Source organism: Tachysurus vachellii, chromosome 1 (genome assembly GCF_030014155.1).
Source record: "Tachysurus vachellii isolate PV-2020 chromosome 1, HZAU_Pvac_v1, whole genome shotgun sequence".
Classification (NCBI taxonomy): Eukaryota; Metazoa; Chordata; class Actinopteri; order Siluriformes; family Bagridae; genus Tachysurus; species Tachysurus vachellii.
In genome coordinates this window covers 13,876,906-13,948,994 of record NC_083460.1, presented here as the reverse complement: position 1 = coordinate 13,948,994, position 72,089 = coordinate 13,876,906, and the positions used below count along the sequence as shown (strand labels likewise).

Sequence of the window (72,089 nt, the reverse complement as noted above, 5' to 3'; positions counted from 1 at the left end):
TGTTCCTTGTTCCTGCACCACAGGAAGAACTTGATTTTGAAAAATGCTGCTGAAAAAATTTCATTTGTATGCCGCTTTTAACAAAGGACGTTATCGCTTAAAAGAAATGTAAAAACTCAATATGAAATTTATATAAGGTTTAAAATTTAAATATCCCTAATGAGAGCACCTTAGGCAACGGTGGTGAGGAAAAGCTCCCTGAGACGATATATGTGTTCATTTATATGTTCGAAGAAGGACAAATAATAGAAATGGAAGAGCAGGTAATTATCTATCGTGTTCTGTTATTTCTGTTTATTCTTTACCAGAAACGACTACATCTCGGACAGATTTAAGTCATTGATTCTACTGATTCTCACTGTATATTCATTCATTCATTCATTTTCTACCGCTTATCCGAACTACCTCGGGTCACGGAGAGCCTGTGCCTATCTCAGGCGTCATCGGGCATCAAGGCAGGATACACCCTGGACGGAGTGCCAACCCATCGCAGGGCACACACACACGCACACTCTCATTCACTCACACAATCACACACTAGAGACAATTTTGGGTGAACTATTGGGTTTATTTTGCTTCCTCAGTTATTACTTTTGTTTGCGTCTGTCTGTGAAATTTACTGATTCCCAAAATGCCATCGGAAAGAATCATATGACTAAAGTGTCCGTGTGTAAAAGTAAAGAGGTGGAAATATAGATGGAAAAATTTTAAAAATAGTGAAGAATTAGATTTATGAATAAATTAGTTAATATATATATATACAGTGAGGTGGGGGCACGGTGGCTTAGTGGTTAGCACGGCTTAGTCATTTTCTAGAGAAAAGACTTAATTAAGCCAGTTTTTATTCATTAAACCAGATGCTCTGGAGTTCAAGGAGAGATACTGTATAGAGAAAGAGAGAGAGTGAGAGAGAGTGAGAGAGAGAGAGAGAGACTGACTGACTTCATGGAGCATCCAACTGCTGCTATGTGTACGTAGTGTTCCATACAGACTGTACACTGATCTGTGTTGTTTTATGTATCTGTCCTGTATGTTTTCTGTTCTTGTCTTGGACTGTTTGCACTAGATGCACACGATGCACTTTTTATGGCTAGGACAGCTTACTTTTAGTCCTAAGAATATATATATATACAGTGAGGTGGGGGCACGGTGGCTTAGTGGTTAGCACGTTCACCTCACACCTCCAGGGTCGGGGTTCGATTCCCGCCTCCGCCTTGTGTGTTTGGAGTTTGCATGTTCTCCCCGTGCCTCGGGGGTTTCCTCCGGGTACTCCGGTTTCCTTCCCCGGTCCAAAGACATGCATGGTAGGTTGATTGGCATCTCTGGAAAATTGTCTCTAGTGTGTGATTGTGTGAGTGAATGAGAGTGTGTGTGTGTGTGTGTGTGTGCCCTGCGATGGGTTGGCACTCCGTCCAGGGTGTATCCTGCCTTGATGCCCGATGACGCCTGAGATAGGCACAGGCTCCCCGTGACCCGAGGTAGTTCGGATAAGCGGTAGAAGATGAATGAATGAATGAGTTCTACGCTCTTAACACGCTCCCCTCCCTGGCCCTCACTCACATACCACACACACACACGCACACACACACACACACAAGCACACACACACACACACACACACACACACACACACACACACACAGCCAGAGTGTTTATATAGTAAATGATATTATCACACAATGTTAGAGTAGCTCCGTCTGATTCTCAGTCTGTCTCTGTGAGTCCACACACTGTAGAAAGCTGTGGCCATTTCCATAGAGGGGAGAATTTATCATTGTCACACAGCTCCTGGACTCTTCGGCCTATTTTTGGAAGAAATGTAAGGTGTTGAAGGAAAAATACCCAGTGGCACATCCCTCCATCTCTCCATCTTTATTTTTCTCCCTGTGTTTTTTCTTACTCTTTATTTATATCTTCTAAATAAATTTCTTTTCTCTCCCCTCCACCTCCGTCTGTCCTCTCTTCTTCTGAGACGTGTCCCACATCACCCGAGTGTCCATGTCACCCACGGCCCTGCAGGGATTACTGATTGGCTGAGGCTCTGGTGCGAGACCGGTTGGTGCAGGTGAGTGGGCGGCCGGTTCTGACCCGAGGGACAGGCCGAGCTGACGAGTCTCGGAGCGTGATGCCAAGATGGTGTGGTGAAAAGAAAGATGAGAAAAGAGCTGCTCTGTGCTCTCTTCTCTCCTGCTGTAATAATCCTCCATCATACCAGAGTTTCATCTTGGAAGTGATTTCATCTTATAATCAGATATTCCTGTGATGATTTTAATCACAAAATTACGGATCTAATCTCTCTGTAATCAAACATCTATTGTACGATTTAATTACTTTTCTAATTGAATAACATCTACATTTATTAACTTTTTTCATTTGTTAAATCATCTTGAATTTCACTCAAAGCATGAGTTACATTATTAAAATTGAAGTCTCTGGAGTAATAAATAGTCCACCAAGAAGTGGACGAGCATGTTCCAGCAACATCTCTTCACCTTTCCCTGATTAAAAATGAAAGGCTGTATGAATATGAATATGTATGAATATGCAAATTAGGATCAGATGCACATCCTTCTATATTCGATATAATATCATCAATGTCCCGGTAATTTATTTAACAGCAGCCATTTCTGTCAATATATACAGTTACCATAACAACCACAATTTGTTAATCATTAAAAAGTGTCTAAAAGGAAGAGCATGTAGTAGAAGAGTGAAGAGAGTTATAATTATATTCAAATTATATTCAGCCTGCATTATGTATTGTGTATACTGTATACGAATGGTCTGCACTGTAACGCATCAGTATGTATTGTAAAGTGATAGCATGTACTCTCCCGCTGGTGTCTATTGTGACACACTGTTGTGTATTTCAACCCAATGTGTCTACTGTAACCCACTGGTGTTTATCACAACCCTTTGGTGTGTATTGTATTGTGTTGTAAAACGTCAGTTTCTATTATAAGCCAGTGGTGTGCAGTGTAATCCATTGGAGTGTATTTTAACCCAGTGGAGTGTATTGTAGCAAATTGGTGTATAGTTTAACCCACTGATATGTATTATAACCCATTAGTGTATATTGTGGCCAATTGGTGAGTATTGCAAATCATCAGTAAGTAATGTAACTTGTCGTTGTGCATTATAGCCCAGTGGTGTGTATTATAGCCCAGTGATGTGTGTTGTAAACCATCAGTAAATATTGTAACCTATTGGTGTGTGTTGTAACCCACTGGAGTGTAATTTATCCCAGTGGTAAATATTGTAACGCATTGGAGTGTATTGTAAGCCATCAGTGAGTATTGAAACCTATTATTGTATATTGTGACCCAGTTGTGTGTGTTGTAACTGAGTGGTGTGTGTTTTAACCCACTGGTGTGTATTGTGGTAAATTGGTTTGTATTTTAAACAATGAAGTAAGTATTGTAACCCATTGGTGTGTACTGTAGCCCAGTGGTGTGTATTGTAAATCATCACTTAGTATTATAACCTATTGGAGTGTATTGTAAACCATTGGAGTGTATCGTAATCTATCAGTGAGTATGTAACCTGTTGGTGTGTATTGTAACCCATTGGTGTGTATTGTAAACCGGCAGTGAGTATGTAACCTGTTGGTGTGTACTGTAACCCAGTGGTGTGTATTGTAAACCGGCAGTGAGTATGTAACCTGTTGGTGTGTACTGTAACCCAGTGGTGTGTATTGTAAACCGCGGGGAGTACTATAACCTGTTGGTGTGTATTGTAACCCATTGGTGTGTATTGTAAACCATCGATAAGTACAATAACCTGTTGGTGTCTATTGTAAACCTTTGGAGTGTATTGTAAACCAGCAGTGAGTACTAGAACCTGTTGGTGTGTATTGTAACCCAGTGGTGTGTATTTTATACCAGTGGTGAGCACTTTAACCTGTTGGTGTGTATTGAACTCAGTGGTGTGTATTTTAAACCAGCAGTGAGTACTAGAAACTGTTGGTGTGTATTGTAACTCAGTGGTGTGTATTTTATACCAGCTGTGAGTACTATAACCTGTTGGTGTGTATTGTAACTCAGTGGTGTGTATTGTAAACCAGCGGTGAGCACTATAACCTGTTGGTGTCTATTGTAACTCAGTGGTGTGTATTGTAAACCAGTGTTAAGTACTATAACCTTTTGGTGTGTATTGTAGCCCAGCGGTGTGTGTTTTAACGCAGTTGTGTGTATTGTAACCCCTTCATGTATTGTAGCCCATTGGTGTGTATTTTAAACCAGCGGTGAATACTATAACCTGTTGGTGTGTATTGTAACTCAGTGGTGTGTATTGTAAACCAGCTGTGAGTACTATAACCTGTTGGTGTGTATTGTAACTCAGTGGTGTGTATTGTAAACCAGCGGTGAGTATTATAACCTGTTGGTGTGTATTGTAACTCAGTGGTGTGTATTGTAAACCAGCGGTGAGCACTATAACCTGTTGGTGTGTATTGTAGCTCAGTGGTGTGTATTGTAAACCAGTGTTAAGTACTATAACCTTTTGGTGTGTATTGTAGCCCAGCGGTGTGTGTTTTAACGCAGTTGTGTGTATTGTAACCCCTTCATGTATTGTAGCCCATTGGTGTGTGTTGAAAAGCAGAAATGTAGCTAAGAATATCCAGTGGAGTTTTATGAGCTCTGACAGCGGATATGACTGCACCACTGTCAGTTCTGGATTAATAAAGTTTTGGTTACGATTTCCTCTTTCCTCTCCAGCCTAACTTTGAAAACGCTGTCCCACGGATACTAAATAATTCAGCTGTATGACTTTATCATGTGATGAAGTCTAGTCCTGGTTCCACATGACGATTCTGTATGTCTCTACAACACAGATGTAGAGCTTCCATATTTAGCTGCCAGCTGGTGCTTTTAGCCACATAATCTGTTTATCTGGTTAAATCTCAGTGTGGACAGATTATTATTTTTTTTTTGTAAATAGCACAGCAACGTCTGCGTGTGGAAATACACAGCCGATGAAATGTAAAATAGCGAGCATTCTCATAGAAATAAATGCACTTGCGTCATACGTCTGTTTGATTTATGTTGGATTATGAAAAGTGTGCGAGTGTGTTATGGTCCGAGGTGTCACTTTTTTTCATGGTGATGGATGATGCTGGAAAAATAAATAAAGGAAGAAGGACCTTGATTAATGCATTACCACTGAAATGTATACAGTTATACTGAAGAAAACAGGATTTAAATTCACTGAGATCCAAAATGTAATATTAATAATAACAATAACATTAATAATAATACTCATTCAATCCCTTATATTCACATTTATGGTTGTGTGTCCTAAGTATTTTGGAAACCATACAGGACCAAAGCACAGATGCTAGAGACTCATTTGAAAGATGATAAATAAACATGAAATCTTTACTATATCACTGTTTACACATCACATGTCCATCAGCCCATCACCTCTGTGTGTAGGTTGTGAATATTGACCCGATAATGCATTAGAACAAGGACACTGATAAAAAAATTGTGATATGAAGCTGCACTATTGTTTGATTAATTACCTCTGGATTTTATCATGGTGTGTCTGACATTCGCATTGGTTTACTCTGATAATGAATGAGGTGTAAAATGAAGAAATATGGACTGCTTCTTTGGCTCTTTACATCTCGGACAGAACATCAGATATTGATTCTGTAATAAACAGGAATGAGAGTTGAGTAGAATGCATGAACAAAGTCTCTTTATTTGGTCTAATCCATAAATCTCGCAGAGGATCCATGCCCAGAGTGAAAACACAGGCAGACGTCGTAAACAGAGGCAAATCCACTATCAAATTCCAAGCAAAACAGGCTAGGGTCGAATAAACAGGATTGAGGCACTGGAAACAATGATAAGGACAGCTTAATCTGACACAAACAGCACACACCAGTAGGTTGACAAAACACACAAATGGGTTACAATCCACAAGAGTAGGTTTATAATACACACTAATAGGTTACAACACAGACCACTGGGTTACAATCCAAAAGAGTGAGTTTACAACACATACCACTGGGTTTACAATGTACACTAATGGGTTACAACACACAGATGTGTTTATAATGCACAACAATGGGATACAACACAAACGGATGGGCTACATTCCAGAACAGTGGGATACAGTGCACACCAATGGGTTACAATACACTCCAATGTGTTACAATACAGAACACTAGGTTTATAATACACTCCAATGTGTTATAATACACAACGCTAGGTTTATAATACACACCAATGGGTTACAATGCACACCAATGGGTTATGATAGACAACATTAGGTTTATAATACACACCGTGGGGTTATAATACACTCCAATGTGTTATAATACACAACACTAGGTTTATAATTTACACCAATGGGTTGCAGTGCACACCATTCCAATGTGTTATAATGCACAACACTAGGTTTATACAGTAATACACCCCAATGGGTTACAGTGCACACTAATGGGTTATAATACACTCCAATGTGTATTATACACACCAATGGGTTACAGTGCACACCAATAGGCTATAGGATAAGCGGTAGAAAATGAGTGAGAAATGAGTGGGTTAGAATACATTCCAATGTGTTATAATACACAACACTAGTTTTATAATACACACCAGTGGGTTAAAACACACACTGCTGGGTTTAAATCAACATTATTGCATTATAAAATCCACACTAGTATGTTTATAATACACATCAAACCACATACTGATGGGTTTGCAATACACACAATACACACAATGGTCAACTATACACAACCGTTCTTTTGGTATACACTTCAACACACACTATTGGGTCGTAATGCACACCAATGAGCTGCAATACACAGCAGTTGGTTTATAATACACACCATTGGGTTACAGTTCACAACAGTAGGTTTAAACAATAACGGTTTACAACACACACTGATGGATTTACTATACACACAGAGGCAATACAATCCACACCAGTAAATTTTATAATACACACCAATTGGTTACAACACACACAGATGGGTTTACAGTACACACTAATTATTTACATGACACAGCAACATACAAAACACACTAATGTTGTTAAAGTACTACACACTAATGATTACAACACACACCAATGGTGTTAAATTACTACACACTAATGACTTACAACACACCAATGGATTCCAAAACACACTTTACCCTGCCCATCATGGGACCCCAAGGGACAAATGTAGGAGCACCGCTGAGCAAATATTATTTAGATAGTTATGTGGTGTGTGTGTGTTTGTGTGTGTATGTGTGTGTCTGTTTGTGTGTGTGTAATGGATGGAAAGAAACCAACAGGGCAGGAGGATGTGATAAAGCATGCTAAATGTGTACAGACAGTACGACAACAGGGTGTGGTCAGGGTGAAGCTGGGTGAGCAGTGAGTTAAAGCAGCAGGCAGAAAGACACAAGGTTGTGTAACAGATCCACTTTCCTGATATTTCTGCCAGTTAAGCAGCGTGGTTTGTGAAAAGGCTGTAGCATGAGGATCCAAGTCCTCTACAGCCTCTAACGCATCTCAGTGGCTTTTTCTGTCTTGTTTTAGACACACAGTATCTGATTTCCCTACAATAGTTTTAATTGATTCGGGTTGGATGGTATCAAGTGTCTTGCATCATGTTATCCAGGCTTTATATTGATTATCAGTAATGGGACATTTTTTTTCTGTGGCCTGGTTTTCAGTGCACTGTATAAATAAAGGTTTGCTCTTGCTAGGCCTGCATCAGGAACGATTTTTTTATACTCCAGATGAACTGAATGTCAGTAAATATAGAATATATTTTATGCAAAAGTGCACCTTTTTTCAGACCAAGTTCAAGAATCTTTTTTCAAGCCTATGTTCAAGTGCACGAGAGCACATGCAACAGTAACAGCGAGTGCAAGGTACATTGATTTAAACCTTGAGGAAAGTGTTAAGGAAGTGGGTGTGTCTCAGTGGTCAGTGCTTGTAAAAGTGAACTGCGCTCTCTCTCTCTCTCTCTCTCTCTCTCTCTCTCTCTCTCTCTCTCTCTCGCTCTCTCAAATCATTTTAATGCCCTATGTGTATGCTCAGGTTGTTCGCCCTCGCACTGCCTGTTAAATCTCTACTTCAGTACTATAAGGTTGTTTAACATTGAAATCTTTATTCACTCGAGAGAAGGTCGAGAGAAGGGCAATTTAGGAAAACATCTGAGCAACCTTTATGTGTAAATTAGTTAAAGATTCAGCAGGGAGTCGTCTGAGCTGGCTTGTCATCTTCGATGAGACCAATATGGCCACTGGGTAGGAGACGCAGGAGTGCACATTTCTGTGGCATGTCACCATGACGAAGTCCAGACCTGTCCTCTCTTTCTCTCTCGCTCTCTCTCTCACTCACTCTCTCTCCTTCACAATCACACACACAATCTTACTCTCTCGTGTCACTTTTTTTCCCACCTTGGCTTCGATCGAGCCAAACACACTCTCCTGGCAGATCAATCATTTCTAAACAGGCGAAGCTTTTGCTCAGGAGTGGATGGATTTCTTATTGTTGAAAGATGGAAGAAGACAGACAAATGCATGAGCATTAGCATGAGCAACTGCACCATTTTTTTCCAGGACACTGCAGCACAAAGCCATTAGGTTTGTTTCAGCGGCCTGACAATTTAGAAATCAATTGTTTTTTTTGTTGTTGGTTTTTCCACAGCATTATTGCTTTGTCAGTAAAATCCTGCTGCCTGCAAACATGGCTCTGCATTATTTAATAGCACACTTATGCTATAATGATACCCGCTGAGACCATATGCAGGGACAGAACTGTGAAAAATGGAAATATATAATTCAATGCGAGCTGGAGAAGTTATTGAGCTGAAATGTTCTTTCTTACCAGCAGAGGGCAGTGTGCATCATGCAATCAAGCACTGTTGTTCAAAAGAAAAGCCACTAAATCTCCCAGACGACTTTATTCAAATGAAGAAGAGAAGCTTATAATCAAAACCTTTTACATAAACACCATCCCTGTTTCATTGTAGTCTGGCAATACCAAGCTAACGCTAATAGAGATGGCGGTGCAGCAGACAGTGCATTAGATCTGGCCATGACTCAGGAGTGCACAAGTGGAAACTCAGTTGAAGGCTAACGCCCTTGAGCTTAGCACTTAACCCTATTCTTCATCCCCACAGCTGGTTAATGTCAGCTACTTTAAATAAAAGCTAGAATGCAAATATCTACAAATGCACTCGCTCAGATATCTATAACTATTAATTTAACGGTTATTTCACAGCGCTCCGCTTGGCGACAGTCCATTTCCTCGGACTAATGTTTGCGGCCCTGTTGCTTGAGTGGTTTATGAGGAAGTCAGACCTGTAATATGAGCCCTCAATCTTTCCAAGGAGAAACCCGAAGCCTAAATCAGTGTCTAAATGATTGCTGTTTCAAAAGCCAGATCATTTTCTGGTTCACAGCAAGTATAGCTGATTGGTATCAAGTTTTTTCCCCCCGTACTCGTGTTTATGTGTCACTAACCATCGCTTTGGATCCTCTATATAAACCTCCTGCAGTCAGAAGCGTGCATTTTAAAACACAATTTCTTACTACTTTTGTACACAGAACAGATCTTTCTAAAGTAAAGATAATGTGTATTTAAAATTCCTTTCACTTCATAACATGATAGAACGTTAGAGCTAGATAACGATACTTGATATGATGGTCTATTTTGTTAGATTTAGCACATGGTGAGCTATTGTATTAGCAGATATCTAGCTAATATTAGCAATGACTGATTACCTGAACTTCTTTGGTAGATTTTGGATTGCAGAACAAAACTGAAGTCTTCCGAAATTTGCATAATAATACATATTCATAAAACCTTCATTTCTTTATAAGGGTAAAGGTGTAGAGACGTTCCTCATCCATGTGACAGTTCCCTTGGCAAATAAACAAACAGTTACAATTTATTATTCAGCCCAGATTACCTTTAATAAGTTTAAAACAACTCCTTCAGGGTTACTCTGGACATTGATGGTCCGACTTGACCACGCGATAATACATTTTGTTAACGTTAAGCTCTGGCTTTTAAAATGCATGGCTAGTCAAGCATGCACGACATGGTAGCGAGGATGCACACCCTTTTATCACTGTCTCTGTGCTCCTGAATAATAAACAGTGCTGTTATCCTAAAGAAGAGCCAGCTCTATTGGAATGCTTTGGTTAGCTGACCGAGACTCCTGGAGGGGAGATGTGCCTCGTGATATCTCTCCCTCCTCCCCATCTGCTTCCTCCTTCACTTTCTGCCATAGCTGCCCCTCTCTGGCTGTGAGTAATGGCTCAGGTAGCAAACAGTGTCAACCTGTCTCTCCATCTTCCTCCCTTCTCCCTCCTCCTCCTTCTCCTTCTCTAGAGAGCGGTAAGCAAATGTGCCATTCTGCTTGCACCAAATCAGAGGAACCAGAAGGCATGGGTCGATATTGAAATGATATTCTGGTGTCTTCGCGTTGCATGAGCTACTGTGTGTGTGTGTGTGTGTGTGTGTGTGTGTGTGAGTCATAGGTAGATGATACGGATATGAACCACGTCCTCATCATATCCTGTTGTCCTTTGTGGCCAGGTGATGTGACCTTTCAGCTGAGAGCCTTCCAGAGGAGACGGCATTTATCAGACCAGATAACACTCTGCTGTCCTCCCAGCTGGAAGGTGTCTCAGGAGCTTCTTGGAGGGAGAAAAAAACGAAAAAGGGCCCCAAAACATCCCACTAAGGGTCCACAAACACAGCATGACCACGAAGATCCATGAGGTTTGAAGATTCAATCAATAAGAAGACAGGATACTTAAGATCTTCTGCTCCTTGCGGATCTGAAGTCCTGGGTGTGAAGATTCTACTCTAGGATGAATTCTGTTGAATTTTAAAAAGACTTTGAGATGAGTCTTTATCATGACTTGAATCATTTGACTAAGCTCAGATAAATGATTCATTTAGATTTCATCACAAATTTGTTTAGTTGACACAATCACAAATGATTTGATCAAATGTTCAGTAAATTATGACATTGTCCAACTGACTCAATGAACTCACTGATTCAACTGAATCACTGAAAAGATTCACTGATTTTGACACTTACCTCTGAAAAAGAGAGAAACGAATCTTGGTCTTGACAAAAGGATAGACACCGAAGACCAGGATCAGGCTCGGCACACCGGCCACATAAACACGTTTGGCATTTATGTCATGACTTTAATATTTTCTGATCAACACACTGACCAAGTGAATCTGAACCGACTCATTGCACTCACTGACTCAACTGATTCGCTGAAGGAGAGACGAATGAATTCCAGTCTTAATCAAAATATTCATTGACTTTGAGAACTGCGGATCAGTTGCTAAACATTTCTGTGATCGACAGATCGTCATATAACATAAAACTACATAAAGTCTCCCTCTGATAACGTAATCGTGAAGGTGGTTATGGATTCAGACAGAAATGGATTGATTTGGCTTCCAGATTTCAGTGAAGCCTGTCAGCTACAAGTGAAGAAAGAAATGAGTCAGAGCGTGGCAGTGACCTTCAGTGATTCATTCACCTTAGTGACTCATTCAAAAAGACTGACTCGATGCAAATGAATCGTCTTCTCTGGGAGTGGAAAGCCTTCATAGCAACAATTTGCACAGAATCTGTTAGAAAGCACATATTTCAGCCAAACGTCTTTTTAAGCTCATACAAACACTTCATAACACTTTGAACGATTTACTCTGAGCCTATAAGAAGACTCGTAACCTGTCATACATCTCACCAAGCTTACATGAAGACACCACGTCTGTACTGCACTACTACTTTGCACTTCTGGTTAGATGTTAACTGCATTTCATTGCCTTGTACCCATGTGCAACGACAATAAACTTGAATCTAATCTAATCTAATCTAATCTAATCTAATCTAATCTAATCTAATCTAATCTGATCTGATCAGGATACCACTGGAATGAACATCATCTTTCATCTTCTCATCAAGATTCTACAAACTTGCTACCAAAGATCATTCGTTCCCCCAAATTCTTGATGTTGGATCTATATGAAGACATGAACGCTAATGTATTACAAAACATCTTAGCAGACACCATGCCACTGATAATCCCCAGTCCCTGGTCTGAAGATCCTGCCATTGGATCTCAACATATTCCTACTAACACAAAACAATTCACCAATTACACCATGCTTCTTCATTGCATCTGAAGATCACAGTAACAATGATGTGAAGATCTTTTTTTGGATCTACAAACACACCATGCCACCAAAGATCCATTGGATTTATAAGAAAACATTATGGAGATCCTTCTGTGGAACTACATTCCATTGATTTGGTAAAAGACACATTCTTATGGATGCCAATACTTTCTTCAAAGCTTCTACAAACACATGATGGCCCTTTGAATGATTTCCACTGGATCTGGAAGGAGACATGTATTCAAGATAACCTCAAACCATCTTTGTAAGGTTAAACAAACACCAAAAATCCATTCAAAGGATTTCCATTGCCGCCAGACAAAGACATGAACTTGCAAAAGGATGCATTTTCGGAAGGATATACAGATTTTCAAGCACAGTTTGCTTTGAAGCTTTTGAATCCATGGCCCGGGGATTTGTAAGCTGATTACGTCAAGCCTTGTACGTCTCGTCAGAGCTTCCAGGTTTGGTAGGAATACACAAAAGACTCTAATCAAGAGGTGAGGTGCAATCACTTGTCCAAAAAGAGCATCAAAATGACAGCTTAAATCTCTACACCTTGGCTCCTGAATTCATGGAAATGGAAACCTCTTTTCATGGGCTTGTCAGCGGCGGATGATTTTTTGTCACTGAATTTTTAGGAGCTCCACCTCCGGTTTTTGGTTTTCCCGGCTCCAATTGAAATCTCTTTTCTCTGATGGATGTGGAACTGTACTGAACTCGTCTCAGAGCCTTTTTTCTGGCGTGGTTGAAGCAATCTCTACCTACGAAGTCTCATGTTTCTGATAAGCTTTCATTTTCATTTTCATCAAACCAGAGACTAGAAGGAGAAAAGCCCATTCTGTCCCTAATTTCCATGTGTGGTTGATCTGTGGATTACATTCTGGCAGACGCGGCAACTATTGGAGAGCAGATGGTGTTGCTTTGTGTGCCATTCTAAGCTTCTCCTATTAAAGAGACCAAAGCAAGGATTACCTTTGCGATGAGGAATATTATTACAATCATAGTGTTTTTTTTTTTTTTAAATGAAGCACTCTTATTCTGTCTGGCTACTGTCAAAGTGTTTCGCTTTGATGATGAAAAGAAATGAAACCTCTCTGCAAGGTCACAGTAGAAAAAAAAAGAAGCCGGAAACTTCTTGAGATGAAAAAAGTGAGAAAGAGAGAGAGAGAGAGAGAGAGAGAGAGAGAGAGAGAGAGAGAGAGAAGCCCTTAATGTGAAGCACACACAAATGAACCCACTGTGGACTTGCCATTCATCAGGCCAAATAAAGTGTGCAGGAGGAATTCTTTGAAAATTTCTGCCTTTTTTCCTTTTGTTTGTTAAGAGGAAAAGGACGATGAATATGAGGTGAAGGCCATCGATGACATTCCTTCATCTGTTAATTTTAAAAATATATTCTGGAAATATTTGCCAGGCATAATAGCCTACTACAGTAACTCCTCTGAACCGGGCAAGTTTGAAGTCGTTGAACTTTAAGTGCCTCGAAGACACTAATTAATTAGCGCTTGATGTGCCTTCAGACATTTACTGAATCATTGATCCAAACAGTTTATATTATCTCTCACACACTAGCGGTAACCACTTAACCCTGGTCATGGTTTCGGAATTGATAAATCCAGAGCCAACCCCAGGAACGTTGGTTTTGAGCTGGGATTTACAGCCTGGAAAACTGGCAACAACATAGACACTTTCACACCTGTGACCAAGCTACGTACCTCAGCCAGTCCACCTTCTGCTATGTTTTTGGGAGGTGTAAAAAAAAACAGAGAACCAGAAGGAAACCTATACAGACACATGTAAAAACTCTGAAACCTGAGCTTAGAATCAATCTGGGAATGCTATGACACTGCTGAATTATTTCTCTAATTAAGGCAACAAAATTCAACCTTGCTTCTCACATCTTCTTCGTATTCATTGGGTGTTTTTGTAAGACTGCTTTTCAGGTTTATACTCTGATGCTAGAACCTTCCAGCTTCTCTTGATGTAAACAGTATTTCCAAAAATTAACTTTTTTCCTCAGCGAGTTGATTTTCTACGCTGGTAAACATCTGTGTGTCTCCTAACAGCACTAAGCCAAATCTAGCTGGCTTCCTTCTCCAGAGCCAACATCTCGTCTGTAGCTTCATTCAGAGCAGGACTGCTCTCTTTACGCTCAGATATTAAAGGTTAAGTGCGAGTCTCTGCTAGCTAGAAAAAGGCAGAATGATTCTGTGCCTTGTAACTCGGCGTCTACTTGTTGCGCACGGTCAGATGCTCTTGACCCCACGGAGACACCCAGACTCAAGGTTAAAGAGCGAATGCTTGTGTTTTTCACACCTTTATAACCGAATAAGACTGGAGGTGCAGTACAGTAATGTGTTTAGTTGCTGCAGCTGCTCTGGGTGGATGATAGAGGTGTGTGTGTGTGTGTGTGTGTGTGTGTGTGGATGATGGATGTAGAGGAGGTAAAAGGAGCACTGCAGAGCACGTTTAGTCCCTCAGAGACCCTGAAGTGGGACAGTGAGTGGGAGGAGGCAATGCGATGGCCTGATGGATGACACACAGAGCGCTGGACAGACTGTGACAGTGATGGAGGGGGTGAAGTGAACAACGCCAGACTTACATATGAATGTATGTGTGTGTGTCTCTCTGTGTGTGTGTGTGTGTGTAAAAGATAGTCTATGAAGCTATAAAGTATATTTTAGGGTTTGGTGCATTGCTGTATGTTTGAGATATTTTTTCAGGTGTGTGTCCTTATACAATAGGTTTCTCTCACACACTAGGAAAATCTGTTGCATGGCATCAACCTTAATAAACAAACAATAAAAACAATGTGAATTATATATAACCATATTTTAATTTAAATGTAACTTTTTTTTAATTGTTTTTTATATCTCATTCATGCATGAAGGAAAGCTGGTTAATACGCCTGTGTTCCAGTGAATTTGTGGAACTATGCAGAGGGGGATTATGGGTAAGTAAACAGTAGGCCTGCACCCACAAACCACTCAGATGTGTTATTATTTATTGTTATTCTCCGGACAGGATGGTGGTGGATCTAGAGTGTATCCTGGGAATAATTTGCTACACATGTTGCTCCTGACACACTGTAATCATGACCCCTTCTGCTCTTAGGACCTGCCTGATCCACCCATATGTCTGAAGTAACAATAGACAATGTCTGATGTTTAAAGTGCTACACTAATAAAACTGAATTGAGTTGAATATTTGTTATGAGGCGTGACTCAATCCTGGGAATATTGGGATGTGAGGAGTGACTCAGTCTGGTGTATATTAGACATGAGGTGTAACCCCATCCTGGGAATATTGGCTAATTCATCACAGATCACCACCTGCTCGTTTACACCTAGGGGCAATTAAACGGAGTCAGTTCACCTAGCAGCATGTTCCTGGGAGGTATTAGGAAATCAGTGAACCAGGAGGAACTCCAATAAGAACGTAGAAAGTACCGAACCACCTTGTGATCCCAGTGACTATATTTTATTGCAAAAGCCTCAGCTTCAACATTTGTGCTAGAAAATGTGCTTATCCTTATTCAATGTTACAACGTATATATGTATACGTATACGTATACGTATATATATATATATATATATATATATATATATATATATATATATATATATATATATATATATATATGTAACATTGAATAAGGATAAGAAAGCTTGAATCATACATTTACAAATTAAACAGCTTGGAGATTGTTGGTTATAATGGATTGACCTGTGTTCAACACCTTGGCCTGGGTTTTGACCCCTGCTACAGATATTGATGACTGAGTCCTTAATATAACCCATTAATATAGCTCTGAATATGGATCCACTGCGCTCTCCTGGGGCCCCGTTTTACAGTAGTGTGTGAGAGTGTGTGGATATGTGCGAAGGGCATCAGAAAACAACTTTTTATTATGTTTTGATTGATGCAGCCATTCAGGCTAAAAGCATGCTGGGAAGCCTCGGGGAACCGGAGGCAGCAGGCCGTCGTTGCACAATGTAAATCGATGTAAGAGCACCCGTTAGAGCTCCAAATCGTTCACACACGCACAGAACGTTCCTGCTATTTTGAGCCGCATTTGTTCATGCGCTTCAGACATCGCTCCAAGAGATTTTCAATCTCATATAAATAGGAAAATCTCACAGTGGTTATTGATGAGCAAAGTAAAAAACGCAGCTTCTCCAGTCCTGTGCCCTTTGTATCTGTTGCTAGGACACCAGTAACCCGGTTATCATGCTACCTTATACATCAACCTTCACGTGTTCTGTTTGACTCCAAAGAACATTTTTAAAAGAAAACTTTGGAAAAAAAATTTAACCATCAGCCATCTCTAAATGTTACTGAGCCATTTACTTTTATGTTTTATTATTTGTTGATTATCTTGATTATTTATTTACTCAAACAACAGAATGAGGTGAAAGTAGGGTCTCCTTGACGGCAGTAATCGTCACACACATAGCCATCTGTAGCGTTAACACTTTACACAGGATGGTGTGGAATAAAATAAATTTATCCAGTTCTGTTGTCAAAACGTCTTGGAGACTGATTTAAGTTGCTTAAATCATCACTCTTTACAGCCATGATGAGCAGAAAAACATCTCAAAACATGTCAACCTTAAGGTGAAAGATCTACAACAGCAATATAAGATAACTCAGGCAAAAACAATGCTAATATGTTTTTACATTTGTTTTTGGACTTTTGTGAGGTGGGAAATTCTCTTTACTAGTTACCAAGAATCTCTAAAGGCAAAAAAATAGTTTTCAAGGGTTCATTAATATTCCCAGGAATATATGGCATGAGGCATGACACTGTCCTGGGAAGATTAGACATGAGGCACGACTCTTACTGAGCTACTTTGTCAATCCTGATGTTCTACCGCTGGCTGGTGTCTCGTCGCCCGGTGGTCACCTTGCCAGGGTATGATCTGCATGGTAAGCCAATGTCTCATGGGAATGTTGTGTATGAGACTGTCATGCCTTCTTTTGAACCAATGTTGTGTCAGCTTTATGGTCTGGTCTTTATCAGCAATCAGGTCTGTGTTGATCTCAGAGTTTGTACTGACCCATTAGTTCCTCAGGAGCTCTCGGTTGCACTATTATAAACTATTGTAGAAATGACATTATTTACTTTTACATCATTTACTGCAGAGTGTCACCTAAATGAGAATGGGTTCCCTTCTGAATCTGGTTCCTCTCAAGGTTTCTTCCTCATATCCTCTCAGCGAGTTTTTCCTTGCCGCTGTCACCTCCGGCTTGCTCATTAGGATAGGGATAGATATATAGTATCATAAATTTTAAGTTAATATTTTTAAATTAATTTTAAACTTTAATTGTATATATTCATTTATTTATTTTTTCATCCTTATTTTTTATTCTTGTTATTATTATATATTTATTTCTTTTTCTCTGTCTTCTGTTTCCATACTTCTGTAAAGCTGCTTTGAGACAATGGGAAATTGTTAAACGTGCTATACAAATAAATTGAATTGAATTGAATTAACTCTCTCCTGGGAATAATTGCAGTGAGACATGATGCCATCCTGGGAAGATTAGACATGACTATATTTCTGGAATTTTTGGCTTGAGGCATGACTTTATTCTAGGAATATTAAATGTTAAACATCTCTTGTAGAATAATACATAAAAAAAAATAAATAAATAAAAACCTCTTTGGTCTCTCTTTAGTTTCTTCACACTTGACTCAACTCTCTTGATTTGTTCTTGCTGTAGGTTCACATTTTACTTGAACAATGATATCTGTAAAACTGCTCGTGAGAAAATCTGAATTGTAAAATTCCGGGATGAACAGAGCCGATATAATCACACTGTATAACGTACGTCTGTAAAGCTGCACATCAATACACACCTGCGGTGCTTCAACAAGGAGCTCATAATCAAAGAAGCACTTTGTTCTCACACACATCATATTTTATGTATTCTCAAAAGAAACTTTTTTTAGTCTCAACCTTTCCCCGTAACTAGTTGAAGTTAATGCATAATTGCCGTTTGTACAGGTTACCTGCATGTCACACAAACATGTCTATGCTTCACATGCTCATGTCTTTGAGCTCTGCATGGGTACGTGATCTGGAATGCGACCACCACCACCACCACCTCCACCTCCGCTACCTCTGCCCGGCCTCGCATATCCATCAATCCTCCTCCTTCCCAACGAGATTAGAGCCCGACTTTGATCTCTAGCCTCCCGAGGTTTCAGGCCCACTTTGATGTGTTCTCTTCTTGTTAACGACGGAGGCGATAGTAGATGACAGCAACCCTTCCGGGTGATGGGAAACGAGAGAGCAAGAGAGCAAGAGAGCGAGCGAGCGAGAGAGAGAGAGAGAGAGAGAGAGAGAGGTAAGGAGCGAGGGAATGAGAGGACGTAGATGAGAAAAACTCTCCAGAGTGATATAAAGCAGGACATCGGGACAGATTGATAGGTGCTCCTCTTCGGTCTCGTCATGAACCCCCTCCCTTGCTTCTCTTCCTCTCCTCCAACCTGAGGCATCTCTCTGACTACTTCGGCATTTTCATGGGCTTTTTGTGGAGATGAGAGATGGACCCTCTCATTTATTTCATCTTCTATAGGAGATGTTTTAAGTGCTCCTCTGGGGCAAAGAAGAGGCAGATGCTCTTTTTATATCTCTCTCTGTATAAGTCTTTCCGAGTCTCTCTTTTCTCACTTCTTGCCTCAGTGCCGCCTGCTGTGGCTTTTTCTGGGTGAATATATCCAGGCTTTAAAGCCAAATGTTACCCCTGATCTCCCTCAGAATGAATACAGCGCGACTAGGATGCAATAAACCTATACCATTTAACACAGTTGATCACATCTACGATACCTCCAATTCCATTTTTAACCCACAAACACAGTTCTGGAGTAAGTGCTGGCACTCACTGCTGACAAAATTCTCAGATATGCTGGTACAGTCACCCAAACAGGTGTGAGCTTGAAAATGATTCATGGTGCACAGAGCGCACCAGAAGGCAAAATCGAACGCTTTTGAGTGCTGTGGCTAAGAACTAGCAGAGCGAACTGAACACACATGCGGCTGCTGGCCAATTTCTCTCTGTACAATATGTCCGAGTCCAACAGATCTGCTGTGCTGCTGGCCAAAAAAAAAAGGTGTAGGAAACTGCTCCACTCCTGGGATCTTCTCTGCTCACAGCTTTCTGTGTAAAGCTTCAAGCTGCATCATTTAGCACGAATAATAAAATCAAATATAAATCTGAATTCCACCCTCTCGTCCATTCCCAAGGATCCGTCTGCTTTCGTGACTAATTACAATCACCGTGCATGTCCGCCTCGCAAATAACGTATTTTTTTTTCTAATACTTTTTAATGGCTTTGTTTTATCAAGGGAATTTGGGAGTATTACTAAAATGCCTCATTTTGTAACTTTATGTGGCATGGACCATGCCTAATGAACTATTTTGCCAATGGTGGAGCGATGAAAATTGTCACGAATGGCAGAGGTATGATAGTCCGCATTTCATTTCATACGCCGTGACGTATCTTGTCACACATAAACCTTGGAACAATGGTGACATTCTAAAAGAGCTGGATACAATAAGAAATCCTGCAAAGCTAAATATGTGACAAGTTCCATTTCATTTAAGAAACGCCCAAACAAATGTTGAACAGTGTGAGAGATTGGGTGAGGAATTCTTATTCCAGTGGTGCAGTGCCTGAGAGTGAGTGTGACCAGGGTAAGTTATAGAAGTCGATGAAAGACTCGAGCTATAGCGAAATGCCTTAGACTGAAACAAGTGGGTTCATTACAGAGATTGATGGGGAAACTCATATCTGACAAAAGAGAAGTGTAGACACATACTTTACAAAGGCTGTGCTTAGACCCGCCTCAGACTGGACCGGTCGTTCAAGCTGCCAAAGAATCGTAATGATTTGGAAAATTATCACAATTTCTAAAGGAGTTTGAATTAAAATGTACAGAGTTAAAGTTCCAGAAGAACTTAAAGTAGGTATGTGGATTCTTACATTTCTCATTATCTGAAAAGCCCAAATAGTTTGATAGATCTGAATAGGTAACCGTTTGTAGACTGATTAGTGCTCTTAAGCCATGATCTCGTCAACCAGTTTGAGGATGTCTGATTGACAGTGAAAACATTTCTGGTTAAAGATATCTACCGAATTCCGTAAATATCTTTCACACTTTCTAAAATGTGTCTGTTTGTTCAAATTACTGGAGAATCCCAAAGTGGTTTACAACCAGCATGGCCACAGTTTAAAGACTTTGCTGTGATGAGCCGGATCACAGATCACAGTCTGCTACAGTATTTTTCAAGTACTCAGTTAAGTCTGCTGAAATACGCTGCCGAATCTGCATCCAGTCCGTGGTTGTCCTGCTGACCCCTGGGTTAGGAGGTAGTGTTTATCTTTTCTTACAAGCACCTTCTTGTTAGGACAACATGCCAAGCTAGGGTCAGATTTATCTCATGCAATGCATGCTAATGATATTTTCAGCTTCTCTAAGTAAAACCCAATTTGCTTGCACTGAACAAAAGGTTTGCATGAGGCAATTTGTATTTTAACACTAATAGGATGGGTCAGGGTAAGAGCTAAACCGTTACCAGAACGTTCACTCAAATTCTTTGAGAATCCAAAGTGCTAGTGGTGCCTTCTCTCTACCAGAGTGGCCACAGTTTAAAGGCAACTTGTATCAAAATGTACAGACAATCAGATTAGTGCAATCGGTAGGAGGTACTGCTTCTAATTTATGTTTCAAGACCCTTCTTATTAGGACAAAAGGTCAAATTGTGGTCAAATTTGTAAGGACACAAAGCAAGATTTTCTAAGCTTGATCCTACTGTGACCAAAGGGACATTTGCAGGTCCTGTTCAGAGCTTTCAACAATGCAACCCCTCCAAAGCTAAGTCTATTGTGCAAGTCTATCCGTTCAGTAGTCACATGCATGCTCTCGAAGCCTATTAGCATGTTTTAGAGACAAAGCCTTGCACGTTAAGCACTTCCATCTCCCGGCTACACATGAGATTATTAATAGGTTGCTGGCTTGGTTAAAAGAGGCACTTCAGTTGAATCAATGGAGCACTTGAAGGGGACTCTTTGCAAGTGGACCTGATGTTCAAGCCCTCATTGTTAAAGCTGAAGGGTCAGGATTCTGTAGCTCCCTGTAATACCCCAGTAATACCATCTGAAGTTATTCTGTTTAAAGCCATGCCAGAGATAAGAGACAAGGGAACAAGAATGTAGTTTTACCATGGACCCAATTCAGCAATATTTCATTGACCTACACTGGAGCAGGATGTTTTTAGAGAAGTACCAGAATTGGAAATGGAATAAAACCTAAGTTCAGCCTAATGGAATAAATGTTTTCAAGGGCATAAATCTGCTAGAAAGAGGCCATTTCTGCAAGGCATCGCTAATGGACTTCGCTTTTAGACACGAATGTAGGTTCATCCATACGGACACAAGGGATCTTCTTCACTCACCAGGGAGACGTCACATGTGTCTCCTAAGTAGTCCATAATCTGTCCTCATCTTTTCCCCCCACTCCTGTCCATTGAATAATGGATTTACGAATCAGCTCCACCAGAGCCAGAGTGACCTCAGAGGCCACGATCTCTCTGGAGGGTGTTTCTCCAAGCAGCCCATGGGGCCCGCAAATCATATTCTAAAGTACGTGTCTGGAGAAGCATAAATTATTCTGATCATTTTGCAAGGAACGAATGCAGCAGGTGAAATGAAAAACTGCAGAGGTGACGGAAAACACGCCAGACCTGATGATCTTTCATTTTCTTTTCAACCTGAGTAAACATAAAGCCATAAGGCAGGCATATTAAAAAAAAAAAGTTCTGGCAACCACTTCACATTTTCAATGATAATCGAGAGCAAGTGATGACAGCATGGATGCATTGTGGGATGAGAGGAAAATGTAGAGGATGAGGGGTTCTGAAAGGAAATCGATCAGCATCTACTCTCCCAGTGAATGGAACACATGGAATATAGCTCAGGGCAAAATAAATGCTCCTCTTGACCCTTTTATCTTGGGAAACAACCTCCATCTTCTGGTCTGTTGGAGAAAGATGTTAACACTTACTATGATGATTGTTTTTGGAAACCCTTTCATGTTGAGAGGAGAACATGTTTGCTTAATGAAGCCTAAGAAAATTCAGGAGTGGAAATAAACGCCTCTGTGAAAAGCACGAGCTGCAGATTTTTAGCTTCTTATATTTTCACATGGATGCACAAGATTGTAACCAAAGAACCCTAAACCCTGAGGAGTCACAAAAAAGCACTTCGTCGTAGATAAAATGCTTTTCTCTATAGTGAAACTCTCCAGGTTCTCCAGGTCAACTCATATTGGTCCTCCACTGTACGCTACAAATTCTGTCAAATATTTTAAGACCCAGGAAGATTATCCGAGACTCACTAGAGCTGCTTGCACGTATGATGTGTTAGTGTTTAGTATGTTTAAAAGAGAGCTCTGTTCTGGTTTAATGTTTTTAGGCAGGTGAGAACACAGCAATCGTACTCTGGGTCCGAGAATGTCTGAGTGAGTGAACTTATGTGAAAATGATTAAACTCTGAATCGATTCAACTGAATCAAATTTTGGTTTGATTTTTTTTTTTTTTCTTTCGTTTTTTGGATGTTGAGCTGCTAAACTGAGCCAAAAGACTGAGCTGTAGAACTGCAGGAATTTAATACGTTCTCAAGATTTGTACTGATAAACAAATAGTCAACAAAATGCTGTGGATGCGACACAAAATGCTTCAACTGAGTTATATCATTATAAATGATGATTTGATGGATGTTTTCGCACACGCTTGGTAAACGGTTCTTAAACTTTTTCCATCATTATATTTCTGACAAATAATCGATCTCTTTCACGAATGTTTTCAGCCCATCGATCTCGACAATTTTTTTCCTCGTTGATTTGTATAATTACAAGACGAAATAACCTAGAGGCAGATAAATCAGATTCAGACTTAAAGTATAAAAACTCCCTTCTCATTCTTCATCTCCTAAGTCCTGCTTTTGGAGTTTTCTTCCCAGTATTATGAACGAAGTGGAGTTAACATTTAGAAATAGCAAAAGTACTTTCACCCCTGTGTCAAATTGTTCACCATGCACCGAAAAAGGGGAAAAAAGCCATTCAACTGAGAGGTGTGTAAAATTAAAAGATTTATGTTCCACATCTGTAACAATGCAGGAAAAAGTGTAGCGGTCCACATTAATTAGAGTAATCCATCAAATGCGTCGTCCATGACGCTGCCTAATGATTGCTGTAGAAGTTTTTTAATGAGCACTAAGCACACTACAACTCTGTTAGATAAAACAGTGACGTATCTCCACACGCTGCTTATGAGCTTATTTTCAGCCAGAGCCAAATGTCCTTTGTGCCACAAAATAAATAGTCTCTTGCCTGGTAAATGACTCAGAACTATAATGGGAAAAAAAACAAGAAAAAATTATGCTAAGCATTCATACAGTGTACGACTCAAATATAGTTGTTTTGATAAATAATATATTCACCATGGCATTGCGCTGATAATAATAATAAAAAAAAAAACCTTTTATTTGTACTTTTTTTTGCGCTACGTTTGAAGCGGCTTATCTCGACGGAGTCGTCATCGGTCTCGAAGCATTTCCGTTCCTGCTATTAAAAGCGAAACCTTACGTTGTCAGTGGAGACATGACATGACGTTAAAGAGTTGGAAGAAATAAGAAATCGAAGCGTGAGACGAGGTAGATGATCGTTCGCCGCCGCTCCTCGTATGACACGCCTGTCCGAGATTAAGGCTAAACAGACAGCTGAGGTTAATAGAAAGAGACGTAGCATTTTTTTGCCTTGCCGTGATGACTGGAGCTGCAGATGCGATATAGCTGACTGGCATTGATTTAAACTACACACACACCACACACATACTGAACCACAAACATTCAGTTAACATTTTCATCCTGATAAAGTTTCACTCTGAAAAAATAATAACAATCTCAAGGACGAGTTTAAAACCTTCAGGTCATGCTGAGTTGAGGCAGAGACTCGGGTCAGCTAGTTAGCATTAGCGTTTGTTATTATTGATGTTATTAGCATGGAGGATTGAGCAGCGTGTAGTTTTTCTTTATCTCCAGCTCTTAGGAGTTGTGTTTTATGTTGGAAAATTTGGTTTCAGCTCATAACCTATTGATAAAACAAGTCGTGAGGATCCTCTTTAGGAAGTCTAAAGATTAACATGCATGTCGTTCAGGTTGCAGTTCTCCGTTAATACCTTAATTATTAGCGCTGGAGTTTATGGGATCATGGAGGTAAATCTGGTGCAAAGAGACAGAGGGATATATATATATATATATATATATATATATATATATATATATATATATATATATATATATATATGGAGAGAGAGAGAGAGAGAGAGAGAGAGAGAGAGAGAGAAATTGTAAATGTTCTAGCCCTGCAGGTCTTGAATCAGAGAACTCAGCACAGCAGCTTCTCTATTTATTTATTACCAAGGGCTAGCATACATAACCCTCAATCAGCTTAACATGACAGGGATTAGCCACACAGACCATGTTTTAGGTATTGCTTTGTGGCCTCTGCTCTCTCTCGTGGATAATCTCATCCCTGGATTTGAGCTAGCCCACCCAAATTTTGATGGGATGTCGTCTCACCGTCCATGTTTTCAGTGAAATCTTTGCCAAGACTCGATTGTGAATCCGAAGCAGCTAGCGTTATAGGAGTCATGCAGATGTCTCAGAGAGAGACAGACAGAGAGAGAGAGTTCAGAGGCTCCTTGTGCCACAATAAACCACAGTTCACCAGGGCATGGGGCAGGACGCATTAAAATTAAGCCCTTAATGCATTTGTGCAGGGAGCCAGGCGAGGATCAGATGAGATGAGAGTTGGCGTACATATTCGCCGCGTGCTCGGGGCGCCAGGGTGATTGAGTTAGAACGGACGTCATGTGAAATGTCACCATCTGCCTCGATGCCTGATCCCAAACCAATTTAAAAAGCGAATCCCCTCCCTTTTTCCCCCACGTCTCAATTCCAGCAGCAATTATAGATCAGGCTAATTAGCCGACGGTCTGTGACGGGCAACAGCCAAGGTGATGCTTTCAATTTCACTTGCAACCATGGAAATCAGGCCTGGAGGATTACGTGCCGGTCGTATCGAGACGTGATAGCAGATTGACACAGACTGTCTTTGATACATTATGTCTTAATGGTTAATCCGTGTTATAGACTAAATTACAGCTGGATCCAACATGACAGTTGGGTTTAACCGGCTCTGGAGGACGGAGATTACTCAGTCAATATTTGATATTTTTCTTAGCTGCTATTGGATGATTTTCCCAGCAATCTTTTGAAGAACTCTTTTCCCTGAAGCTGAGTTGCGTTGTACAATATATGGCTAAGTTTATGTATCCCGATGTGCTTGTTGAATGTCTCATTCTAGATTTACTCTCCTGTCTAGGCTGTAATAATAAAGCTTCATTCATCTTTTCTCTTCTTTTCTTTTCTTTGAAGCTTTCCACTAGACGTTGGAGCGATTCTGAGGAGATTTGGGTTCAATCCTACGTTCTACAAGAGCATTAGTAAGATCAGACTCTGCTGTTGGGATGTTCAGGAGACTTCAATTCCAGTTCATTCCAAAGGTGTTCAGTGGGGTTGAGACAGGGCACTGTGCAGGGTACCTCAGTTCTTCTACTCCAACCTTCACCTCCACACCATGTCTTCATGGAGCTCAGAGGCTTTTTGAACTTTGTGTCATACTTGAGCCTTTTAGTTTCAGTGAAGGAAAACTGTAAATCTACAACACACAGACTTTCTATATCATCGTACGAACATTTGTCTAAGATTTGTCTAACACATGAGCATGAAGGTCGGGGTGCACAAACTTTTTCTCATAAAGTGTCCTCAAACACTTTAGAGCTTGAAGCTGTTTTGCATTTTAATACTGTATCAAATTATGCAGCGTTTTCTAGCACGCATGCAAATTGCGGTAGTGGTACGCAGGCTGAAAAAAAAAACTAGCTCAGTTTGTTGTATTTGTTGATCTGGTGAGGAAACAACTAGAACTGGAAAAAAATGAATAAAAAGTATTTGTTATTTATTAATAAATCAAAGGTTGTAACTGTTGGGAAATTGCTGTTTTGATTCTCTTACGCCACAGAAATTTGGTAACAATTACAAAAAGTTCAATTTATTCCAGAACGACACGCCGTACCTTTTATCCGTTTATACAGTATTTACCGCCGCTAAGCGAAATCCTTACGTTCGCTTTCAAAACCTCAGTCCTGAAACCTAATGCTGAGTTTTAACCTGCAAAAACGATTTTACTCGAGTAAAAAATGATGGCCTCACTTTGTTGCAGCTGCTAAATCATCAGATTCCCCGAGAGCAGCGTTAGCACCTCGACCGCGTGGGTTTGCGTACCGAAGTCCTTCCTCGCTTTGTAAGTCAGTTTTTTTAGTATAAAAGACGTGAATTCTGTATAAAGAATAAACGATTATCTTCTGTAAAAGAAAACATTTATTGTAATAAGAGGAATCTGTACATCATGGAGTTTCCACACCTCCAAAAACACTGCAAACAGCAACATCAGCTGGACGGCTTTCAAGAATATCTAGTCGTTGTTATGTAATATAAATATTTGGTACAAAATATCACAAAGCGAATGAATACATGAACATCATCTACTCTCCTGAAGAAAAAAAAAACACTGCAACGACGCACTGTTTCGTTAAACCACTTTTTTTTTTCTTTTTTTTTGGTACAACATGAGTTAGCATCACCTTTATTTTACAGTATATCACTGACAAAGCACGGGAATATTGCAGGTGAACTCTGCACGCCTAAACCACAAATATTTACCCGCTCCTCGCAAGCCGACTACAATCGTATGTATATTCTGTTTAAAAAAAAAACTCTTTTCATCCCCTTCATAACGGAGGCGACGAATCCAATTCCAGACTCATTTTTTTGTGGCTGGCGCAGAGGGCAAAAATATAACGGCGGTGATTTATTTTAACATCCCAGTCATAACTCAACATCGGACCGCCGCAATTATCATTCAGAGAGGGGATGAAGAAAAAAAACGGCACAGAAGAGGAGAGGAACAGTACACGGACGTGGATATTAGCACCCATAGCATACGCTGGAGTCATACTAGTGTTAAGCAAAAAAAATGGACAGCGTTTGATAATCCTGTCGGTTTTCTTCTTAAAACAATCAAACTGGACGCATGGAAACGAAAGCGTAAGTTTTTGTTTAGCACGAGGTGATTTTGTGAATAGGCTTCTCATGTAAGATGGGGGGGGGGTGTAGTCGAGACGTGTGCCAGAATGCGAGTCACATTTCCTGCCTATGAGCGAGTAGATAATTGGAAGCTTCTGGCATTTTCTCCAGTAGATGATGAAAACGGGTGCCAATCACCAAAACACCTTCTACCCCGACCCAAATTTCTGAAGCACCATGTCTGCTCGGAAAAGCACTGACAGACGTGTTTACATCAAAAGTAATACTGAAAAAGTAAAAAAAAAAAAAAAAGGTCAGAAAAAAAGCATACAGAAGATGATTGACCCCCAGCTAATCAGAGCTAGCGTAGACGTCACCGGAGTGGAGCGTGAGCCGACCGTTTTTACCGCTTTAGTTTCTTCATGTTTAAAGACACGTTACTAAAAAGTTTGGTTCTTCGTAAATAACGGACGGTTATTAGCGCTGAAGCGTTTCTCAGGAATGAGTCGGTAAACTATCCGTATTCTGCGCCCTTTTGCTAATGTCACTTTTCACATGGGATTATCCGAAAAGTATGCCTCGCCGTGACGAGCTTCATTCCAGAGAGCTGCAGTCAACCAGTTCAAACATCTCCATGTTTAAAGCGTCTGCTTTGGACAAAATCGGCATCCGTGAGACGTCTGCTGGATGGAGTCGGGGCGAGGGAGAAGGACACTTTGTAAGAATTCCACTTTGTAAGAAATGCAACGCTGCGTAAGAACGGCGTAAGAATACCGAGGCGCGTTAGGAGTCCCATTCACTGTCGTCGGCCCCGTACATATCGGCGAGCTTTCTGAAGCGTGGCCCCCATTCGTTAAGGTAGCTGTAGTCGTGCGGCGATTCGGACGTTCCCGAGCCGAGTGAGCTGAGAGATTCGGCGACAGAGCCGTCACCCTCGTAGGCGTAGGTGGCCAGAGAGTCATAGGGTGGTGCCGCAGGGCTGCTGTCGTGCTCCTGAACACGCTGCTTGATGAAGTTCCTCACGTCCGAGTTGTCCCGGGATGTCGTGGGCGTCCGCCGGAGCGGAGCTGGAGGGTACGGCGGATCGGACGGCACGACGTCGCGTCTCAGTTTGCTGCTTTCCTCCATGACCTCCGGGTGACGCAGTGCTCCGATGTCGAAGGCCTGCGTGTCCTCCTCGCCGCCGCCCTCGTCGTTGTAACTCACCACGTTGTCCCTGACGTCCTCTTTGGAGATGATCAGGGGCTCCTTCTTTTTCTGGCGCTTCAGTGCAGCAAAGAGCACAACGATCACTGCGGAGAGAAAGATAAAACACACACACACACACACAGAGATTGAGTGGGATGGATAATCGACAAGTGACAAAGAAGTGGTGTACATTATCCTAGCAACAGAGTTAGTCAATTTATGGTCCTCGAGCGATGTGGACTTTCAATTTTTTTTCTTTTTTTTTAAAGGATACAGTAACACAAACTGTTCCATTAACTCTGGACTCCGGATGAGTAGGATGAGAAACAGCCTTGGATGCATCGAAGGCCGAAAGATACAAGAGTGAAGTAAAAAAAAAAAAACACCTTGGTTTGAGTTGCGATTAGATTAAATCTCTGCTTGGGAGCGAGCAGGCGTGAACAGAGCGCTTTAACAATAAAACACTTGGTGTGTGGATGATGGGGTGTCACCTATACAACATGAGCAGCTGCTCGTGGCACACAGAGAAGATATGTGTGATGCCAAAACGTACGCTGTAACGTCTTTGATACATGTATCAAATGTATTAACTGTGTCTGAACTTTCTCTTACCGCTGAAGCAAATCTGACGTCCAAAATTATTTTATTTCTCTTAAGACGAAAAAAAAAAAATAATAATGTGACTTTAATTCTGAGTGGATTTGAAATCTATTCTTTGTCACCGACTGATTGAAAGTCTAAATGTGTGGTGGTTATCGGTCCGGAGCGTTTGAGCATGTCGGGGCTTTGGCGTGCTCGACTTTACTTTGCATTCTGACAAGACGTGTGCATTTCAGGCCGCCGGAGTAGTAATTAATGTAATGTAGGAGCAGACAGGCTGGGGCTGGAGCTGACAGGCGGAGGGGTGCGAGCATGACGAAGAGAGCGCCGTCTCCCTGACAGTGAGGCTGAATGATGAGTGCCTCGTAGCGGCGCGGACAGGAGGATAGACGGATGGAGCGAGTGATGATCAGACTGCTAAAACCGCAGAAACAGAATGCCTCTGCTGGACTCTGCCCCTGAGGAGGAAGCAGTAATTCGAGCAGAGACTTCGGGAAAGAATTTGGTGATGTCGGATTAGCTCGGAGTTAACACATCACGTCCACACAATCCCTCGGAAGCCTCAGTCACCTTGGTCGCCTTGGTTACATAAACAGTGTATATTAAATAATATCACGGCCGTCGTGTTTGTACCTCGCGGATTTAAGTTTACGGCGAATGATTAATGCGCCAGATGCGTTCTATTTTTACACCCAGAGATCAAAATGACCTCCTGGGAAACGTGTTATCTGACACTTGATTAGCTATGCAAATGATCACCTAATTAATTAGTCAATGCTTAGCGCATGCACGCTAGCGTCGTGTGTTAGGATGACTCACTTCTGTAGTTATTTTAATAAAAATTATTTCTTGCTTTAATTTGCTTCCTTTATTACATTTAGTTCAAACCTGTCCCTCGGATCCTCGGAGTGGGTTTTGATGTTGGATATTAGTTTATTTTGACACAAAGTAGCTTTCAGGAGGACAAAAGAAACTGAAGTAAAGACGCAGTGTGATTGGTGGAGACACTCCCACTTTTTTCCTAAGCTTTAAGCCATGCCCACGCCGAGCTTTTTGCGTTCGCGTATACGGACTCGAACAAAATTCCGTGGATAAAGACGAGCGGGTGTGTATGGACTGTTGCTGCTGTGGGCGTGGCCTAGAAGTAGTGTCTGAGGGTGGGATCATTCTCGAAAAGGCCACACCCACAAGGATATAAATATCACCATTTATCTTACAGGAGAAACGCGACCTCTGTGTTGATTTAAAGTGAATTTAAGGAGAAACATCAGAGCAAACAATGCTACTAAAACAGAGCCACGATTATTTTCTTTATTTTTCCACCATTTTTTAAAAAATGTTGTTGCTATACTTACGGAGCAGGATGAGCACGCAGAGCAGAATAGCCACCAGAGCTCCGGTGCTAAGTCCGGCCGTGCCGCTCAGAGCCTCGGCGTTGCACATCTCCATGTTTCCGTCTCGGTCACAGGTACACACTCGCACCGTCAGAGTTCCTGTGCTGCTCATCATGGGAAATTCGCCGTCCGAAATCACCACAGCGACCAGGTGAGAGCTTCTCTGTGCCTGGCGGAAACCTGTCCGTCGTGTGTAGATGCCTGCTGTGTTGTCTGCACAAATCAAGAACAAGCACAAGTGCTGAGCTACGGAGGATATGGAGGAGCTTATGAGTGCTGCATCTCCAAAAAAGCCCAGGATCCTGCAGGCATAAAGGGAAAAGGAAAGGAAATAACTCACCTCCGTTGTCTTGTACTGAGAAGTTGGCCTTCACCGAGCTCTCTGGTGCCAGCGAGAAGAAGAATCTGTGGCCTCCTGGTGGCTCGTCCCGATCCACCGCTGTTATCGTCTGGATTTTCTGAGACGCAATAAAGAGCGCTAATTGTACAATGGTTTCTACAATGTGAACCACACACACACACACACACTTTCTCACACACGCTGACTTCAGATAAATGGAAAACAACGGCTGAATTGTCCTTAATGGCTATTGTGTAATTTGTACTAATTAGCGCTGCGTATACAAATCAATTACGTTAGTGTTTCAATGAGCCGTGGCGTTTGTTTTCCACAAATCATTTTTAATCAGATTTGTGGATGCAGTAAAATACTTTACATTGGTAATGTCTTTTTGCTTCCTGTGTCCTTCCTTCTTCTCTGCGCACACACACGAGCGCACACACATACACGCACGTGCACTGGAGAGCTCTCATTGGAAGTGAGGATAGCTATCGGCTCAGCCGTTGAGCTCAGAGTTGTCTTGTGCGGTTAGCAAGGGCAATTCGAGGTTAAATGCCCTCGTTCAAGGACACATCTAAAATTTAATCAGCAATCCTCCGGTGCTTAGTGTGTTTCTGCCTGTCGGGCATAGCAACCGGACGGACTCTTCACCTTCCCGCCCTTCAGTGGTTCCCAATCAGCTTTTCATTATACACCAGTCAGACGTATGACTCATTCTTCACCAGCGAATTCCCGAGTCGTTTTCCAAAAGACTCCCGAGCGCTAGACGTGTCGAGTCGCTATCTCTAACAAAACGGATAAGCCGGTGGGTGCTTCGGAGTCGGGCGTCGCCCGGCGGTGGGCGGATCAGTGACCTGTGATGACAGACAGTAGGGAGGCGTGTGGAAAGGTAGTTATTATAAAGCGACAGTGATAAGTGACAGCGTCTGTCATCCGGTGCAACACTTAATCTCATCAAGCGTGACAGAAAAAGGTCTCTGCGTTTAATCCGCCAGGGCGCAGCACTAGGCGCAGATCCTTATCTCCGTTCGAGGGGGTTGTGCCGTGTTTGACAAACCGCACTCATCTCATACTTCCTTATCTCTAAATTGACATGGCCGTCAGTGAGAAATGTTAACGTCTGTTTTTAAAAAAAAAAAATAAATAAAAAAAGAGATTTTACCTGACCGGATTTAGCGTTTTCACACACAAAGGTCTCGTAGAAGGAGGCGAGCGCCGGCGGGTTATCGTTCACATCCAGCACACGGATGTACACGGGCACTCGACTCGTCTGCTGGGGGTTATCTGAGACACACACACACACATAGGTCCATTTAAAAGCAGCATGACAGAGAGAAAGTGAATATTTACTGAAGTTAACTGCAGACACTTTCATTCATTAGGATTAATTATATTTACTGCCTTTCAAATAGCATTTGTTTCTGTCAGGCAGATGTACGTAATTCTCTTTCATTTATTTTTACTTTCTGATTGCCGTCTTTTCGACATTAACGCGGCACTAATGAATAATTTGACATAATGAGCTTTAGTTGACTCTTCCATGTAATGAGTCTGGAATGAAACTCGTGTCTTGTGCTGGTTTCAATAAATTATGAGTCGGTGAAGGGATAGAAGAGGAGAAATTACTGCTAGGGTAAAACTCTAAAAACAAGCTACAGCTTTACCTCTGACACTGGAGACTCCTTCCGTAAGGACAATTCCACCATATCAACAAGGTAACATGTTTTTAATCCGTGTAAGTGCAGATCCCTGTGGATGAGCTGTTACTATAGAAACAATAACCTACTAAATGAGTGTTTTAACACGATCCTGTGTTTTAAAGCTTCACTACTGATGTTATTTCATGTAAAGCTTAACAGTTAGCGTTAGGAAGATTACAGTAGTGACAGACAACACGATCTCTGACACTTTTTCTCAGAATTGTTCTGGACGACAATAAATACAGATCTGTGTTTTGTTTTGTTCAGTTTTTTTTTTGTTTAAAGCTCTGACAAGGAGCTGTAATTCTCATGCCTGTCCCATTTTTCGATCTCGATCTAACCTGCTTGTGATATTTTGCCAAGTGAAGACGTGTGTGCATGACTTACTGAACTCGGTTGCTATCACAGAAACGTTGTGCCATGCGAGGTCTTCTCGGTCGAGAGGCTTCTGCAGGAATATAGACCCGTTCCCGGCGTGCACGTTAAATATCCGGTCCACGTCTGTGTGCCGATCAATTGTGTACCTGGAAATGACACCATCCTCTGAATCAATACTCCTTAGTGAGGAGCGCCGGTGTTGTGGTGCTGCATACTGAACGAAGAATAATGCTGCCTACAAGGTAACTTCATGTTTTGCTGCTAAAGAACACCGGGAACCGGGTGACAGCTCGGAGAAGCAGAACTGATTACATCCAATGAGCCTGAAGGCCGCTGGAGGCCCGCACCCATTTGTTTTCGGTTCAGCAGGAGCTTGTGATATTGCTCTTTCAGACGCAATCGTTCAGTGAGGCCGCTCCATTTGCTAATTATCCTCCTGATGTTCGGCTGCCCCATCACTGTGCCCCGGATGTCTGATAATTACCTGCCCTGAAGTCCTGCTCCCTGTCCGTCTCTCAGGCTCTTTAATTGCGCTTCTTTTCTCCTCGCTCTTATTTACCGCCATCTCCGGAGGGGAGCAAATAAAGGAGCCATTTATTGTAGAAACGAATATCTTCATTTATTTTCATAATGGAAGCTTATTACGATAAATTCAGTACGAAGTCGCAATCGGGGGACCTTTCGAATTAAAAGAAGACGCGGCGTGGGTATGTTTGCTCTGCGCTCGTATTCAGCAGATATAAAGCGAAGCCCTGCAGGTGAAGGTCATTTAGATCGATGTGGAAGGACGTTTCAGAATCTCACACTGAGACTTTTGTAACATGTTTATAAATTGAATATTGAAAAAAAAAAAAGTCTCTTTGAAAGAGAAGCTGAGGAGAAATACAGAATTGTGTTGTGTGGATTAGAGTAGAGAGCCAAGAAAAGAGTGATGTTCGAATTACTATTATTTTTATTATTAATATTACTCGGAGGACAAGAAGAATCTATTATAATGTAAATATGAATCAAAAGAACCTTCTTGTAAAATCCAGATCAACACAGATGTTTAGTGCATTCGACTCGGTCTGATTTCACTAATTAGGCTTTATCATTATCAAAGGGGGATGTAGAGAGGGAGGAGAGAGAGAGCAAGAGAGAGAGAGAGAGAGAGAGAGAGAGAGAGAGAGAGAGAGAGAGAGAGAGAGAGAGAGAGAGAGAGAGAGAGAGAGAGAGAGAGAGAGAGAGAGAGAATGAGAGAGAGAGAGAGAGAGAGAGAGAGAGAGAGAGGGGGGGGGGGAGGGAGAGACTGAGAAAGAGAGAGAGAGAGAGAGAGAGAGAGAGAGAAAAAGAGAGAGAGAGAGAGGGGGGGGGAGAGGGAGAGTATATACGGGTTGTTATCACAATAACAGGTTTAATTCAAAAATCTTTAGAAACACACGAGCTGCTGGTGAAATCTCTACACACTCTGTACACACTCTACACAGCACAAGCACACAGAACATCTGCATGAAATCTCAGACTTTTTCTTTTTCTCTTGTTATTTACCTAAAAGTATCACTTTGTTGTTGTCATTGTCTTAAGTTCAAATGTTGTACTTGAAAGTGTAAAATATTTACATTCTTCGCAAATTTATAAAAAGCTTGGTGTAAATATTATGTTTTAGACACTTACGTATTTTTTGTTTTTAATACAAGGCTACAGTTTTGCTGCTGTTACTAAAATAAAGTAATTTATCGTGATTGATACAGTGAAGAACTGCTACAATTTCAGGAATGTAGTGATTTCCTGAACAACAGATGGAAATGGATTTGAAGTTGAAGTTGGAGTTCTTACTTGACGGGGTTGCGACGAGCGTCTTGATCCACGGCACTGACCGACCCTATAGCGGTGCCCAAAGCCGCGTCCTCTTTCACCTCCATCCTGTAACTGGGATGCTCGAACCTCGGAGGCTCGTCCATGTCCTCCACGTTGATGCGCACCGTAGCCAGGTCTTTAGCGTCCACGCTGACGAAGCGTGGGTCTGGGTATGTGTTGCGCACCTGCAACTGCAGCGTGTACGTCTTCTTTTTCTCGTAATCGAGAGGCTGCGGAAAGACACAGAGAGCCCACGTTGTGTATGCTGTTCAATCAGGACAAAAGCAGCCCCGCTGAGCTGAGCTAAGTCGTTATTTCACAGCACGGATTCTTCTAATGAGACGGTAGCCGGGGCTGCACACGCAGCAGGTGGGGAAGGAGACCGGCTTTACCTTTTTGACGCTGATGATGCCGTACTGGGTGGTTTTGTTGGCTGTTATAGAGAAAACATCCAGCCCGTCTCCGCCCACCACCGTGTAGTCCATCTCTGCATTCGGCCCGATGTCGGCGTCCAAAGCTCGAACGTGACCCACTACGGCGCCGGGCTCGTTCAGCTCGGGAACGCTGAACTGATACACACCTTAGGGGAGGAAATCGCACGGTCACACTCATTTTTTACAACGTAAAATATTTTTAGATATCGTGGTGAATGAATCCACCTGTGCATGAGTTGTTACTATAGAAACCGTAACGTATTACAGCGAGGAAACGTATATATTCGGTGCTGCTACAGAAATTCTGGAAACGTTTCTCTTGATCTGTATTAATGCACTGATTAGTTCTTCTACTTCTGAGCTGGTGATGAAGGTCTGATCTGTCCGGCCCTGATACTGCTGTTTGATTTGTATTAATTTGCTGAAGCGCTCTGATGAATTATTCTCTGTCTTGTGGTGCGGACGGACTAAAAATTCATGAGTTAAATCCTGGTCAAACAGCGGTGAGTGGTGTGTGGAGAGTTTTATCTTCACGGTGTGTGTAGTGCAGTGCTGCAGACTCACTCTGGGCAAACTGAGGAGGATTGTCGTTTACATCAGTCAGCGTGATGTTGACTGTAGTGGAGCCCGTTAAGCCGCCTCTCTGGCCTGCCATGTCCTTGGCTTCGATCACTACCTGGTAATGCTCCCTCTGCTCTCTGTCCATGTCCGAGGGCCCTAAGGCTGTCCGGATTATGCCTGAAGGTAACATGGGACTGTGTGGGTTGCTTGTTTTTTTTTCTCTCTCTCAAACACACAACACACAGAGACACACACACATATACACACAGAGAAACACATTTCGTGGTGTTTTTTCTGTGAAAGCTCCATCATGTAGCGATCATCATTATGTGCTACGGAGACTGTTTAAGGCTGCGGTTTTGTCCGCCGCGCTCTGACGATCGTGGAACTACGAGGCTCCTGGGAAAAGCTAAAAAGCGTAGTTGTGATGGAAACGTGATTAAAAACCTTGGTGTGTTTGAGCAGTGCAGAGCTCATTGCATGCAAGCTGACCCTTATGTTGCCTTGGAGATTGTAATTGGCATCAGCAGCCTCTGCTGGGATGCAGCTGCAGGTAGTGAATTATCTGGCTGAAGGATAAAGGCGTGTGGCACGGCGTCGCTTTCTAGCTTTCTGCAGAGTTGCCAGGCAGAGACTGTGTGTGACGACGGAACGGGAATCTGGACTAGCACTAGAAAGTGATAAACTCAAGGCGGTAACCTCAGCTACCGGATTCAGAGCTTTTATCAAATACCCAATCTTATCGTATCGTCACAGATTAAAGTGTTACCGTCAAATACTGTATCATATCATCATGGGTACGGTGGTATCTTTAAAGATTGCATAATATCATCATCCAGTTCTAACGATGAATCGTATTTAACAGATACGGTGGAATTGTCAAACTTTGAATCGTATCGTCATGGATATGGAGGTATCGTCAAATTCTGAATCTAATCGTCATGGATACTGGATATTGATCAATATTGTATCATATCAGCAAGGATACAGTGGAATTGATAAATATTGTATAGTATCGTCATGGACACGGTGGTATCATCAAATATCCTATCATATCGTCATGGATACCGTGTTATCATCACAGACAGAGTGATATCCATTACAAATTGGATGGTAGCCTGAAACGTCGTAGCGTATTATCACAGACACAATGTTACTGACTTGTTGCTGTGAGAAGTGAAATCACATCAGATCCTGCAGAAGCCTGAAGTTTATACCTCTAGCTGTTAATCTACCAAACAGCTTTTTTTTTTTTACACACTGATATAAGTGTAATATTGTTCAGTTACCAGAAAGAGTTTGAAAGTGACACCACGGCTCGAAGAAAACGCTAGAAAACAAAGAACGTGTCAACTGCAAATGGTCATAAAACCGTCACAGATGGCCGTCGGAGTGGTTCATCTGTTCCATCTGATCTAAAAAAGCCATGCTCCAAATCCGAGTCCAGGATCGGCTGTGTGTGTTTTTGTCTCTCTTTCGGAACGGCATGATTAACCTTGGGTACTGATGGATATATCTCCCTTACACGCGTACCGTCGTCCGTGTCACATCTGGGCTTGCCCGTATCGCTGTTAAGCTGGACGCTAATCTGCTGCATGAGCTTTTTGTGTTTCTGTTTAAACAAAGACCTCGGCTGGAGACGGTCCAGGCTGCACATTAAAATGATTAAACTGCTTTGAGTTTGTTTGACTAAAGTGCTCGAGTGGGAGGGCTGTAATGCAAACCTTTCACATTACTGAAGTACTCTCTAGCTCTGGCTTTTTTATGTTTATTTGATTCTCTTTTTTCTGTGCAGTCTATTGTATCTCTCTCTCCTCTTTCTCTCTCTCTCACTGTCAGATAAAAACACACCACCCTGGATGGACCGTCTGACCTGTGTTTGACTCGACGGAGAAGTACGGGTGACCCTGGCTGATGCTGTAGACCAGTTTTGCGCTCATGCCGAACATCTCGTCGTCGGCGTCGTGGGCCATCACCTGAATAACCGAAGTTCCTTAAAACAAACAAACAAACAAAAAAAAACACAGATCAAGATTTAAAACAATATTTAAGTTTCACAATAAAAGTTGGAATAATCATTTAAACCTGGGGTGTTTTACTAAACGGTGGATTCAGTTGCATAAAATTCTCTGACTAACATAACTAAACTAGTTTATTTTATTTTCATTTTGATGCAGAATAGCAGTTTAGCTCTCTTAGGTCACTAACTGTCTAATTTGCATAAGCATGGTGAGTTAATTTACATAAATGCGTGTGATTGGATAAGGTGTGACACTGTATAGACTAGAGAAGCTGATTGTTCTGATCTGTTACAGCATTTTTACTTCTAGTTACTCTGGACCCCAGATTTAAAGAATGGTCTGTAAATCTTGAGTGTACCGATGTGTGACCTCTCGGGGACGCTAGCTGTGTAAACCTCCTTCTCAAACTTGGGCTCGTTGTCGTTGATGTCATGGAGTTTGACGATGAACTCGGTCTCGGGTTCTAAGGGCTGGCCGTTCTTCTTGCTGACGGCTTGAGCTCGGAGAGTGTAGGACGGCTTCTCTTCTCGGTCCAGGCTGCGTGTGGCGTGCAGATCGCCCGAGTTAGCGTCTATCACGAAGATGGTCCCGGCACCTTCGCCCGTCAGGACGTACATCACCGTGCCATCGCCTCGATCCATATCAGAGTGAAGCTGTGGACAGGAGATTATTCAAGATGTAAATCAGCCACCTCTAGATCTGTCTTTTAGCTTGTAACGCTCCCTAAATGTCACATTTCACTCTATTCTTTACTGGAAAAGAACAATAAACTGAAAAGGAACTCTCTCTCTCTAACTCTCTCTCTCCAGGTACTGTCGAGCCAATATGTGCAGATGAGCTCTTGTGAAATTGAGATCTGATTGCTTATCACATGAAAGTAAGAAACATCAAATGTGCAATCAAGGTGAATACATATTCATTAGAACGAGAGCCAGTCACACCTGCTGTCTCTATGAGGCACAGCCCTTTTTTTTCTCTTCGTTTCATAAGCCAAAATTCAAACGTCTTTATCCTGCCATCCTTCACATCCCGGGTTTGAAACGTGTCTCGCAATTCCAGTCACCGATTCGCTTTGAGTCAGAAACGTTTTGTTACTTTTTAATGCTAAAGGAGTGGATCTGTGGATCTGAATTGGTTTAAAAGAGAAAACCAGCTTCTGATGAAGGAAAAGAGGGTTACATTCACACGTCTGAGTGGGCTGGAGTGAATCATTGTTTTGGAGATATAATTAAATGAAACCACACCTGTTCTTTGCATGTGAAAAAAAAAAGCAGAACATTTCCTTCAGGCCGTGTTAAAAAAAGCACAATGACTCTTCAGTGCCTTACACAAGCATCTGAGACTTTTTATTGGGAATTCATCCTCCGCTATGAACCTCTGCAGACGGAAACGTTCTGGGAGCCTAAAAGGAATCTTTTTAATGTCAGAATGCGACGCTCATGAGTGTGTAACTCTGTAACCCCGCCCGGAAATCCTCTCAGGACTCTTTTACATTCTCCTCCTGCCAGATATGGAGGTGGTGTAAATTCTTCGCCTTCAGCAACCCGACATCAACAGCCTGTTGCGTTGTGACCCTTCGCCGAGGGTTGATGCGCTGAGGCTTTTTGCTTTTTACCGTACTGTATATTCTAATCTTTGATCTTGTGATGGTGGGCAGCGCTAAAGGCCTGAGCTTTCGTTCTGCTCCTCATCTTCGACCTGGCAAGAGCCGAGCTGGAGAAGCACCACCATCACCTAGCCCACGCATTTCATCTTCTCCGGCGCTGGTTATTAAAAGACCGCAGCTGAGAGGTAGAGGATTAAGAGAGATGATGAAACTTTTCCTCTCGGCTGTATCTTGAGTTTTTTCCCCCCGGTTCCTATCCAAAGACTTTCCTGCTTTTGCACGAATCATCTCCTGTATAGAAGTGAGAATGCTTGCACACAACACCATGCGTTGACTCGGAAAGATAAAAACAATAAAACAAGGTACTGATATCCTGGAGCTTTACAGCATGCTGTGTCTGCAACAAGTTCTTTAATGTGAGGAAAAAAAAATATATACATACATATACAGTATATGCATGTATTTTTTAGGGTTGAGAAAACAAGAAAACTTTTTAGATGCATCTCTGAAATATTTCTGCATCATGTACAGATCTCCTGTTTTTTAAAGATATAAGTCATAATTAAAGAAAATGATAAGGAAGTACTTGTATCCTGGTCGGGGTCCTGCCAGATCCGCAGTCTAGCAGCACCAGGACTGTCTTTTTTTGGATTAACATAGATAAATATAGATTAGCATGTCTGTGAGATACGTGTACATTAGCAACTAGCAAAGCTAGCTAGCTTTAAAGATACCCAAAAGTCATATCATGGAATTACATCACACAGCTTTAGACTCAGGCTTCCATCTGAACTGATGCAGAACGCAGAACCCTGGAGCAAGCTGCAGAACCTAATATAATGGTTGTTTTGGTTAGCATGGCTTCCGGGACTTTCTACATCCTATATTATTTGGTGGGAGGTATTAATGCTGTTCTAATGGCGCTTCACTAGCAAGCGTGTATAAACAAGAGGAAAATATTCAGTGTGTTTTGAGAGCTTATAATATGTAGATCCAAAGCTGTGGGACTGTAAAAATCAAGATAAATATCAAAAAGAGGTTCGAACACATGAGGAGAACCTTAATAGGACAGAATTCGAGCAGGGTATAATTACTGCTTTTGGCATTACGGGCTCGTTAGTATTCAAATGAATTGGAGCGCAAACTTTAAAGCTAGCTTGAGCGTGTAACTGGAGTAAGGATGTGTCCCTACCTTGCCGATGTACTGATAGTCTGTGCCGGTGTACTCCTCCTGCAGGAAGAACTGCTTCCACATCCATCCTCGCTTGGAGCGCTTCAGATTCTCGGTGTTCCTCTCTTGCCGAGATGCTTCCTTTCCTCTAGAAAGCGTCATGGCATCTGCACTGTGGGTTGCAAACGCCCATAACAGGAAGGGCATCAAAGTCCTCATGCTGGCTTCTTTGGTCCTATCTGCCCAGGTTCAAGCTCTGTAGACTGGAGATTGGTGCCACCCTCATAGTCCTGTGTGCTGGCTCTAAGACGCAGGGTCACCTATAAAAAAAAATAATAAAAAAAAAATAATGCGACCAATTAATTTGGAGAAGGAAGTATCTAAGATTCTCATTAGAGCTGACCCGAGCCCCATATCAACATTACAACTGTCCCTTAATTAGAAGGCAGCGCTCAGAAGCGTATGAAGGCCGTGCGGTGCCGCAGGCCGCCCGAGCAGATCTGCCACTGATATCTATATAATTGGTGTCCCGCGGTTTAGAGAGCGTGAAGCGGAAAGCGGAGGCTGAGTTCTGCAGGAATCAGTTTAGCGCAGGAATGATAAAACTCACACAAGCTCGCTTCCTCCCTACAGACCACCATTAGCCTCTGACTTGGGAAGTACTACAAAACAAGTAAATGGCTCTCGCGAATCTATTATCAATTAATCAATAGAAGTCCGCTCTAAATGCCTCGATTTAAAGACCAAAACACTTATGCAGCAATCGAGTTACGGTAGAACTAAAAAAAACCCTCATTTGGCCAGACAGAGGAGTGTTTAGTGGTGATGTGTGGGAAGGCTTGATCGGCAGGGAGGAGAAAAATTAACACGGCCTCACTGCGCTGACCGCTCGGAGGTCAGAGAAGAAAGCGTTTGGCTATCGCGTCGTAATTCCTGGTTCTACGTCAAATCGATCTTTAAGGTGGATTTTTTCTCTCTCTTTTATTTTCATGCTTTATAGAGCAGATTGCAAATGTGATTGGGGACAGGAGGTGAGACAGGCATTCTCGGCGTGAAGTGCATTTAGGCGTCTCTGAGGTTTTGATTTACAATAGAGCCGCTGACATTTGCACACGTTCATCCATCGGTGTGAAACGATAGAAGGTCGACGGTAGACAGAGCGACAGTTAAAGGGCCAGCGATTCAGATAAAAGTGGGTCGTTTGCTGGATTTGTTCTGTATAGTACGCTGATACGTGAACACACACACACACACACACGCTGCTTTTTGGCTTTTTATTCTGCTTTTCATTCCGTTATGACTGACTTTAATTGAACAAGCTAACAATAGATGCCGGTCCGTATTGATTTGCTGTCAGACTCAATGCGTGTGTGGTTCGGTGTGTGTGGCCATAACAAAGAAAGACAAAGGAGAAAGACACGCTTGTACAGTTGTAGTTTATGTAAGTTACAGAGGCCCGAACTCAGGGAGCCGTTTGGCACAGCCCTGTGACCTGGCAAATCCCCTGATGCTCGGCTGGACTGGAAGCGAAGAAATGTCCGCCTGCTGCAAGAGAGAGAGCGAGAGAGAGAGAAAGACGTGGGTAGAGGAGCATAGAAGCTCCCCTGCTGTCCATAAACATGAACACACGCTCCATAAAACTCGACGTGACACCTGGACTTCATGCTGTCCGTCATCTCTACTGCTCGTACACTTGCGAATATGCTGCGCTGCTTCTCTTCTCAGACGTTTGACATATACAAGTTTGACATTAGCACTGGATTAGCATTTATACAGGATTTTTTTTTTATTTTGCTGCTTCTGTAGTTTGCGCTTCATGATTATATTTGTGGCCTAATTAGCAATCGCGGAATACTGCGTATCGTACCAACCGAACACTTTTGTTTGCAGACTGCTTAGCATTACGTCTGACCTTGAGCTATCAGCCATTGCTGGGTTTTTTCTCTTATTTTTCTTGTTTTTATTCCTCCTCAAAGACACGGTCCCCTTCTGAGTCTCTTGGGAGAGGCAGAGAGAGGCAAGGTAACAACTGACAGGCGGAGGGGACGGGGAAGTGTGTTAGAATCGACAACACCTGTGGAGGATGCAGTGAGCTGGTGGGATGTGGTGTGTGTGTGTGTGTGTGTGCATGTGTGTGTGTGAGTGAGGCGGGGGCTCTAAGCATAGCCGTTGCTGCTAGCTCTGGCACACAGCGGACAGTCGCAGCCCTCCTGATGAGTCCCGCAGGGGCAATTAGGAGCAAGAGAAGAAGAATGTCAGCCACGGGCAGTGACAGATAACAAGTCCTGCTGCAGCACAGTCCGCCAAACACACACACACACACACACACACACACACACACACTGTCTCCCACTTCTCCTATATGATGAAGAAGGTAGCTGGAAGTGTCCAGCCTTCGCTGGGCTGTAAAATAGGGCAGCTGTACCTAAATAAATGTTTAATTATCTTGACTCATTGATGCTCAATTAGGAGATCAATGCGAGAAAAAGAGCAAATTGTCGCCTTGTCCTGTTTGTGTGAAATGCAAGGAGACACATGCCATGTCGGGTTGTGGCCCTCTGACGGCGAGAAGCAAAGACCGAAGCAAAGATCAGGTGGAGGGAAATTGAGTGTGGGTGGCACACTCGAACACATCAGAGCTGATCCTGTTTCCATTCGGTGGACTAGTGAACCCAAGCAGCCAGTCCGTGTCACTCCCCCGGGGGTGCAGCGGGCAATCGATTCTCATCGACCAGTCCGTCGTCTGTTTTGGGTGGAGGGGTGGTAGTGTGTAGTGAGGAGGCTGAAGGGGCTGTCTAGACTGCTTGGGTTTTTTACGATGCTATGCTATCACTGCTCCAGGAGAATGATGATTGATCTGCTCATCTTGGTCGTAATTTTTTTCTGTCTGTTTTTCCTCGGCTATTTATACTTATCTACAAGCGTGTCCGGTTACAGCCCTGAAAAAGATCATGATTGGCTGGATGGTAGACTGGAAGATGAATTCTTGGGTGGATAAACATCAACGTGAGCTCGGGTGGAAGAGTAAAGACCACAAAGGACAGAAACAAGGTCTGCAAAGGTAGAGTGACGATGACATCGTGTAACAGTGTTCCCACTGGCAGTCGCGTGCGAGAGCTCTGCTAGATGGTGTTAACCTTTCATGACACAATCACCATGATTGCACAAAGATTCTCTAAAAACGTGATGGAAACTAGCCTGAGTTGCTGAATGAACTAATAAACTAATGATGAAACAGGAGAAAATGGTGTTTTATTTGTTGATATTTACAAGAGTTTAATAAACCATATGTTGATTGAAGGTAGCGGAATGAACAGCCTGTGAAATCTAGAAGACTCTTGGAACTTAAAACGGTGAGTCTCCATAAAACATCTGTTTCCTTGACAAACACGAAGCGGAGGCCTAGCGAATTTCCTCCCGCCGTCTTCCACCGTTAAACTCTTGTCTTACAAACATGAGTCTTAAAGTCTTTTTGTTGTTGCAACACAGAGCAATGTTAAGAAGCTTGAAGCATGTGACGGTGCTTAGAGTGAGAGGGTGAAAACTTCCTCAGAGGCGTAATCCTGCTTCCTAGCCCCCTGCAGATCCTCCTAATCTCCTCTGCATTGCAACATGTGCACTTTATTCTCCACAGGAACAGATAATGGATTTAAATGTTCGAGGGCTTTTTTTTTTATTTCCCGATGGGATGACCATGTGCACCAACACAATTAGTGTCAGGGAGCTTCGGTCTGACCAGATGGGACCTCTTAATTACGTAAGGCGAGAGGCCATAATGTGGTCTGTGAGTCAATGACTCTGTTACTTGTTCTGGAGATCTGCAGAGGTCCAAATGCGCAGCGGCTTTTTATCATGTTTACAGACCTGCTGGACAAAACCCTCGCTTGTGAATGAACCTCTGCTGCATTTCTCTGTTGTTTGTGTGTTCAAATACAAACCTGTTAACCTGTGTGTGTTTGTGTTTACAGTATGTGTGTTGCCTTTGTGTTTGTTTGCGGTTCCCTGAGTGAGCGGAGGGGAGGAGCGCTCGGCGTGAGAATGGAAGCTGTGTGAAGAACTCAGCGGGAGCTCTCGGGTCACTGGCTTCCCCTTGCCATTGTAACCGACTATTGGAATGCCGTCTTCTATTGCAATGCTAATGAGCCTCTGTGTGTGTGTGTGTATGTGTGTGTGTGTGGGCTTAGCTTGTCACTTCCACCTCATTGACAAATACGCGAATCAGGAGCGTGCTCTGCTAATAAAGTCGTTGCTCACAGTCCGAGTCGAGGGGAACTTTTTCAAGCTTGTCGTCAATATTTATCGCACGTCTTTCCCGCGAGACCTTTGGCAGACTGACGACACTGTTAACTCAGCTGTACTCTCACAACTTTTTTTAATAAATGATTTACTTGCGTGAGAAAAGATCCAGGCTTCAGAGTGTGCTGTGGGGACGATATTATTACAACCGTCCACGACATGCATCCTTCACGACAAGTCATGTCTAAAATATTTTCTCACTTCTCCTTCTGTCTACAGAGATGTTTGTAAGGAAGCAGTGGAGAACGCTGGTGACTCTGGTGAGTGTTTAGCTAGTACAGCTAGCTTGATTCGCTAATCTAATGAGAAAACAAAGCTAGCGTGAAGTGACGTGTAAACCGAACCGACACGCTTTGTACTACATTGGTGTGTAGAAATTCTATGTACAAGCTACATCACGGCTACAAAAAAAACAGAATGCTCGACAGGCCACGCCCACGATCAACAACAGTTCCGGTTATACAACGTTGTAGTGTTTTTTCATAAATTGTGGCTTTAACTTAATATTCAGAACAAATTTTCCTTCTCTGCCATGACGAGGTCTCTGTTGATTGGTCAGCTCTGCATTGAGGAAGACCTTTTTTATATAGCCCTAAACTTTTTAAGAAAACGTTCATTTTAAAAGGTTGCTGCTTTATGTCGTCTTGATTGCAATCGCAACATCGCCTGACATTTCGATTCTGCTCCTGTGCTGCACGACAGGGACGGAAAAAAAGGCTTGAAAATAAAAACGTATTATAAAAATTAATCGATAATGGCATTTATTGACATTAAGCACAGAAATAGAAGTGAAAACCCTTAAAGCTGCGGTGTGACAAATAAATGAAAAAGGCGAAAGCCCGTGGCGGCGTCTGGGACAGTGATGGAATGAAAATGTTGTGGAGGTCGTTGGAGGAGAGCAGAGAATAAAGGTTAAAGGATCCTGATTAGACAGATTTCAGCACGTATTCTTTTCTCTGAACTCTGCGGCCCCAGAGTTGTCAGGTTATTAGCGCTCGCTCGTCTCGCTGCTCTAACGGAACAGGAGCTAGTCTCGATTGGCTCAGCGCTCGGCTTCAGCGTGAGGAAAGGAGCGTACTGGGATCAGCTGCTTTCTGCTTTGTGGCTGTACTTTTATTTGGCCTATTTCAGCCTTGACACACACACACACACACACACACACACATACACAAACACACATAGAGCAATGTGTCAGTGTTGTGAAACACACTTGGCAAGCTTAGCTAGTCGGTAATTTGTAGCGCACGCTAATGATCCACTCTCGCTTTGGACCGACTTGAGAATAATCAATTGAAATGGCGAAAGACAACAGAGGGACGACCCGAGCTAATGGCGTCAGGCCATTATCGGCTTGCGCTGAATGTGGGAAGCGAGATCGGGAAATGGGAAAAGGTCGTGCTGGGAAAAAAATCCACACAAACGGCCATTTTGACAAGCGGAGTTTAACACTGTTCTAGTGAATTCTAAACACAGAGAGTCGCTCTGCTGACGATTACAGGAAGCTCCAGAGTTCTGCTTATGTGCAGTTAAATATCAAATATCAAACAATAGCTGTGAGCTAATAACAGCGTCGTAGCTCTGGGGACAACTGACGACAGGATTCGTTCGTCGCAATGACTGATCTCTGAGTCCTGGGGTCTAGACCAACATCAGACATCTTACGGCCTTACCATTGTACACGTGTGTTCTTTTCTTATCTCCACTAATAATACGTGTTTCCTTTTCTCCGTTCGAAACATTAATGTGTCTGACTTTAACAGTTACAGCTAACACTATGCTACATTTCAAAAACATTTACTGTAAAAAAAAACTTGACTGAATGTCACTAGCTGGATGCTAGCTAAATGCTAGTGACTAGTGGCTACGGATGATGTATGATCTTTTTATTGCTGCTATGTATACAATGTCTATCATCAAATGACAAGACATAATCCAATGACCCTGGACCCTATCTCTCTCTCTCTCTCGCTCTCTCTCTCTCTCTCTCTCTCTCTGGCTGAGAGTGAGCAGGTTTGAGTGAATGGATAACGTCCAGGTGAATCAAGCACTCCGTTTTAACCTGAAGCTTCTGAGGCAGATTGCATCAGCTCAGACACACACACACACACACACACACACACACACACACACACACACACACACACACACACACACACACACACACACACACACACACACACACACACACACACACACACTCAAGACCTTTTTACTACAAATTACACCATCCACTGAGGGGAAAGTCAATTCCACAAGCCACCCTCTTCAATCTTAGAAATGACAGGCTCAAGCTGCCTCCCAGGATGCACTGCACTTTATGAACTTGACTCTAGCTGCTTCATGAAGGCGGGCCGTTACTACGTGAAACGCTGCCGTATTGCGGCTACCGTTATGTTCCAATAACAGCATGAGAAGTGTTTTATTTCTCAAACTACAGCGATTTTACCCACAATTAGAATTTATTTTATTAATAAACACGTCATTCTTTTTTATCCATTTATAGTTACGTTTAAGATGTGAGATGTTTAGTTCTTTCCTGTTTAGACTACGTTATTACAGCTGTATTAACCCCTAGTTCTTTTGCTATGTTACTGAGAAGCTGTTGCCTGGCTCTGGAGACTCCTTCCATCACCATATCGACAATCGCACACGTTTAAACAAAGTGAACAGATAGAATGAATCAGCAGCCCCTGACCAATCAGAAGGGAGATAATCTGTCAGGATGCAGGATGTTAAAGCGCTCCTCCAGGATTCCTTCCCTTTTTAAGATGGTAAATGGTGTCATTTATCTGATGGGAAGACAATTTGTTATAAGTTTTGTAATGAATCTGACTCGGGTTCTTGCTTCCTGCAGTACTCGGACGCGCTCTGTACGGCTCACGTCAGACCGGCGAGCGAGATGACGAGGCGGCGAGTCGGGGGGCGGAAATGGCGCCGATGATGAAAAAAGAAAAACAGACGTAAAGTGGAATTCCGAACGCACAATGAATATTTCTGTCGTTCAGCATCTGTGCAGGGGAATAAATAAAAAACAGGCTGCTATTTTTTTTTCCTCTTGACTTCTGAAGCACGCGCACACGGAATACTGATGATGACAGAGACGTCTTGACATGACAGAAAGTCGTCTGTGTTTTCCGTCTGCATTAATCTGATTTATTCTGCCGCTGCGATGACCTCCGGATCTACAGTGTTGGTGCTGTGACCTCCAACTCAGGGGTCAACGGAGCGGCGGTTGTTCCTGAGCACATGTTGGGGTGTGAACAACGCCGTGATTCTTTCGTCCAAATCTTCCTGCTTGGGAAATTAATCGAGGATTAGAGCGCTATTAATACCCAGATGGTGCGTTATAAATGCCAGAATAATTGGCACTGGAACTCTATACATTTTTGTGCTCGGTAGTCGGAGTGTGCAGCGACTAACTAATAACCCCGGATCCAGCTTCTGGATTTGGTCAGAAGGGTTTGATTCATTCTCTTTAAAAAAAAAAAAAAAAAAAAAAAATGAAGGAAAAAAAAATTTGTCTGTAATCGTGGCTATGCTGACGGAGATGTATATTATCTAACATTTTAAGGAAGGAGTCCCTTGTAACAATCAGAACTAAAACTTATACTAAAAAGCTAGTAGCATTCGTTTCTAGAACAAAAGGGAGAGAGAGAGAGAGAGAGAGAGAGAGAGAGAGAGAGAGAGAGAGAGAGAGAGAGAGAGAGAGAGAGAGGAATAGAGAAATGGATAAAAGAGAAGCTTTAAAATAAATAAATCCACTTAAAACATGAAGAAAAGGATAAGACTAGGATAAGAGGATAAGAGTAGTGTGTCACTGGTTAATAAATGTTGTGGTGTAAGAGGAATAAAACACTTTCTGTTGCTATTAGAGGAAATGATTCAACGCCTGAACGTGTAACAGCAGCTCTATGGTGAGAGACTCTTGTCTAACTGTTGTTATGATTCGGTCCTGGGGTTCAAGCACGAAAAAGAAAAACCTTCTGAATGAGACAAACTTTATCTCAGAAGTGCAAACATTGTCCAAAAAAAGCGCTGCTCTCCATGACCCCCTGCGGCGGATTGGGCCGAGGGAAGTGTGACGAGATTTTGGAGCATTTGTGATGATAAGAGGCAGGAGGAAGAGCAACAAATGGTATACAGAGAGTGATTGTTTACACGTCTCAGTATCAGCCCATTCATCATCCTTCTCCACTCGGTGCCTTTGTGCTTTTCTGACCTGTGCTGGACACTAATCGGGAAAATAACTAGCGTAGAGTATGGACTTGAAGTCTAAAAGTTCTCTAGGTTCCCCTCCTGACATGGCAAAGAAGGGAAAAAGCTCCTTTAGTGGAGTCAGGGCTTGATAAATCACTGTGGGGTGAAATTAATTACAGGTGTTGGTTAATAGGTGCTATCAGGCTCCATCTCGGGCGGCCATTTCTATCTCGGAGGCCATTGTCGTGTCAGGTGACGCCGACCGCTGATCTAATTAGCACACAAAAGTGTAAGGACATTTGCATACAGTTGTGCTTTCAAGCGAGGAGGATGAGTGAAGACTTTCTTCTTTTTCCTCTTTAATCACACTGAAACACGCTATGTTAGTTATATTACTGCTGTAATGACGCTCTGCCTCGCGGAAGGTTTTTTTTGTAGAAAAAACAGCATGTGAGAGTCAAATTTAATTAAATAAAGTTTCTCAATATGATATAGTCGGGGTCGGGGAATCGGTCTAGCAGGGAAGAAGGTTCTTATTTCAAATTTAAAAATGTTGCCCACAGAGGGAGAAGACATCCTGGTTCTGCACTTCCTGTTGTCAGACTTTTCTGGTTTAACGCACTAGAAGATAAAATTTGCGATAAAATACCTCACATTTTTTAGATACCAAGATAAATTTTCAAGTTGTTTTAAAAAAAAAAAAAAAAAATGACGTGCAGTTCTAACAGACTGGATGCAGTGGATGTGATGTTTGATGATTGTAAAAATTAAAAAAAAAAACAACCTTTTTTTTTTTTTTTTTTTTTTGCTTTTTCAATGTTTTTTCAGATTTAAAAAATATTATTTAACAAATAAAATTAAAAATTGTTGGAAAATTCTATGAAAATTTTTTAAAATAATTTTCAGGACATCGAATATAAGTTTTATCAAATTTGTTATCATCAAAGTTTTTATTTGTTTCTTTTCGTCTTTTCAATTATGTCACAATATATTGTTCTAAAAACTCATCAGCTCTTCTTGAAAAAAAGAGTTTTAGAGCAAATAATCCAGTGTAATCAGCAGAATGGATGTATAATGACATCATAGTTTCTCTAATTATTTTTTGACATTTATTGATGTACAGTTTAGCATCTTGTTTAAATTTGCATACAAACTCGTATTAAATTAAAATGACTTGAAAATGTAAACGTCTTCGCTGTATGACGTGTGTCGTCTCGTGGAAAACAGATTTATTCAGGTAGAAAGCAGTGCTCCAGCCTCAGGAGAAGGTCATTACTGTAAGTGTTCACTTTTCTCTGAAGCTACGATGAGATGAAGCTGCCGCTATAATTACACACACTCCCTTTCATTTCCTTGTTTGAACACACACTGTTCCAGAAATAAAACGCAGCTCAGTCTCTGTTCTTTAAACTGAATGAGCGCCATCAAGCCACACACACACACACACACACACACACACACAAGCACACACACACACACACACACACACACACACACACACACACACACACACACACACACAAGCACACACACTCACACACACACACACACACACACACACACAAGCACACACACACACTCACACACACACACACAAGCACTCACACACACACACACTCACACACACACAAGCACACACACACTCACACACACACACACACACACACAAACACACACACACAAGCACACACTCACACACACACACAAGTACACACACACACACACACACAAGCACACACACACACACTCACACACACACTCACACACACACACACATACACAGGCACATACATACACACACACTCACAAGCACACACACACAGGCACACACATACACACACACTCACAAGCACACACACACACATACACAGGCACATACATACACACACACTCACAAGCACACACACACACAGGCACACACATACACACACACTCACAAGCACACACACACACATACATACACACACTCACAAGCACACACACACACACACACACACAGGCACACACATACACACACTCACAAGCACACACACAGGCACACACATACAAACACAGGCACACACACACACTCACAAGCACACAGGCACACACACACACACAGGCACACACATACAGACACACACACACTCACACACACACACACACAGTCGCACACATACACACCCACACTCACACACACTGGCACAAACGCACACACACACACACAGAGGCATACACATACATACAAACATGCACACACACAAACACACAGGCGCACATACAGGCACACACAGGCACACACACCACTAGGGATGCACTGATCCCTCTTTTCCCTTTTCAGCACAATCCTACAGCCAAAACACCACACTGGAAATTAGAAGAATATCCGCAAATGTCCTTTAGTACTTTTTTAAAAACACCTTCAGTGTTCACTGACAACATGACTCATGACACATGACATAATTTAAGGTCTGATACCATCACTCTGTCTCAGATCTGTGCATCTCTACACACTCAGTATCTCTGAATCAATGACCTTGAGAGGTCGATTACTTTCAAGAATTGTTGCCTTACAGCTAGCATAAATTTAGCCAGCATGGTATTTAGGGAACTGATAATTATTCACAAATGAACCCTGGATCATCGTCAGAATTGAATAAACTCCTACAGCGTTACACCACTAATCTAAAATTCACAGCATTTAAATAACATCGGTATAATCAGCTATAGAATCAAATCATCTCTGTCGTAAGAAAATAATCCATGATGCAATGGTGTGATGAGTTACTGCTATCTTACTGAAGTTAATTATTACCTACTTATTATTACCTACTAATCTATTGTATGTCTCTGTGTTTTACTCCTCTTACCCCATAGCACTTTATCAACATGTACAATTCTCATCTCACATTTTTTCCCATTTGTAGTTACATATAACATCCACAAAATGGAAGTTTCTTCACTTGCCTCACTTTTTTCTCAAAAGCTCATGTTACAGTAAAAAAGTATAAACTCCTCTGTTCTGAAGATGTCGGAAAAGTTCAAGTTTTACCTCAGAATGTAATAAAGACACTGGAGACTCCTTTCATGAATGTAAAACAAACAAAAACTGTTTACATTGAACGTCCCGGTGACCGAGTCGCTACTATTATAACGTATATCAGAAAATATGTTAATATATCATAGAAATAAAATAAACCTGTGATTTGTAGCTGAACAATCAGGTTTCCAAACCTTTGCAGAATAACTGCATGATAATTATTAAATGAATAGCGATATATATTTTTAATTTGCTATACATTTTTAAAGAAATTTATCACTCGTTCCATTTAGGAAAAACAGAAAAGACATAAATAAATAAATAAATAAATAACTACTTATATTTAAAACCTATAGTAAAAGTATAGAAAGCTGATGATCTCAGCGCAAATAAAATGAGCTATTCTTAGCTAGGCTCGCAAACATCGGCTTAATTAATCAAGATAGCCGAAACTTATGCTAACAATTCAACTTATGCATCGCTAACTGTACTGTACTGTGTTGTCACCTCGTTCCACACCAACACTATCTCATTCACACATGCAGTGTCTGTGATTAACGTCTTTAATCAGCGCATTCGTCGTTCACATGAATCCGTTTCGATTTTTCATTCTTTCCTTAAACAAAATAAAACAATTTTATCCATTGTGAGTAACTCTAGGCTTAATGTAGTGTTATTGTTTAGAAGAAATGCTCTGTGCATTGACATTTTCAAGTAATTATAAGCCAGATTGTGAAGTTTTGTTTAGCCGTTTTGTGGAGAAACTGTGATGCATAAAAGAATCGATTATTTTTTCCCCCATCTGTGATATAAACCTTAATTTAAAACGCTAGATTTCGCCGATTTTTTTTTTGCAGCAGCTCCTGTGTTTGAAAAGTTATTTAGAAAGGGGTTGGTTCAATAATACAAACAACAAATGCACACACATACAGTACACACACATAGAGCATGGAAAAACCTAAAATAAAGGCCATCATTCTGAATTGACTTTAGATTTTTGTCCAAAACCAAAGCAGGTGTGTCACAGATTCTCCAAAACTTGTACACCATCTACATATTCAAGAGTGACGCAAGATATTTATGACATCATAACTATTCAGGCCAAAATAAAAACAAACTCGCACACAACCTCACATCTTAAATGGAGCTATTTCTACAATCTTTACAGTCTATTCATTAGTTTCAATTCGACCCAACACAACACGAGAATCACAAATTATTCATGAGGTGTTCGTTCCACACTGTTACGTATAAGCATTCATTCTATTCACTGAGCACGACGTCAATTCTATAATTATTAACTCTATTCACAATTCTACAGGCTGATTCACTCACAACAGAAGGTTAAATAGTTCATTCCATAGTCTTTCACAAAACAGCTGGAACCAAATTCCTTGTGTGTGTAAACACACTTGGCCAATAAACCTGATTCTGATTCTGATTCTGGTTTAAGCCTGTATGGGTGAATTTGATTAACATAGGTGTTAATTCTAAACACACTAAACATTCATTCTTAACACTAGAAACTGTTGATAAACGCTCACTTTGAATAAGTGTTTGTTGGTTAATTACCCCATGCGAGTGAATACAGGACCGGCTGCTAACACAGCAAAGTGTTCAGTCAGACACGAAAGGGTTCGTTTAACTCATTCTGTTCTCACTATAAAAAGGTGTTGCACTGTTCTGGAACATTCTGAGCAATGATCTCAAAGATATATTTCGTACACCGCCCTCACAGTACTGAATTAACACTTTTGATGTGATAAAAAAGAATATATAAAGCATCATTAACACTAAAGAGCTGAATTTTTTTTAAAAATGGAGCATTAAAACGGTGATCTATTTCTATATGATCAGAGTTCATTAATCCTGTATGAACACTATGTTAACAGTGTTAATTCTGCACTGTTAGGGATCTAAAGGCTTTAATTCTGAGGTAATTTTGAACTCTGTAAGGAGAAAATTGTTCATTAAATCACTGCTTTTAACCCTGTGTGAGTGAATTAAAGACTAGAAGCTAGTACAAGGATTGTAAGTGTTAATTCAATAGTGTTAGGGTTAAGTCATTAATTAACTGATAATAAGCACTTATTAAGGCGTTATTAACGCTTACAGCCCTGAAGTAACACTCTGACATGGTTGGATGAACACTTACGGTGTTATTAACGCGTATAAACTTAAACGAACACTTTATTTTGGGTCGCAAAAATATGATTATGGCTTTAATTTCCACACAGAAATGTCACCTGAACCACTGAACATTTCGCACGAGCGAGCGCGCGCACACACAAACACACACACACGCGCGCGCACGAATCTCCATCACCAAAACTGATATTTTATTAAGATGTTTTTTTCTTTCTTTTTTTAATCTAACTCTTTTATTTGACCTCAGTGATAAAGTAGAGAAATGTCCGCTATCAGAGATGGAAAAGTGAATAGAAACCGACAGGACTCACCGTCTAGCGGTCCACAGGAGCCCGGAGTCCGTTACCGTTACTCGGCTGTGTGTGAATCCGGTGACTGGGTGAGAGAAAAGTGTCGCGCGAGTGGCCGCTCGTGCGCCTCATCCGCGGCTCGCTCGCTCTGGAGGAGAAGTAGGCGGAGTCAGGGGAAAAAAAAAAAAAACGAGCTCGGCTGCTGATTGGCTGGCTGGTCACCCGCGTCCCGCGTCTCCATTACTGAGGCGCCATAGAGCACTGGGAAAGTAGTTTCGAAAGTAAATCTTTAAACCGAGCCTGATAAATGATTTTATTGCGAGCTTTCACCCGTTTAATTTCAGTTATGGCCAGGGGACTGTCCAAGGGGACTTTCAAGTGAAAAAAAAAATGTATTAGTTGGCTCAGTGTCCAATGTGGCGACTCAGGGCAAGAGCGCAAACATAACAAACCTGATCAGAACCGGAGACTGTGTATGTTTACAACCTGAGACTGGGTATGTTTAGAACCTGAGACGGGTATGTTTAGTATGTTTAGAACCTGAGATTAGGTATGTTTAGTATGTTTAGTACCTGAGATTGGGTATGTTTAGTATGTTTAGAACCTGAGATTGGCTATGTTTAGCATGTTTAGAACCTGAGACTTGGGTATGTTTAGTATGTTTAGAACCTGAGATGGTATGTTTAGTATGTTTAGAACCTGAGATTGGGTATGTTTAGTATGTTTAGTACCTGAGATTGGGTATGTTTAGAACCTGAGATGGTATGTTTAGTATGTTTAGAACCTGAGATTGGGTATGTTTAGTATGTTTAGTACCTGAGATTGGGTATGTTTAGTATGTTTAGAACCTGAGATTGGGTATGATTAGTATGTTTAGAACCTGAGATTGGGTATGTTTAGTATGTTTAGAACCTGAGATTGGGTATGTTTAGATGTAGTCTAATTTCTACACAAATGAAAATATAAGAAAAGCCGTAGTAAATGGCACGAGAGCCAACTTTTCCAACCCTAACCATTATCTTCATAAATCATGGTGTGACCCAAGAATTCTTTTAGGATATGTGATTTAAATTTTATGACATAAAATCGGTTTACAATGTGCAGCGAAATGTGAGATTTTGGTCACAGAGGTCAGCTGGGTTTCTGGTCACAATGGCACTAAATCAAGCCACCAATAATGACCACCAATCTCAATTCATGACCGAAGAATTCCTAATGAGTTGAGATTCCTGTTTTATGTCTACGACTGTACTTTCAAATGGAAATACTGAAACATATCTGAAAAAATGTGATTCTACCAAAAAAAAAATAATAAAATTCTCAGTTTGGTAAACTTGAGATATGAGTTTCAGGTATCGTGTTTCATTTACTTTTCTCCATCTGAGTGACAGAAATGTGTTGTCGGTCATCTTTGGTGACAATTGTACTAAATAACCACAGATCATGGGAACTGTGGTAGTTTATGGGAGTTTTTTATAAGCACAACCATGTATGTGCAGACACTACAGTTATTATATGCTATTTGTTTGTGTAGATGTTTTAGCTATCAAATAACATATTTACTGACAAAGTGTACAGCAATGTTTCACAGTAAGTTATTTGGCTATTACAGAGAGAAGAATTTCAGATCATTTGGTAGTTGTGGAAAAAGTTGCACCCTTGTGATTCAGTGGGTCGGCGTAAATCGCCAAAGTCTGCAAAACCAGGTTTGGGAAATGGGTCAAGGCCTTGAATGTTTCCTGAGTGGAGATCGCTGGACCAAAGTGTCTATTTGAACCAGCATGAAATTTTTAGGAAATAGACAAGATCTTCCAAATGATGCAAAAGGTAACGATGGCCTCATTTGATTCTGCAGCACAGATTTGATCAACTTTTTTGCATGCCTTGTGTTTGATTATAAAGTCTGTACCTAAAATGCAGACCCAGTAAGATTTATTTAACGGTCCTTTCTAGTTTTCCTGTGAAAAAAATAATAAAATCCATAGTTCACTGGTCAAGTCTATAGTGCAAGGAGAACATGATGAAATATTCAATCTATATTCCCAAGCCTTTGCTGCATGCTGCAGAGCAACTGGGAGTGAACAGAGGCAAAGTCACAGGCTGCAAAATTCATGCACCGACCCAGAAGTCGGGGAGAATATGGAGACATGCTCATGAGCTCGATCCACGGCCGACGTCTACTCTGTCTCCCGGCGTGTCCTCAGTCTGCATGCAGAATGTCGGGAAGGTTTATAAAGGTGTTTGTAACAATCAGACGGAAGGACAGGGCACAGTGGGTTAACAGCACACCTGCGCATCAACACGCTCCGTCAGAAGGAAGGAGAGGGTCGGCCGAGAGTCTCAGACAGTCCATATGTTAAAAGTCTCCTTTTTGAGTCTGCGCTACGATTCATTAGGATTCACTGTATAGCTCTGTGAAAGAGAAACAGTGAAGGATATGCACCGCATTACTTTAGGACATAAAGTTTCTATAGTGTCCTGCATTATACCCAAGTCCTTCTTCCGCCTGTACTGATTTCTTTTTGAACTTCATTATAAACATTTCATGTGCTGGATGATAACTGTGAGAGCCATAGTAATGACGAAACTCAGAGCAAAAGTGGACTGATAGCTAAAAAAACTAAAGAATTTTAGGGTGAAAAATCTTTTACCTCTCCCAAATAAACTCGGTCAGCCGAAACACCTTGAAGTTTGATGTTTACTTCTTTAGCATTGCATCAAATTTCTATACACTTCTATATAGTTAATAACGGTCATTTATTTTATGCCAATTCTTCTCTCTACATCTCTGAGTCTTCCTGCTATCTATAAACATTAATTTGTATCTAAAATTTTGTTTATTTTTTTTGTGCAACCAGAATAAGTTTAGTGCAGTTTAGTCTCCCAAAGCATGAACTGGAATTGATCCAGAAAGACAGACGTTACAAGGGTGATAACCTAGTCTGACTTTAATTACAAAGTACACTTCTTTCCCCAAAATAAACTGTTCGATCACTGCTTTGTTAGCTATACTGTATGTATTCATTTTTAAGTTTAATGTATAATAAGCGCAGCTGAACTGTTTCAGTAAATTACATCTAAAAAGTGTGTTATAATTTCTGTACAATTTAACATCACTAACCTGAAATACGGGGGGGCACGGTGGCTTAGTGGTTAGCACGTTCGCCTCACACCTCCAGGGTCGGGGTTCGATTCCCGCCTCCATCTTGTGTGTGTGGAGTTTGCATGTTCTCCCCGTGCCTCGGGGGTTTCCTCCGGGTACTCCGGTTTCCTCCCCCGGTCCAAAGACATGCATGGTAGGTTGATTGGCATCTCTGGAAAATTGTCCGTAGTGTGTGATTGTGTGAGTGAATGAGGGTGTGTGTGTGTGTGTGCCCTGCGATGGGTTGGCACTCCGTCCAGGGTGTATCCTGCCTTGATGCCCGATGACGCCTGAGATAGGCACAGGCTCCCCGTGACCCGAGGTAGTTTGGATAAGCGGTAGAAGATGAATGAATGAATGAACCTGAAATACAGTAGAAAGAAAAAAACACAATGTATCATGTCTTTGTACCGTATTTTGTTAGTTATTACTTACTTATGTGTTCTACTTACAATTTTTTCCCCAAGAACCTGTAAGACGTTTATCCTTATATCGTACAGTAACAGCTAGGTTTCAACATAGCATTTAAATAAGTTTCAAGTACATAGTGTAAAGCGCATCCTGCATAAACGTCATAAGTAACATGTCAAAACGACCAGGAATACATCAGTACTGAATGCTAAAATAACATAAATAATAAGTAACTACTAAAGTAAGTAAGTAACTAATAAAATGTTCAGTAAAAACTTGCATACATGTGAGTTTAGATGATATAATAGATGACAGATGATCCAGTGTAGACATTAGCATTAAGTATCTGATATTCTGCCTCATTAGCTACTAGGTGCTAACATTTCCAACTTACAAAGTTTGCACTAGTTGTAAAATCTTCAGACTCATTTCTGAATAAATATATTATAATATATATTTATAGACACTTAGAAGTTTTTACATGCACCGTTAATTAAAGGGGTTGATATATTTAATTGCAGTTTACACAATGTTGAAATTAAATAAGGAAATAAATAAACTAAGAAGTGTAACATTTAAAGATTTGATCATCTCCCACTTTCAGGTTACTTTAATTAAGCACTTTATTAAAGACTATAACTAAAAGATTATAAATGATTGTATTGTGGGATGAAATCTGTCGTGTTTTTTACATCAGTGAGTATCAGCTGCAGGAAAAATACATGCCGTGTGCTACAGGAATCTATTGTGAATTTGTGAATCTAAGTGATTTTCTACATAAATGTAGCCTTTTCCCCAAATTAAACATTGACGTTTATCTTGATTTTTTTTTGGTTCTGCTTCTAATGTCTAAATTTTAACCAAACATGATTAAACTCAGAACGAAAAAGAAAGCTAATGTGACTAATAATGAAAATGTGCCTCAAACTCAAAACTTTTCTATCCCTGTTCAATTATTTCTAATTTACTACTTTAATTTTCTTATTCTACTGCATTTAACATCTAACTGCTTGACATTTAACCAAAAATCACATTACGCAGCACAGAACTGTACACACGCGTTAAGTCTTGATTAACTTATTGATTATATATATATATATAAGTATATTTATACTTGACTTTTTATAAATTCATACATAACTATTTATTTATTTATTTATTTATTTATTTATTTATCAGGTCTGTGTCTTCACAACCCTGTGCTTCATTCCAAAGCCTTCAGGCAAACACTACATGAGCCTGGTTAATTTTTAACAAAGAAATTCCTGTTAATTTGTACGCATTCCTCAGAGGTAGTGAAATTCCTCTTGGCCCGGCCACGATCTCTGACATCTCAGCTCTTTTTTAGCAAGAACGCGCATTCTTCAGTTTCCGACTTTCAGGTTTAGAATTATGGAATTACAAGCAGGTTTAACACAGCCTGTATTTATTTATTTATTTATTTATTTATTTATTTATTTATTTATTTATTTATTTATTTATTTATTTATTATTTTGTACTCGTGTTCCAAACACATGAATGTTATGATGATGTCACGCGACCCGTCTGGGCTGAAACCTGGCGAAAATCTGAGGCTGTTTTAAAGACAGTATCTCTGAATATTGCAGAAGGAAGCAGTTCCGCTGTCAGTTCCACTGTCCTTCACTTCTCCGTAATCTCTCCCCATCATCCTGCTACAAATTGATCTTTGCCTCATCTGTCCAGATGTTGTTCCAGACCGCTAAAAGCTTTTAAAAGTGTCTTGAAAGTTCTAATGTGGGCTGAATGCTTTTGATCTTATGGTTTTTACCTCATGCTTTACGTCTCTGTATTTATTCAGCTGAACTCTTCTCTTGATTGTTGACTTTGACGCAGATACACCTTGATCAGGTCAACTCTTGTGAAAGGGTTTTTCTTCACCAGGGAAAGAATTTTTCTATACTCCATGACAGCTGTAGGTCTTCCTGAGCTCTAATGCAGTCCTTATCTCTCTGATGGGTTTGTTTTGATCTTTCAGCCTGATGTTGTCTTGCTTCTTTGGCAGCGACGACTCTTTGGACTTGACATTGCGAGGTTAACAGCAACAGATTCCAAATGCAAACGACACACTTGGAATAAACTCTTTATTTTATTTTTATTCGCTTAGTTGGAAGTGACACACACCTGCCTACTGGACAGCTGAGCAGCCTAATGTCCAATAACAAATGTGTGTGTGTGTTTGGTGGTGGTAAATTCCTTCAAAAATAAAGCCGAACTTTGAGCTAAAATTTATTTCTACTAACCTCCAAAGAAAATAACTCATTACTGATTGAAAGCGACAATGCCTGACACAAATCTCCCTCAGTAGAGCCAATTTTTTGATTGGCTGCTGGCAGCCTGAGCGAGAGATTAGAAAGTCAGTCTGAGTGCAGTTCATTCAATACATTCAATAAAAAATTCAATTTACTGAATTTAATTGAATTGACTAGCTGTGCTCGGGGAGTTGAACGTTAGCCATGCGGATGGAAGAACGACCATGACGATTGTTTAGCCATCGTAGTGAATTAAAAAAACTAAACAAAAAAACAAACAAACAAAAAATGTTCCAAACATTATATAACAATATACTTCAGCTATTTATTTATTTATTTATTTATTTTTAGCTTTATCATCTCCTAGCACTTTTATACCTTTATACAAAAGGCAGGCTTGGTTTTAGCTTCCATGCTAGCAGACTGCTTATAGAAAACTAGATGTAATGATCCTTCTATGCGCTAAATTCTACAGGAAATGCTAATTTAGACAGCTATCCAGGTACAAATAATAAAATGGAAAAACTATCATCTGAATGGATAAAACAATCCCGATATTACCTTTACCTTGAAGAATGTTAAGCAAATTCTTGCAAAAAATATAAAAGATAAAGATTCACACTTTTCATCTATTTATAGTTACAATTAAAAGTTCAACTAAAAATGTGCTAGTTCAGTTCTTACTTTAGAGGAAATCAGCTATAAACACATCCCCTCATCAGCCTCACCAGCTTTTTTCTGAAAAAGAGAAAAAACAAATCCTGTGTGTTTAGATCCTGTAAATACACATTGCAGCCTGTCATGTTAGCGTTAAACACTAAAAGCACAAACTCCGCTCTCTTGAAGATGAAAAACTTTAAGCTATTTTGGTTGCTAAGTTACACTTCCTCCTCTGACACTGGACTCTGGACACTGACACTGGAGACTCGTGTAATTAACAGTGTTAATGGTGTTAGTGTCAACCACTCAGATATTATTATTAATATTATTATTATTATTTTACAAAGATAAAAAAGCAAAACTGAGAGAAAGATGTGGTTTTTCTGTGAAGCCTTGCTGTTTTCAGCAGGAATGTGGTTGATATGCTCAGAAGCACACATTACTGAAGTGAAAGGAGCGCACTGGATGTATTCTCCGTGATGTAATTGTGGCACAGCTTGTGATTTTCTCTGACTTGCCGTCTGCTGATGAAGCAGAAAGTCTCTCTCGAGTCAGCGTGCCACGTTTAAGAAGTGCTTATTCGCAAAAAAAAAAAAAAAAACGGAGGAAGCGGTGACGGTGATGGTGACGGTGTTGGTGGTGCTAGTGGTGGTTGAGGTGGGGGGACGAAAGTCTTAACGTCACGTCTTGATTCGAAGAGGGCTAAATCGAAAAAAGAAGAAAAAAGAACAAGAAGGATGTTCTGAGGAAAAATCTAAAAATATCGCCGTGGAGCAGATTGCTTAATGGAATCGCTTAGCTTTAATCGAGCTAATCCGTATAGACTGGATAGATGTCCAGACTTTTTATTTATTTATTTATTTATGTATTTATTTATTTATTTTTTTAAGCGAGCGGAGTTGAGCTGCATGTACTGGAAGCAAAGGCGTGTCTTCTTTTTTTCTGTAACAGATTACTCTAGTGATGCACACAGAGAAAGCAGATGTTCTGAGTTAACAGCCAATCTCACGGCTTGGCAGCTGTTGGTGTTTATATTGCTCTGAGTGTTATATATCTAATCTGAGCTAGCTGGGACAGGGACATGATATACATGCTCTGTCATCCTGTCATCTATATATTTATGGAGAAAAATGATGCGGGTGTCGAAAAAACGTCAAATAACGTCAAATAACGTCAGATATTCCTCCGTTGGTGGCAACCGCTGTCGGAAATGTCAGTACAGTGCGCGGTTTTGAGGAAAGCAAATAAACCATCTGCATGCTAAAACTGACTATTGTTTCTTTTTGCTAATCAGCCCTGGCAAATGTGAATACTTCGGAGGATTCTCGCAAAAGCTTAAGGACAACACGCTTTAATCCGCTTTAAATCAGAAACAGCATATTGCCTGAGACAGCGAGGCAAAGTCAAGGAGCGAATGAATAATAATAAGCCTCGGATCTCTTCCTTAATTCAGTGAAAAACACATGTGGAAGCGGCTTTTTTTTTGACTCATGAACCAAGGGATCAGTCGGGGCGCTGCGTTTTCTAGCCTCGCCTTGATGAGATTTGAGAGTTTTCCGAGAGCGGCTCATTTGCATGTGTTTGCAACACAGTGTGTCGAGAGGCGCATTTTTAAAATATCCGCTCTCCAAGCATGCTGTAGCTTGGTCTCGCAGGCACCGAGCGTGATCAGGGCCGAACAGAGCGTGGAGAATCAGCAGGACCGAACTAGGCTCCTCCGACAGAATGAGATTTCTGCTCTCGCCAAGGGAGCAGCTCGGAGCGACCCGGGGCGATGACTCTACACCAGCGCAGAAAATTTATTAGACGGGTCTCTCGACGGAGTGTGTCATGTCACGTTTGTTGACCGACTATGTTTGGGGTTGAGGAAAAAAAAAGAAAGTCAGCCCCGAGACACAGAGTGTGTACCGTATGATTTACGGTATAATTCATGTTGGTTTCGGGTTAAAGGGAAAGTTAAAAGCATGTCAAAATGAAAAGCAGGAAAAATGCTCCCTGATCATCTTCCTTGTTTATCTTTAGAATTAGCATGTTGGTTCATCTTAGCCCTCGGTTCGTTATTCACTGACTAGAGCGATGCAGCGGCACTCTTGCATTTTCGAAACTTCACCTGTACGCTCTGTCAGTTGCGACTTTCAGGCTAACACCCACTGTCAACACCTTTGTGCTTGTCACCTCATCGATCACTAGATAGTCAAGCCGAGTTTCTGCTGCATTGCATTCTGGGTCTTTGAGTGCACCATTTTGCATTCTGGGTCTTTGGGTGCACTATATGACACTTCATTTAACTTTGAGTGCTGTAAAACAGAAAATAAGGAAAAAACCTTTTTTAAGACCTGAATGAACAACAAACAAAAGAATAAACAACAAACAATTAGCGCTTCTGAACTCTGCTAGCACCGACTGTGTCCTGAGCCTGTAACAAAATGATTAATGTGTCATAGGAACAATGAAATTACATCACCAAACATCAGATTAGCACCAGAGTTTTTCTTTATGAGAGACATAAAGTGGTTGTAAAGCGGGCATTTAGCCACCATTAGCATTAGCATTTGCTTTTAGCTTCCATTACTCCTGATTGTTACAGATAAAGCTAGTAAAGTGCGTTATCAGGCCAGTTAACGTATTTACAGCATGTCGAGTTTGCACGTCCTGGACTAATCTTGTGTATGGTTTGAGTGAGCCATCTGATCTCCTGTCAGATTTGGACGTTTGTGAAGCTGTGAAATAAAGTTAATTCCCAAAACAAGCTTATTCTATCCTCAATGTGAGATAAAAGAAGGAGAAGTGAGAGGGAGTAAAACAGCTCCTTTTGTCTACTGTCCGTTGGAGGCATGTCTCATGCTGCACAGCGAGAGACGGATTAATGACCCCCTGAACTCCCCCAGATGGACAGAGTCTGTTCTGTGTTATTAAATCCTTCGCTGTTTTTCTGCCAGACCTCCAGCACATTCCAAATACGCTATGTGTGAAGTCCACAATAGCGAGTTCCCAGAGCAATTAAACTCTGTGTTAATTACTAATTTTCCTTGCTGAAATTGTTAGCTGAATTGAAGATGAAGTGACAACAGTAATAGCTAGCTAAAATGTAGCTAAGAGTAACACTAACAATAACTAATCCTAATTATTGGGGCATGGTGTCGGGTGTTTGGGGGTGGGAGGGTATGGGATGAGATCGCTGATGTTGGGGATGTGGTGAAGGATGGGTCAGGAGTGTGGGGTTGGTGTATGGGTTGGGGTATGGGATGGGGTCAGGTTGTGAGAGATGTGAAATGGGATTGGTCAGGGGTGTGTAGGATGTGGTGGGTGATGGGTCAGGGGTATGGGGATGTAGTGGAAGATGGGTCAGAAGTGTGGGGGTTAAGGACTGGGATGGGGTCAGGAGTGTCGGGCAAAGGATGGGTACACTCAGGGGTGTGGTAGATGGGGTTAGTGGTGTGTGTAATGTGGTGGGGGATGGGTCGGGTGGTGATGGGATCAGGGATGTGGTGATGGGTCAGGGGTATGTGGATGGGTTTGGGGGGTGGGGGGTTCAGGTCTCAGGGATGATGGAAGGGGTCTGGGGATGGTGTCAGGGTTTTATCAGTAACACATGTAAGAAATAAAAGGCTCTGTGTAATGTGATGGGAAATGAATGAGTGACAGGTGAAGTGATAGAGCAGAGTCACTGTTACATCCTGATGTTGATTTCTTTTTTTGGTTCTTTACAATAACAGCCCACCCTGTTATGTGTTTTATTTATCTGATATCTCTAAGAATATAATGTCCTACTTTTTATCCATTTATAGCTACACTTCTACGCTGTGAATGGTCCTGCATAGACTTCTAGCTTCTAGATGGATGCGCAGCAACAGCGCTGATTAAACTCTGTGTGGAACGCGGATCTTGCCCCGTCTCCACTCGAGCGATCTGACTGAAGAATCTGGGTTTATGATTCTAATCTCGCTGCATTACTCCTCGCTGAAGGGATTATGCAGTGACAATTTCAAGAGGACAAGAAAGATGTAATGCGGCGCGTAAGCTGTCGTCCTTATTAAAAGCAAAACTGTGCGAGCGCCGCTCCGCTCGCTAAACATTTCATAAAGTTGATGGATTTTCTAAATGCAAATAAGGATATTTGTATCCCGTCCCTCAGGAAAATCACTTTTCACACTCATGTGCTTCCGTCTCTCTGATAGGCACGCTTAAGCTCGTTTTTTTCTTTTTTTCTTTTAAAGAATCCGCAAAGGCAGGCGGGTTGATTAATCCCGGAGGTACGCTTAAATCCAGCTCCAAATTAGCACTGCAAAAATGAGAAAATTCTTTAGCTGGGAATGCAGAGTGATTAAAAGTCCTTTTCAGGTGTCAATGATTTACAAAAACTACCAAACTTAATCCTCTTTTTTCCTTTTCAAAGCCCACTCCAATGTCTCTCCGAGCTTTTTTTAAGGACCACGGCTGCTAAAGTGGAAGAGGAAGGTAATGACCCACAGAGCTTTTACTTCAGACAAAAAGAAAATAATTAGATAGCGGCAGGGGAGGGAAGAAGGGGGAGGCCAAAAAAAGAAAAAACTCTGCAGGTAAAAAAAATAATGGCTGACTTACAACAAGGAAAGGGGTGGGAGAGACTGAAGAGTGTAGTCGCACTTGCTTGCTGCGGACTGAGATTGGGGAAAAAGAGAAAAATAACACATAAAGGTTGGGAGAGTATCGGTGGTGGTTGTGGTTGTGGGGTGGATAGGGAGGAAAAGCCACAAATCCACGAGTCACTGCTTTATTTTCAAGCTTAGGAATCCCACGTGAGGGACAAAATAAGTTCGGTGCACAGTAATTAACTTTGGTGCAACCTTTGGCCGTAGAGTGCAGTCGACCCTGCAGTTTTTTCGCCTCAGCATTTCCAACGCAGGCCGTGTCGCTCTCCCAGCAGACAAACAGCCTGGATAACACCATTACACACACACACACACACACACACACACACACTTATGGACTCGGCTTATGCTTTCAGGTTATAAAACGAGTTTATCTCCGACTTTATCGCTGCCGTATCGCCACCAGCAGGCTAAAGGTGGAACATTAAACACAGTAACAATGACCTAAGCGCTGAGGATTCTGATTGGTTGGAAGGTTGATTGCAGCTATGGCTGTAGTTCTGTATTTTCTTATATTCATGTGCTAATTTTAATAGCTTCTATAACAACAGCTGACAAAGAAACTGTTACTTGTTGAGGCAAGATGGTAGACCATTCATGGAAGGAGTCTCCGGTGTCAGGAACTTTCTCAGGAACATCCTAAAAGCTTCAATTTGTTAACATTTACCTATTATTTTTTATATACAAATATTTTATTGTTTCTTTCATGTTCCTGAGCACATGGAATGCACAGAAACCTACACGAATGATCGTTCACATGCAGTAACTTTGTCTGAAATCATGTCACAGTGCAGCTCCGCTTGTGTAAGCACAGCAAGTGAGGAATGAGGAGAAATTTGCGGTAATCAGGCATCACTCTGCTAGCCGTCTGTCGCACGATCGGCTTGTTAGCGCGTCCACGGGACGATACGCTCAGCACCGGATCTGTTAAATCAAATCTATGGTCCGGATTAGACCGTAATCCTCGAGAACTCATTAGGAAGGAACACGTTTCAATCTTCACCACAGGGCCTCAAATGAAACGGCTTCTAAATCCATATTTGAGCCAAAGCAGTGCTGGAACAATTCTTATGATCCTGCATACAGACTTCATCCTTCACTTCCTCCTCCTCTTAGTTATGAGTGATGCCTCTGTTTGCTGATGTGCCTCCCATTTTAATCTGGTTGTATTTTCCAGCGAGATCGACCTTTTGTCGTGCGTCTCTGCATTCCTAACCGATTGATTAGCACTAATCTTGAGAGAGGGGAAGATAATCTCTTGGGTCACAGGGAGCAGGAAACTAACTGTAAACAACGACAACACTCATTTATGATTTACAAGGCTAACATGCAGTGTGAATTTTAAAAAATAATAAATCTGAAGAGACCCTCAGGTGAAACCTCAGGCTAGATAGATGAAGAAGAAGACAATAAAAGATAAGCGCTTTATGAATAAAAAATAAACCAGACCTGATTAGCACACAATATTTTACTGACACTAGCACTAGCATGCTAACTAACTACCTTGCTGTCAATATTAGGCTAGCTAATACCTAACACCTACTCAGAGAAGTCCAGTTTTAAAGAATTAATCACCAGTTCCTTACCAATCAGAATCCAGAATAAACTTGTGTATAGTTTCTAGACTTAGTAACATTTTCTTCAGCTGACTTTCTCATTTTTACATGATTCCTTTACACATAATGCATCATCTTGCTCGAGTGTCTAAGCTAGGATCCCATTAGCTGAGTTCAGGGCTGCGTGTGCTGCACTGATCTTACTAAACACCAGGGGAATTTCCTTTGCAGGACAACTTTTCTTCAATTCCTCTCTGATAAGTGGAAAGCTGTGAGTGTTTACCAGGCCGAGGCAAGCTGATTTATCTTGTACTGCAAAGCTCCAGTTAAAAGGAAACCGAGAGCTTCCCTCGTCTCCCGTCCACGCGCTGATAGGCTGGGTAAGGACACTATGTCTGACGTACGATGCTATCAGTTACGTCCCACTGATCTGCGTGTCCTTTTTTTGTCCCCTAAGGATTAGTGATGTCTCTTATCTTCAACCCTGGACTCAACATCAGTCCCTGAATAATGCGGGGTTTTTGAAGGGCACTGATGTAACCTCCTCAGGGAATTAACTCGTATCAGAATGTAACCCAAACCAGTGTTGTTCTGCAGTTTCAGTTCTGCTCGAGTCAATATGACCCATTTTAGATGCTAAAATTGGGACTTGGCTGTAGTGTTTCTGAAGTGAACACGAGGAAAAAATGTTTATATATTATATCATAAGGTTATGTTTAGGACATTTCTCTCAAAGCCCAGCATATCATGTTAACAGAGATAACATTTCAGTTAGCAGTTCAAGTCAAGTCAAGTCAAGAAGCTTTTATTGTCATTTCAACCATATATAGCTGTTGCAGTACATAGCGAAATGAGACAACGTTTCTCCAGGATCATGGTGCTATGTAGAACAAAGACAGGGCTAAGGACTTGTAAGTAGTCTTAGCCACATAAAGTGCAACTGTGCAACCTGGTGCAAACAGTGCAGGACAAGACAAACAAGACAGACAAGACAGTGCAGGACAAAAGACAGTGCAGACAAAAAGTTACAAGACAATACAAAAAGTACAAAAAATACAATACACAAACGACAATAAACATTAAACAGAAACATCACAGGTCAGAAACAGAAACAGGTCCTTAGGATAATATATAGAATTGTGCAAAAAACACCAAATGACTGAAATATTGTATAGTATGTGCAAAACGGCTGAAATGTTGGACAGTTTGTGCAAAACAGCAAAAAAGTGTGCAAAAACAGCATGTAAACAGTTTGATGGATTGTAAGCAGCATGTAAACGATTTGATGTGTCAGTGTGTTTTTTTTTTTTTTGTGGGTCTGTGCAGTCCATACAGATGATGTGTGTGTACTGTATGTTGTGCTCAGTACAGTTCAGTTCAGTTGTTGAGAAGTCTGATGGCTTGTGGGAAGAAACTATTACACAGTCTGGTCGTGAGGGCCCGAATGCTTCGGTACCTTTTTCCAGATGGCAGGAGGGTGAAGAGTGTGTGTGAGGGGTGTGTGGGGTCATCCACAATGCTGTTGGCTTTGCGGATGCAGCGTGTGGTGTAAGTGTCTATGATAGAGGGAAGAGAGACCCCAATGATCTTCTCCGCTGTCCTCACTATCCGCTGCAGGGTTTTGTGGTGCAGTTCCCAAACCAGACAGTGATGCAGCTGCTCAGGATGCTCTCAATGGTCCCTCTGTAGAACATGGTCAGGATGGGGGGAGGGAGATGTGCCTTTCTCAGCCTTCGTAGGAAGTAGAGACGCTTCTGGGCGTTCTTAGTGATGGCACTGGTGTTGAGTGACCAGGTGAGGTTCTCCGCTAGATGAACACCAAGAAATTTGGTGCTCTTGATGATCTCTACAGATGATCTGTCAAAGTTCAGCGGAGAGTGGTCACTCTGTGCTCTCCTGAAGTCTACAACTATCTCTTTAGTTTTATCAACATTCAGAGAAAGGTTATTGGCTCTACACCAGGCAGTTAGTTGTTGCACCTCCTCCCTGTATGCTGACTCGTTGTTCTTGTTGATGAGACCCACCACGGTCGTGTCATCGGCGAACTTAATAATATGGTTCGAATCAGCAAGCTGAACAGCAGTGGACTGAGCACACAGCCCTGAGGGGCTCCAGTGTTCAGTGTGGTGGTGCTGGAGATGCTGTTCCCGATCCGGACTGACTGGGGTCTCCCAATCAGAAAGTCCAGGATCCAGTTTCAGAGGGAGGTGTTTAGTCCCAGCAGGCTCAGTTTCCCAATCAGGTGCTGAGGGATGATTGTGTTGAATGCTGAACTAAAGTCTATGAACAGCATTCGTACATAAGTGTCCTTATTGTCGAGGTGGATGAGGGCTAAGTGGAGGGCTGTGGCAATGGCATCGTCTGTAGAGCGGTTTTTACGATACGCAAACTGTAGGGGGTCCATTGTGGGTGGTAGCTGGGTCTTGATGTGCCTCATGACGAGCTTCTTGAAGCACTTCATAACTATGGGTGTGAGTGCAACGGGACGATAGTCATTGAGGCAGGACACTGTAGACTTCTTTGGGACAGGAACAATGGTGGTAGTTTTGAGGCACGTAGGAACAACGGCGCTGCTCAGGGAAATGTTGAAGATGTCAGTAAAGACATCCACTAGCTGTTCTGCACATTCCCTGAGCACCCTGCCAGGAATGTCATCTGGTCCAGCAGCCTTCCGTGGGTTAACTCTGCATAGAGTTCTCCTCACGTCGGCCGTGGATAGACAGAGTATCTGGTCGTCGGGGGGAGGGATGGTCTTCCTTGCTGCTATGTTGTTCTGCACCTCAAACCGAGTGTAGAAGTCGTTCAGCGCATCTGGGAGGGAGGTGTCGCTATCACAAGCAGGTGAAGCTGTCTTGCAGTTTGTTTTCGCCTGTATGCCCTGCCACATGCGCCAGGTGTCCCCGCTGTCTTGGAAGTTAGCTAACATCCTTCACCAGTCCCCGTGCAGGTACAACAACAGACAAAAAGAAAGAAACAATAGCAAGGAAACTACTGCATGTTTTTAACGATCATTGGAACTGCCAGAATTTTCACTGTTGTGAGCTAATAACTGATTAATCAGCAAAAGGGGAGGAGTCAATGTGCTGTGTACTTTGTTGTGTGTTACTGCATTAGCAAATCAAATCAATTGAATCTGATTTTCATCACAGACTAAAGGAGTTCATGATAAATTAGCTTCTAGAATGAGTATGTTTACATCAGAAAATACCTTGTCTCTCTGGTGTTTTGTTGACTGTCAATATTTAATTCTAATAAAGAAATGTCACATTTCTTATTTGTATTCCAACACTGAGTTTTTTTTTTCTTAATTAAATAATTTAGGCTGTTGCACTTAATAGTTGGGGGAAGACATTTTTCTTCAATTTTCCTTATTTCTTTTGGGCAGTGATGGCTCAAGCAGTTAAGGCTTTGGGTTGTTGATCGAGGTTCAAGCCCCAGAACTGCCAAGCTACTGTTGGGCCCTTTAGCAAAGCCCTTAAACCTCTCTGCTCTATGAGCACTGTATTATGGCTGACCCTATGCTCTGACCCCAACCTCCAAAAGTTGGGATAGGAGAAGAAAGTATTTCACTTTGCTGTAATGTATATGTGGCAAAATAAAGGATTTGATTCTATTCTATCTATCCTGCTTGCAAACTGTTGAGCTATATTGGTTCTTTTAAAGGCATTTTCACACCCACTGGTCTGATTGTTGAGTTCAGAGTGGAAAGGATTCATTTGGTTTTTTTGCTCTTTTGCTTGTTTTCACACAGAACATAGTTAAACCTTAAAATCTAGAAATACAGCAACAGAACGTTAAACCAACCAACCGCAAAACTCACTGGAGCGGAAAACACAATGGAGAGTTGACTCTGAATGAAAGGGTTAGGGTTAACTAAGTAAGCTTAACTAGGGTTAACTAGCTAACCCTTACCCTAATCCTAACTAGGGATGCACCGATACCACTTTTACTCTTCCGATCCGATTCCAATACCAGAGTTTGCCAGTATCGGCCGATACCGATCCGTTATCTGTGTTCTTTTCTACCTTTAAAACAAAAGAATGTATACAGCTCGCTTAGTTATTAAGATTTATTTGCTTCTGGTAAAGAAATATAAAAATGCCCATTACTGGATGAAAAATGAAAACACAAGAAACCTTAAAAAAAAGTATTAATGCAGTAACAAACAGTACTTTTACAATCTAAACCATATACAGTATACTGCAATTATTAAATTAAATTATTTTCTGAAGAAAAGGCAATATTTTTAAGTGAATCTTAAATTAGAACTCTTGAAACACAATGCAAAATGTATTAAACAGTAAACCTTGCACTCATAAAAAAATGCAACATTGCAACAACCAATGGAACAACCATGTCTAAGTATATAGACGTCACCAATGACATAAACCTGTTTCAGGATTCGCCCCGACTTTGCCGCTTACCTTCCGGGGGCGTTGCGACACTCACCTACGCACCCTCTCCCCCGTCCCCCATTGTAATTCAAAATAGTACATCCACCTCTTGAAACTTTGGCTTTACAGACATTACAATTTGCAGTGCTACTCTCTGCTAAATCAAGTGTAAAATACTTACAAATGAGCAACATGTTTAACGCGCTGAGGTAAATGGAAAGGGTGCTTGCTAAACGTGCCTGTCTGTCGCAGGTGGTTGTGCAACATATTTCCTATAAAATTTATTACATTTATTTTCATTAATGCAATTTAATATATAAGTGTTTTTTTTGAAGCAATAGTCTATGATGTTTGCTGTTCATTAATCAACCACCACGGGTATCGGATTTGGATCGGTCATGCACCACCGATACCCGATCCACTCAAAATACTTGGATTAGCGTCGATACCGATCTA

General features: G+C 41.5%; 1 protein-coding gene across 1 annotated transcript; it reads right to left on the bottom strand.

The window, feature by feature from the left end:
• Positions 1-26,676: 26,676 nt before the first annotated feature.
• Positions 26,677-54,718, bottom strand: cdh6 (cadherin 6). Its single transcript, XM_060873511.1, has 12 exons — positions 54,590-54,718; positions 40,640-40,938; positions 38,200-38,494; positions 37,694-37,813; positions 35,824-35,997; positions 35,218-35,405; positions 34,805-35,055; positions 32,999-33,135; positions 32,074-32,195; positions 30,912-31,029; positions 30,533-30,784; positions 26,677-28,681 (listed from the first exon to the last, which is right to left on the bottom strand). The coding sequence occupies exons 2-12, from the start codon at positions 40,835-40,837 to the stop codon at positions 28,173-28,175; spliced, it is 2,364 nt and encodes a 787-aa protein (XP_060729494.1). The 5' UTR covers positions 40,838-40,938; positions 54,590-54,718; the 3' UTR covers positions 26,677-28,172.
• Between the last annotated feature and the right edge of the window lie 17,371 nt (positions 54,719-72,089).

Excerpts from the sequence above, each read along its gene's own strand:
- cdh6 (XM_060873511.1), bottom strand. The coding sequence starts at position 40,837 with ATGAGGACTTTGATGCCCTTCCTGTTATGGGCGTTTGCAACCCACAGT. Across the intron at positions 38,495-40,639 it reads ACTATCAGTACATCGGCAAG|CTTCACTCTGATATGGATCG; the intron begins GTAGGGACACAT and ends TCCTGTCCACAG. Across the intron at positions 33,136-34,804 it reads GCTCGTCGCAACCCCGTCAA|GTACACAATTGATCGGCACA; the intron begins GTAAGAACTCCA and ends TGTCATTTCCAG.